The following is a 72,089-nucleotide window of genomic DNA, read 5'->3' as shown; positions in this document are numbered from 1 at the left end:
TACATATAAATGAGGTACATGGCTGAAAATGCTTACATTTGAAATTCTGGACCATAACATAAAGTCATTCACAGATTCCACTTGTACTTGTTTGAATCAGATCACAGTCCCATCCAGGCAATATAGCGGACCAATTTCTGGACCTCTTTAGGCATTGGTGCTGCCACGAGAGCAAGAGCTGACCTGAAATTTGGGGTGGGGGTGGAGATACCCAGTAGTATAATTTACTAACTTTGCAAAGTAAACACATGAGGCCTGATTCTCATTTATACTCAGGCCACTTTACACTGCTCTAGTCATGGAAAACCACCTTCAAATGGGTGTAAATAGAATTTACTCCCCCTTTTAATACCTTTGAATTAAAAGTGTCAAATGGCCTCAGCGTAAATGAAACCAGGCCCATATTGTGATTCGGTGCCCTGCAGTGCTCTTTTCCCAAAATGGTCAGGCAGCCAATGTGCAGGGGGAAAGTAACCCTATATAAACTTTTGATGCAACAATGTGCTTTTCATGGCTTGCATCTCAGTTTCTCCATTGACTGAATTTTGTGCTATAATACAGCTTGCTGACTGGTCAGTTGAATTTCAGGTCTCTGGCGATTATCATCATGATAAATATCAGCAGGTAGCACCCCGCCCTCCCACCCCCCATGAAATTCAGACAAGCTCAGTGCATTGTCCTGCCAACTGAATCAAGCAGGGGGAAACTGGAGATAAGGTTTAAAAGACCAGGAGTCAGACAAAGTCTGGAAAAGAAAAAATACAATAAAATCTGGTTAACAACAGTGGGGGACACTAGCAACTCTTGCAGTAGTTAGTCCAATCAGAAATCTTAGGGTTTGCAATGCTTTTCCTAACCATTTAATTATGTGTTTGTACAGCACCCAGCACAGTTGGGGTGGGGCCTCTAGGTGCTACCACAATACACATAAATAATATTAGTTTCTGTATGCTTGCCAGGTATATTCGCTCTGGGTGGTCAGCTCTGTAGTGAATTTCTACTCTTCTCCCTTTTCTCCTAGAGGAGGTAATGAACCCAGTCTTACATGGCTGCCCAAAGAATAGGTAAAGACTTATTGCCTAGTTGATGTGACGTTTAACTAAAGGTCAAATCAATTGTACTGGAAGCTTTAAGCCAGAGGTGAAAGTAAGCCGGTATGCCCCGGTACGGCGTACTGGCAAGAGCCGGTGCACCGTACTGGGGCAGCCCGGCTTCCCCAGGGGGCAATTTAAAGGGCCTGGGGCAGTGGTTGGAGCCCCAGGCCCTTTAAATTGCCTCCAGAGCCCCGCTGCTGGAGCCCTGGGGTAGTGGCTGAAGGGCTGCGGCGGCTATTTAGAGGGCCCGGGGCTCCCAGGCTTCTACCACCCCAACCCTTTAAATAGCAACCAGAGCCCTAGGGTGGGGGGGACCCTCCGGGGGCTATTTAAAGGGCTGGGACTCCAGCAGCCTCTGCCGCCCCGGTCCTTTAAATAGCCACTGGAGGACCGTCACTTCCCCAGGGCTCTGGAGGCTATTTAAAAGGCTGGGGCAGTAGAAGAGGGGAGCCCTGGGCCCTTTAAATAGCCCCTGGAGCCCCCCGCTGCTGCTGCTACCCCGGGGAGGGGCACTTACCTTACAGGGTGGGCTGGGGCTGGCTCTGACCCCCTCAACCCTGCCCCTTCTGCCCTAGGTCCTGCCCCTTCCGGAGGCCAGAGCTGGCCCCAGCGTACGGGTAAGTCACTCAACTTACTTTCACCCCTGCTTTAAACATACTTTAAAGTGGTCACTTAAAGTGGGTTGCTGGTTGAAGGTGATTCTTTGACATGGGCCCCAGCTGGAAAGTTCACACCTGCAGGCAGATTCAAACTTGCACAAAATGTGGGGTTGTTCAGCTCTGGGGTTTTAGTTTGGCCCATTGTAGAGATAAAGATCATTTGCAAAGTTCTGATCTGGTCCACAACCCTAAAGTTCACACTGGTTCAGAGCTGTTAATATAATAGAGTAATAGCATGACCTGAGAAAACAGAATTATGACATGGCACTCTGAAGATGAGCACGAGAGATAGTCTAGTCGCTATATAACTATGATTAGAGTAATAGGAAATCTCTGCATTCCACAGCTTTTTCTTGTCCAGTAAGTCGTCATCCTCTCGTACCCAAAGTTTGGGATTTTGTATTTCTGCAGATAAACCTGTCACAAACCAGGCCAAAGGACTATTTAATGTAGACTAAGTTCATTACTAATTTGTCAGCCTTTATATAGTCCCAGAAAGTCATCAGAAAGCGTGTAGAGGAAGCAAACTGCTCTGTTTCAGTGGCTGCGGCTTTGATTTATGTCCTCCATGTGATGAATGGAAAATTGGCCAAATCAAGACTTCTGTCTCCTGCTTCGTACTCCGCAGTGGAGATTTCACTATAGTACGTAACCACACCCAATTAAGTCCCAGACTCTTACCCAATTGCTCAGTCTGAGCAGCAGCATAACTCACTGGGCAGAGCATTACTTAAATCATTTTCTAATTGTTTGTTCAGATTTTTTTTCACTTTAATTATAACTGAACAGCACTGTATTGCAAAAGCAATGACACACTGCACTGCCTGCTCATGTCAAAGGCGTGTTGCTATGCCATTCAGATGTAAGCTCCCGCATGTGTGTGTGTTTGCAGACCTTCCTCTCCTCCTTTTGCTCTGAAACATTCATTGTTAAAAAGGTATTGATGGACACTTTTGCTACAATTTTAAATGAAGAAACAGACATGTTATAACTATGAAGACCTTACAAGTGCTCTGTAGCCAGAAATGTAAAAAAAAGCATGATTACAATTCCTGCTATGATTACTACTCTGTAGATCTAGAATATCAACGAGGTCAATAAATTCCAGTCCCAGCTTCGCAATCAGCTTAGACTATAAACATCAGATCACATCACGTAGTAAATCCTTTTAATATGAATGAAAAAAGTAATTCAAAATTTAACTAATTTTTTGCTGAATGAGTTTATTTTGGAGCATGTACCTCTTCTGGCACAAACCCTACTTTCTGTTTTTCTCAGTGAAATACGTCAATAAAGGACATTTCCTAATAGAAAATTAAACGTTAATGACCTTTCTCAGCAAATTCAACTGTGGACTTTAAACATCTGCTTGGAAACAACAAGTGCAAAATTAACTTTACATCAAGCTGTTAGCCATTTATGAGCTGCTGCCAATCCAAATATGTAATATCCAGGTTGCAGAATTGTTTCTTCCCTAAGCCTCTTCTGCACACCCATTTCAGCTATCAAGAGCTTGCAACGGTCAAAGTTGAAAGACTATCAAGGGCAACCTGAGTGAGCCCTATCCACTTCTTATCAAGGGGCCAGATTGTCCTCTTCTCTCCTGTGAGTGGAAAGAGTTCAGTACTAGCAGACTCAGGTGGGAGGTGGGAGAAAAAGGAGAGGGAGGCACTGCCTCTGTAGTGTCATCCATCTGGTCCCCAACGTTGCAGAAGCTCCTCTACTTCAATACCAAAAACTCAGAAAAAACATCACCAGAAGGCCAAACAAAAGGCCAAATTTTGCGTGGCTTACTCATATGAGCACTGAAGTCAATGGAAGTATCTGTGTGAGTTACATAGGCAAGATTTGGCCCAATACACAGACAAAGATAGACTAAGAATAGACAGCAGAGTGGAAAACACAGTAGGTTGGATGAAGAAATAAGTGTAACATATTAGAAAAGTAAATGCTGAGTGCTTTGGATAGAACAGAGAAAAGACATGACTTGGGGAAAGACCTCATCTCATAAGTGATTGACAGAGGATGATGATGACAGTCTTGTCAGTGTTTCTCAAACTGTGGGTTGTAATCCCATTTTAATGGGGTCACCACGGCTGGCATTAGACTTGCTGGGGTCTGGGGCTGAAGCTAAAGCCTGAGCTCCACCACCCGAGGCCAAATCTGAATCCCAAGGACTTCAGACCTGGGTGGTGAAGCTCAGGTTACAGGCCCCCCTGGGGCTGAAGCCCTTGGGATTCGGATTTGGCCCCAGGGTGGTAGGGCTCAGGCTTTGGCTTGTGCCCACCCACCAGGGGCGGTGAAGCTCGGACAGGCTCAAGCTTTGGTCTCCCTCCTGGGGTTGTATAGTAATTTTTATTGTCAGAAGGGGTTTGCAGTGCAATGAAGTTTGAGAACCCATCTGCTAAATTATTACTAATTATGATCTGGTTACATATGAGAATCGGGAGGAACACTGCACCAGAGATGGAGCAGCATCAGAATATTAATCTGAATCACAGAGACGAACAAATATTGCTTAATATGTAATGCACTACACAACATGTTCACCTGTGACATACAAATGAAGAGAAAAGGAATACTTGGAAGTACTATTATTGTGTTTGTTTCTAGTAGCACCCACAATATGAGAGGCGCTTTCCAAACAGAAAAGAAGGAACCATCTCTGTTGCAAGCAGCATGCAATATAAAGGCAGATATATATATATATAGAGTAGATGGACGACATACAGAAAATTAGTAGAGTGATCAAGGTGATGATTTATATCACCGTGGTATGGCCAAGGTATAGGACCAGATTGTGAAGCCCTTGCTCACACCGAATAGTCTCAATAAAGTCAGTGTAGGAATATCACAGTCTTGCTCTATGCTAGCAGTTTTAATATTAGGTATTGATATTATTCCTAATTACTTCTCAAGCTGGTAAATATAACCCGCTGGGTCCTGGAGAAGAAACCTGAGGTGGATCTCAATAAGACAAAGATTTTATTTGTGTCTTCTCAATAAAGAAAATCCATCTTTTATATTAAATGTTCAGGGGAGAGGCATACAGGGGTATTTTTGTGTCATTCTTGTAAAGTACTTCTGAAAGAGCGGAAGTCAGAGTCTCTGAGCAGCTCTGTCTAGAGGGTAGAACACTCCTATGGAACATATTAAATAAGACCAAGAAACAAAAAGTGCTTCATCTGGGGTGGGGAGGAGAACCAAGACATTCTCCTTCATTGTATGGGAGCCTAGATGCCTAACTCCAGTTTTGTGAATCGCAGTGATTTTCTAGGTGCCTAAAAGTTAGTTGTGATGGTGAGCACATAACTTCTTTTGTGCATCCAAGCCTGAGGCTTCAATTCACCAAAATGCAGTCTAGTCCTGAAAACATTTTGGCCCAGGTTAGTGGCTGTCCATCTAAAGGTCCACCCTGTTACTCTGGCAGCTAACCTGGTATGATAAAGTGGGAATGTTCTGAACGTGTTTTCTGAATATTGTGTGTGCCAGTTTCCCCTATGTATTAATCAAGTATCTAGATGGTGGGAGAAGGGTGTGAGATTATTGCAGAGATCCCTAGAGGGCAGATGTGACTGCTGACTGGCTGCAGAGAACGGCTGACACACTGTAGCCTAGCAATTGATGGCCGGGCACCATCTTCTACATAAATCAGCCAGAGGTGTTGGTGCAGACCAGGTGACCTGCTAGCCCTGGAAAAAGAGAGAGACGTGGGCGTGATGGGCGTGATGTAGGCCAGACAGCTGGAAGCAAGTCCATCTCCTGGTATGAGACTTGAAGGGAGGAGTCCAAGGCACTAGGCCCTGAATTCATCCCCAAAATGGACTTTACTGAATGTTTCTGATTTCTGTGCTAACAAGACCTGTTCTATGATGTGTTCCTGTTGACTAATAAACCCATCTGTTTTACAACACTGGCTGAGAGTCACTGCTGACTGCAAAAGTGGGGTGCATGGCCCTTTGGGGCGTGTAAATCTTCCCCAGGTGTCCCATCCAGGTGGACTCGTTGTGAAGAGCACACAGGGTAAACAGAGGTGCTGAATGCTCTGACGTCAGACCCAGGAAGTGCCAAAGCTGAGTAGGCTTCTTGCCCTGGATGAAAGAGTGCCCTGAGGGGAAGCCACGTGGCACCAGAGTTCTGACTGAGCTTCATGCAGAGCGGTTCCAAAGCACCGAGACTGACCCCGTCACAGCTGGTCTTTCAGGAAATTGACTCTACAGCCTGGTAGTTAGAGCACTCACCCAGGACGTGGGAGACTCATGCTTCAACCCCCTGCTCCAGTGACTCTAAATTATTTATCAGGAGAGTGAAGGAGCCCCACATCAGAATATCCCATAGCCCCATGATTAGCACACTCACCTGAGAGGTGGCAGATCCTAGTTCACCTCTATTCTCCCCTCAAGCAGAGACCTCCCCCTGAACTGGGGGGTCTCCCACATCCATGGTGAGTACCCTAACCACTAGGCTAAAAGTTTGAGGGAGGTAGGCCTCCTCCCCTCCGTATTTTAGTGAGCTCACTTGATGGGCCCCGAGATGCTAGGCATGCTCAGAGGGCACCTATCAGTTCGGATCCCGCAAGTGACTTAGACATATGTTTGGCTGCTGATCCCCATTTTGTGATTTGCTCTGCTGCTTAGGTGAGACACAGGCATCTGGTGCCTATGGGGAGGCAGCTGTGCTCACACTCAGAGGCAGAAACATAGGAGCAGAGGGGCCTTTTACTACAAAAACTTAGGGACTGGGTGAATTTAGGTGCCTACTTACTTGGTTCAGAAGCTGTTTTGTGCATCACAGTGATCCTAGAACTGGGTCTTAGGTGCCTGTAAGAGGGGCATAGGCACCAACTCCTTTTGTGCATCCAGGGATTAGTGGTCACTACTATAGATAGGCCTACAGCTTACTCATCATAATAAGCACCATGCTTTGTACCAAGTGTTGGCAGGATCAAGCTCTTATTGCTGTTTTAAAGCACCAGTTTCAAAATATATTTCCATGTTACATACAGATAAAAGAACAAGCAATACAAAGGTCAAATCTCTCATATATACTATTCTGATTTAAACATGAACTTTGAACATTAATTCCTTGTCAGCTCTTCCAAAAAAAAATATATAAAATCTATAACTGTGGTCCCCAAACATTTTACCTTGCATTCCCCCTGTCCACCTGCCCCCACAACCGTGGCATGGTTGGGGAGTGACGCCATGGTCAGGGCTTGGGGGTTGAGACTTGGGTTGGAGTCACAGCTGGGCCAGGAGTCGCAGCTGGGGGCAGGTCTATGGCTGGGAGCAGGGCCAAGGCCAGAAGTGGAGCTGTGGTTGGGGCCCAAGGCTGGGGGTGGGGCTGGAGCCACGGCTAGGAGCGGAGCTGCAGCCAGACTTGGCCAGGAGTGGAGCTGCAGCCGGGCCAGGAGCTGAGGCCAGGGCTGCGATGGGCGGTGGGACCAGGAGCAGAGCTGCAGCCGGGAGCTGGGGCCAGACTTGCCAGAGCAGATCTGGCGGCAGAGTGGGGCTGGGTGGCGTTCCCTCCCCACCCCTGATGGGGGTTTGCCCCGACCCTGTTGCACCCCCCCCCCAAATGCTCCTTTGAGCCCCCTCCCGGGGGAGGCATGCCCCACAGTTTGGGAACCACTGATCTATAATGTAGATAACAAATCATTTCTTTTTGTTAAGTCATTTTTTAAATAGACAGCTTCAGTTTCTTCAATATCACCCTGCACACAAGGTATATGGCTGAAAACACATAAATGCATGTAAAACTGATAAAAGATTATGTATTACTCAAGACCAGGGGTCGGCAACCTTTCAGAAGTGATGTGCCAAGTCTTCATTTATTCACTTTAACTTAAGGTTTTGTGTGTCAGTAATACGTTAATGTTTTTAGAAGGTCTCTTTCTATAAGTCTTTAATATATAACTAAACTATTGTTGTATGTAAATAAATAAGGTTTTAAAAATGTTTAAGAAGCTTCATTTAAAAAATTAAATTAAAATGCAGAGCCCCCCGGACCAGTGGCCAGGACCCGGGCACTGTGAGTACCACTAAAAAATCAGCTCACGTGCCGCCTTTGGCGCACGTGCCATAGGTTGCCTACCCCTGCTCAAGATCATGGTTAGGCAGTGGATGTGCTGAGACCACTGCCTATCATGCTGACCCATGTTGTCTCATTTGTTTCCTTGTACTCCTCTGTCAGTCTCCCTGTATCCATCTGTTGTCTCTGGCTTAGACTTAAATTGTAAGATCTTAATTGGGGCAGATCTTATAATTTTTGTTCTGTTTGTACAGCACCTAGCACCAAAGAGCCATGATTAGGTGCTACCACAATACAAATAATTATTAATATCTGGTGCTGCTTCTGGACAGCTCACCTGGTAATGCTAAAGGTTCTCTTATTACTTTAGTTACAGAAAGGAGATATATAGGGGTAGATTCTGTCACCTTTATTCCCACTGAGTAGCACCTCACTCCAGGAATAGTCCCACTGAAACCAATGTGAGTGCAGGGTTTGCAATCTGGCCCATAATGATTAAAAATAAACTTGAATCCAGTAAAAACTCAGTATTTCACATTCCAGCTGTTACTAAACTGGATATGGAGCTGTTTACTTTCATTTTCACAAGTGCTTAGCAAACAGTGCAGAACTGGTTTGATGGAAAACTCAGGGGAGATTAAATCATGTCTAACTTCTTGCTACTCTCTAACAAAAACAAAAACAGTTTAACACTCAAATCTTTGTCACTCCCAACCTGAGTTGGGATTAGGGTTGCCAGTTTTGGCTGGCCATATTCCTGGAGGTTTCATCACATAACATAATCTTTAATTCCTGGAGATGCCAGGACAATCCTGGATGTTTGTCAACCCTACCTGGGTTTGAAAGGACTGAGGGCCAGGCCTTTAAGTGCTTCAACTGTGGCATTCAATTGGACTTTTGCCTAAGTCATGACAGCTTTAAAAGAAGAGAGGCTCAATATACTATTTTCAGTCACTACAACCATTGAGTGCCTGTTATAATATATATTTTATTTATAGAGATATTTGTACAAGATGCTAAATTGCAAACTAACAAAGACATTATAACAAGAGCCAGTTGGTAAGGTTTAAGTGAACTAAAGAAATTGTATTTACTACATTTAAATAGACTACATTATATACTAGGGGCTTAAAATTTTCAAAGCAGTCCAATGCATTTAGACACATTTATTTTCCATTAATTTTAATGTATGCAGTGTTGCTGTAGCTGTGTTGGTCCCAGAATATTAGAGACACAAGGTGAGTGAGGTAATATCTTTTACTGGACCAACATCTGATGTGAGAGAGTGTTGAAGCTTGTTAGTACCTTGTTTGGTCGATACAACATTTTGGTGACGAGGATGGATCTTCTGCCTCTGAACCCACCTGCACCCTTTCTGCAAAGCCCAGGTGAGCCTCCAATTGCTTCTACTACCTGGATCCATGTGTTTGAGATTTATCTGCTTGCAATCAGTGCTACAGAGATTTCTGAAGAAAGAAAGCGTGCTCTGCTAATCCACTGCCTTGGAGCAGAAGGGCAGCGTATATTTTACACTTTTCCCCTTGCAGATGATAAATATGAGACTGCACTCACTGTATTAAAGAATTTTTTGGTGCCAAAAGCGGATATAGTTGCTAATCGGTACAGATTTTGCCAGCATGAGCAGAAACCAGGGGAAACTATAATGCAGTATATTGCTTCCCTGAGGAGCCTAATTGTAATTTGTGACTTTGGGAATATGGCAGATGAGATGATTAGAGACTAGCTCATTGAGAACACCACCATGCTTCATGTAAGGTAACGCTTACTTCTAGAACCACAACTTACACTAGAAAAAGCAATAACCATTGCTAACCAGATTGAGTCAGCTACAGCTGAAGCCAAAATAATAAGCATGGATACAGGAGGCACAGTCCAGGCTGTGACTCCTTTGCAGAAAAGTTCACTACCACTGCAGACACACAATTGCAAGAGGAAAACTAATGAAAAACCACCGAATCAGTAAATTCAAAATACAGTAAAAGCATGTTTTCGCTGTGGATCCCCACAACACCTTGCAAGCTACACAGGATGTCTGGCAAAAGTAGCTCAGTGCAATCATTGCAAAAAGATTGGACATTTTGCTAAAGTATGTTGCAGTAGCCAGTTCAATCAATCAACAGGTTCATGCAGTTACAATACCAGATGTTACTGTGCTGAGTGTGGACAAAATCACTACTGCACATATTCCAGAACAGATAAAGTGCACTGCAAATGTTTCCGCCATACCCTCAGGCAAACCACACTCTATTCAGCTAATGTTGGACACTGGCTCAGCAGTATCTATACTACCTGATTCCATCTATCTGCATTACTTTAAAGATGTGCCTCTTACTGAACCCAAACTTCACTTGGTGTGCTATTTGAAAAACCATATTCCAGTACACGGCTGCCTGCCTGTAATAGTTACTTTTGGTGATTGCTGTGTAACTGCAGAGTTCTACATTGTCCACAAAGGCACTCCTATCCTTGGCAGAGATTTATTGGCTGCTTTAAATCTCAGGGTAGTTAATAGACGAATTGATCTTCCTCAGCAAAGCACTCTTGTGGTACACACACCACAGTTTCAGCTGGGACCAAACAGAAACTCAGCTGTGCTTATGGGTTTCTGCATAAAGTTAAAATGCGGAATAATGTGATGCCTGTACGACAGAAATTACGGCGCTTACCATTTTCAGTCAGGGAAGCTGTTTGTTTCAGAGAAACTTAGAAAACTTGCTCAAGAGGACATTATTGAAGAGATCGACTCCTCGGAATGGGTTTCACCTATAGTAGTGACGCAGAAGAAGGGTGGAGGCATTCGCATTTGTGTGGACTTAAGGGAGCCAAATAAAGCTATTGTGATTGACAGCCATCCTCTTCCTCACATAGAAGTAGTATTTGCAGAACTCCGTGGAGCAAAGATGTTTTCTACTCTTGATTTGCAGAGCGCATACCACCAGGTTATGTTGCATGAAGATAGCAGAGACCTCACAGCATTTATTACACATGAGGGACTATTCAGTTTTAAACGTGTTCCATATGGTCTTGCATCTGCCCCAAGTGCCTTTCAAAAAATGATGTCACTGATTCTGAAGAATCAACATGGAGTTCAGTGCTATCTGGATGATATTATCGTGTTTGGAAATACTTCTGAGGAGCATGACAATAACCTGCAGTCTGTACTAAACTGCATCAGCAAAGCAGGCCTCAAGCTCAATTGGTCCAAATGCAAATTTAGAAAAACTGAACTCTCTTTTCTGGGGCATACAATTTCACAGGCTGGACTAAAACCTGATCCAGATCATATCCTGGCAATTTCAAATGCTCCTCCTCCAACAGATTTGCAAACCTTACGTTCCTTCTTGGGTCTTACCTCCTCGTATGCAAAATTCATTCCCAATTATGCTTCTGTCATTGAACCATTACGGGAATTACTATGGAGAAGTTCAATCTTAGTGTGGACAACAAATGCACAAGCTAGTTTTGAAACGGTGAAAGACTTGATTGTACATAGTCCAGTACTTGCACTATTTAGTCCTGCAATTGTAACTACTGATGCTTCTGATTATGGACTTGGGGCTGTCCTCACACAACTTCATGAGGACAACACAGAGAGGACTGTTGCATTTGCTTCAAGGACACTAAGTAATGCAGAGAGAAAATATTCTACAGTCAAAAAAACAGCACTTGCTTGTGTCTGGGCTACTGAAAAATGGAGAACTTACCTGTGGGGCCGCATGTTCAAGTTGCGCACAGACCACAGCCCTTTGACGATGTTGCTCACCACAAAAGGACTGGGAAGAGCAGGATATCGTATTGCTAGATGGCCTGCACGACTACTCTCTTCAATTATGAACTGGAATATAAGCCTGGAAACCAAAATGTGGTCGCTGATTGCCTTTCCCACCTGCCTTTGCCTTCACCAGATGGTCCACCGGAGGATGAAGTAGTGGTTGCACTTATTATAAGCGCTCTTACTGCAGTTACAAGAGAACAATTTCAAGCTGCTTGTTTAGCGTGTCCAATTCAACAAAAACTAGGGGAATTTCTGACAAAGAGATGGCCCAGTCATCCTAAAAACCTTGACCCAGTTTTGCTGCCTTATTTTAGAGTTCAGGATGAACTTTCTTTGTTTGATGGCTGTGTGCTACGAGGTACACACTGGCTCCTTGTGCCAGAAGAATTACAGTCAAAACTCATGCACCTGGCACACGATACTCATCAAGGAATTGTCCAAACCAAACGACTACAGGAACTGGTGGCCAGGGATGGACTCTCAAACTGAAGCACTCATAAAATCCTGTGTCACTTGCCAAATGCATGATAAGACAGCAGTGACATGTACCCCTCCATTACAGCCTGTTCCTCTTCCTGAATCTGCATGGGAAAAAGTGGTGATTGACATTGTAGGACCCTTTGATACTGCTCCAACTGACTGTCGTTATGCCATCACTTTGATAGACTATTTCAGTAAATGGGCTGAGGTAGTGTTTACACCGCAAATCTCTTCTGCTACAATAATTAAGTTCCTCTCTTCAGTTTTTAGCAGGGAAGGTAACCCCAAAGAACTGGTTTCAGATAATGGTAGTCAAATTACTTCCGTGGAGTTTCAAACTTTTCTAGCACAGAGGAACATTTTACACAGAAGGTCATCCCTATATTACCCTCAAGCCAATGGGGAAATTGAACGGTTTAACAGAAGTTTGAAAGAGAGTTTGCAAATGGCTAAACTGGAAGGGCGATTGTGGATACCCTTCCCTACTGATTACTTGCAAGAATACCGGGCTACACGACATGCCACAATGCAAAGATCACCCACAGAGTTACTGCGTGGGAAACAGATGAATACTAAACTGAACATTGCTGGAGTGTTAAAGGCACAACGTGATGCCCCAACAGAGGATGATGCGAGAAAAACAGTTGAACAGAACCAAGCAAAGTCTAAGGCTTTCACAGACAAGCGGCGGGGTGCTAAGGAACCAAACTTTCAGTGTGGTTCCTTTGTTAGAATACAAAAACTGGACCATAAATTCACAGCTCCTCTTAAAATCATAGAGAAGAAGTGACCTTACACCTATTGACTTTCTGATGGGTGGGTATGGAATGCTTCTTATCTTGCACCTGCCCATGCACCAAGAGGAGATTATGCCAACACCCAGTCTGCATTGGATGACTTCACCGTAGTACCAACACAATAAGACATTGCACTGGAACCAGGGCTTGAGAGATGGCCTGTCACACCCAGATGACCACCTGTCTGGACTAGAGACTATGTTATGTAGTATCTACAGTGTTTTCAGTGTAATATTTCTGCCAACAGTATAGTGTCTTGTTTCATATTTGTTCCTGTGGTTAGAACAATAATGTTTATTTTAATTGGGAGAGTTTCTTAAGAGAGGAGGGAATGTGGTGTTTAGATGTTGCTTGTAATTATTAGAATTGGGAGCACTGGCTGTTGGGAGTCTGAAAGGACAGGAAACAGGAAGGAGGGGGAGGAGTTGAGGGGCTGGGAGAAAGCTACAGAGGGTGCAACAGCAGCTTGGTAAAGAGGTTTCCACTTTGAAAATAAAGTCCTGTTGAAGCTCGTTAGTAGCTTGCCTGGTTGATACAACAGAGAGACAAGCTTTTGAGCTTACACAGACCAGAAGAAGAGCTCTGTGTATGCTCGAAAGCTTGTCTCTCACCAACAGACTTTTGTCCAATAAAAGATTACCTCACCTGGTCTCATTAATTTTAATGGAAGATGTGTCTAAATCCATTAAACTGCTTTGTAAATCTCAACTTGGGTACCTAATGTCAGACACCTACATAAAAGTGGCCTGATTTTAAGAAGTACTGAGCACCAACAGCTTCCATAGAAATCAATGGAAGTTCAGCATCTTTGAAAATTAAGTCACTTAAGTGCTGCTTGACCATAGATTGGCTAATGAAAGCTGCCCACTCATGTTTGAGAATTTTGGGACACAACGTGAAGTATATATTGGACCTGATACCCACTTACACAAAGGCACCATTGCCCCGTTGTGATAATTGGGCCTACAAATGTGCACTAATTGGGAGCTCAACTGTAAAAATATGTGAAAGTTTGTAAGAGGTCACAATAACAAAATGTTGATGGAAAAAGGTATGCAAAGGAGACAGAAAGACTGAATTAGTCTAAAGAAAAAGCCCCACTGATATGACTAAAGGATGGTACCTGGTAAAAAACAGAAGATGTGGAACTGGAAATTAATGAACCAAAACTGGGATGTCAGATATTAGGCCTACTAGGTCGACAAAATAATGATGGCATAGGCTATACCAACCATTGCTCCCTTTTTGGGTCCTCAAAGACTTCAAGGGAGAGGGTGAGAATAAGGAAGAACAGATGGAGGCTACTGGAGGAAGCATCACCTATCATGGCTGTCAACCACACAGTTTCCTGGGACCCCAGGAATTCTTCTGGCTGATCCTGACCAGATCCGGCCAGAGGGAGGGACCCAGATAACATTGCTAATAACTACCTCTACTAGCTCCAGCTGAATCCCAAACATTCAGCTGGAGCTAGTAGAGGTAGTTATTAGCAATGTTATCTGTTATTAGCAATGTTATCTCAGCTGGAGCTAGTAGAGGTAGTTATTAGCAATGTTATCTAAAATGGGCTCGGACTTTAACAACAACAGCTCCAGCCCTTCTCAAGTAATTTTTCCCCTTCACCAAGAGGACAGTTATTACCATCTAAGAGACTGTCAAACAAGGTGGGTGGGGGGGAGGGTTCCTTCTAAAACTCTCTCCAGCTAGAAAGGGAATAAAGAAGTGTTAAAATTAAAGCCTTATTTAACATTTCCCATTTCAAATGCTTTAACTGCTTTGCCTTCTGTTCTGTATCTTTAATAAACGGTTCAAAGGATTTGTAATGGTGTTTGCCGTCTAAGCAGGCGGAGGTCTCTGTATGCCAAACCCAGTTTAAATGTTGGACAGTGACTGGGTTATGGTGACACCTCTGCCCTGTTTATTTGATCTAAATTAATGCTGTACCAGCACTACTCTGACAGTGTACAGGGGCCTTAAAATGGGTGCTGATTTTATTTAAAGCCACGGCCAGGCCCCTTTATGCTGCCTGCCTGGTGGGCAGGGTCCTCACAGTCAATGAGAATCAGGCCCATTATACTGTGAATAAACTAATTTCAGTACTGTAAACATTTGTCCAATTAAATCCGTGTGCAGCTAGCATGTGAGAGTTAAATTCTCCACCCTTGTATGACAAACAAAACAACTGCTCACAATATTCCAGGAAACAGGCTAGTGAAAGAACAAAGACTTGCTCATACAAAAAGTGGCAACTGTCCAACACTAAAGAGCACAAACTGGCATCAGTACTGTGGGCATGTTTTTATATATAAACAAACAATCAAGGTCAGGGTCTCGTGATCACACCTCTTTGTACTGTTCCAGTAACAAAGGGCCCAGAAACTGGCCAGATCTTCCCAGCTGAGAATTCCCTCAGTGAAGTCAATAGGACCTAAGTGCATACTCAAAGTTATGCATAGACTTAAGTGCTTTGGTGATAAAATTGATCTCTCCCAAGGCATGATACAATGCCACTGTAGTATAAAGCTGTTTGTATTTGTTTCTTGTTGATTAAAACTAGCTCACTGGCTGAGGCCTAATGCTCTATTCTTTGTGGAGGTTATATTACTAAACCTGGAGTATCACTCGCTATAAATTGGCTGACATTCTTACTCTATCAAAACAAGGACACCAGAAACTGGTTAAGTCACACCCTATAGATTGCAACAACACCTTCTGTAATATGAGGAACAATCACAACAAGTATCCGTGACGCTAATGCCATCACAAACACCAGTACTTGTGAAGCAACACTTCTGTGAAGCTTCCTGAAAGTACCTAGGGGTCATCAGACACTTTGCTAACCCTGCCCCTAGAGTAAGGAAACCTTGTTTGTACCTATCATGAATCAGCCCTTACTCCACCGGCCACAAGAAACACAAGCAGTCCCCTCTAGTCCTATACAGGCCCTGCTCTCCCTCTGCAGGTTAGCAATTGGCACACTCCAACCCCTAAGCCCTCTGATTGCCTCCCTGGAGCCTCCAACCCCGATCCACTGGACACAGTATTCAGATTCCTAAAGAAGCAGCTTTGCCTCCAGTCACTGCTTCGCTTAACACACAGCACTTAGATATGTTTATAGTGAAAACAAGCTCTAATTTAATGAAGAGAAGAGATGCAAATAGCAGCAAGTAGAAATACTGGAAACAAGTGGTTACATATAAAATAAAATCATAACACTTATTCTAGACCCTAGACTTATTTAACTAGATACCTTTATATCTTATAAGTTATAGAGCAAAGCTCACTCCCAAGGTCCCCCTAGCATTTTTCAACGAAACCTGGCAGTGATCCTTTTTTCATGAGACAAGATGCCCTGCCAGCTTGTCCCATGGTTAAAGGATAGTGTGTCTCTTTGAAATCCCAAATATATCAAAACAGTCCTTTGATATTTATTCATAAACTAGACATTGTCCTGCTGTGTGTTCCTTCCTGTAGATTTCAGAGTCTTTTGATTCATATTCAGAGTCTTCAGAATTCATAGTCTGATTAGCTGGCAACTCCATATGCAAATAGATTTACATTGTGAGACGCACATACACAATGATCAGACACAGAGCAGTGTCTACTACCCACAGCCTGAACGGACCCTGTCTAAGGCATGTCACTTCCTGGTGACCTGTGTTTAACCTTGAGGCTTTAAGAACATCATTTCCAGTATAGATACCTAACTTCAAGAAGATCCACAGACACATTTTGCAATGATTATGACAGCCAGTGGGCTACCGGCTCTCAGCAGAGACCTCACATGCCACCCTTTGGTGAACTACTTTGCATATGCTTGACCCAGAGGAACCCTGTAAACCTCTGTGCCACCTTGTGCCCTCTACCAGTTGGCACAAAGGTTCCTGGGTCACAGCTACTAAATCTGACCAACAGTGAAACCCAGACAAGTTTTGGAATTGTAATCTATTTTGTATGGCAATAGGGTGTAGACATACCACTGGTCCTCTGACATCAAGTGCATATTTTCGCACCTTGCATTTTGGTTCTTAATGTAATGCTGTGATGTTGCCACTTTGGCTGCGTATGGATTTTTAACTGTGTGCTGGATAACAGAGCTTCATATGAGCAATATCTTTATAACACTCTTAACGTAAACCTGATTTCTAATACTGTAAGTGAAATCTGCTATCTGTCTCAGATTATTAATGAGGTAAAGCTCATAGTATAGTAATACTAAATTAGGATAAATTGTTTATACAGCTATATAGATATCCATGGCACTTTAGGTGCCTAGATTTAAGGACCTGTTTCCCCACTACATTACACCAGTTTTAGGACAGAAATTAAGTTACACTGGCCTAAAACTGGTATAAGAGTGTACAATCCAGAAACTCAATCCCAATATTTCCAATGAAGTAGGTCTACTCACTGGAGTATGAGCTGCAGGACTGGGCCCTAAGTAACTAACTTCAAGATTATCTGGGTTCAGCCATAGGTACTGGACTAGGGGTGCTCCTGCACCCCCTGACTTGAAGTGGATTCCATTATATACAGGGTTTACAGTTTGGTTCAGTGGCTCTCAGCACCCCCACCGTACACATTGAACCCCTGGGCTCAGCTGCTTCTCAGCTATTGCTTGGGTCAAGAAGTTGTTGGCTTCCCACATGCTGCACCTTTTTTACTTAAAGTTTAGCTCAGCATTTGAAAATGTGACTCAGACATTTCTCACCAGAGATGTACAGTGAGTTCTATTTGAAAGAACTGCTTTATTCATTAAAATGGCAAATCTGACTTAAGATGGCTTCTGACTGAAAAGAGACAGTTCTTATGGCACTAGCCATAGCGGAAACCATAACCCACAATTCCATATCACTATATCAGACACTAGTGTCTATGATCTCTCTGCCTGTGGATACTCATTTTCTTTGTGTTGATTTTGCTAACCCTGTATTGAGCTGTATCTGCATGTCAGAAACATTTCCCAGTATGCTGTTGGAAGGCAAGTTGTTCCTCTGTACTGATGTATCGACAGCAATATGAAGGGGAGAAAACAAAGGTTATTCACCTGTAACTGGAGTTCTTTGAGATGAGCTTTGCACATTCACACTCTTGCAGCTTGGACCAGGTGAACCTCCTAGTGGCAACGGCCTCTGGAAACTTTGTGCTTTCTCTCCCTCCCCTCCCCCGGCCCACAACTCCTGAAAAGTCTTGAGGGCAGGACTATACCGGGGGCACTGTGCTCTGGCTGCCTCAGTTCCTTGCAACTGCAGTAGCAGATGGAAATTTTCAACTAAGTTTCCAAAACCAGCAGCATCCGCCAGAAGTAAGCTGGGCAGAACCATCCTACAAGGAATACCCCCTGCATTGAGGGGTCCCCCTGCTGGTGTAGAATTGTTGGAACAGCTCCACAGTATTCTACACTAACTCCCACAGCACAGAGGACATATGGGCATTGGGGTATAGCCAAAGTGTGTGTCACTCTGGCTACTCTTGGCTGCTGTAACAGTAAAGAGTCTCCAATGTTCCAGGTGGTATTATGGGAAGGGACAGGAAAGGGTCAGACCACAGAAGATCTCCATTTCATGATGCCAACTCTCAGCTGACTTATGGTCCCATAGGGACCATAGCCAGCAGTCAAATTCCAGCAGCCCTAGGCTGCTGCCACCTTACATCAGAACAATGGCAATGGCCATTTGGAAAAACAGGGAGCTGTAATTAACTCACCGTTACCCGCCTTCCCCACCACAACCCCCTCCTCTCCTATGTTGAGCATATCCTGGCAGAGGAGAGATTCTAGTGCCATAGGTCTCCTAAATGGTAGTGTTACAGAGTTTGGACTTTCAGCAATGTGCAGTAGCATCACGCCTAACCCTGGAAGCCAGTATGTGAATTCCAGAGACATATTTAACAAGTTTATCTGATAGGAAGGAGTGGGAGACTTGGCATCAGCAGATGATGTGGCTGACAGCACTGGAATCAGCCATGGGAGAAGTAAACACCTTCAGCACTTAGGAAATACAACTAGTACAAAATGCTCCTCAGCAACACAGGCTATTATGAGCCTGTCACAACTGTTCTCTATGCTGGGTTCCCATAGAATTGAGAATAAAGTTCAAGGCCTCAGTGGTTATCTTCAAAGTTCTCCATGCCCTGGGCCCAGGATACATAAAAGATTGTGGTCAACAATTTTGCTCCTCTGACACAATGGAACTCTCTGTGCAAGAGACAGAACCTTCTCTGGGGGCAGTCAGACTGTGGCATGAACTCCCCCGGGAACTAAGGACCATCACAAAACCCACCACTTCCTGCTCCAAGTGCAAGGTCCATTTCATTGACCTGCTTTCTTTAATATAAATACATAGCAATAGGTTTATTTATTTTTAAGAAAACACTACCAAAACAAGACACTGAATTGCACACACTTCCCCCTCTGGGGAGAGTGTGAGAGAACACACAACACATGGCAGATGTGTAATCATCTTACTTAATGCACTACTAGAAGGCACTCAGATACTATGGTGTGATGGGATATACAAACCCCACCCTGGGCAACAAGGGGTTAAGAAGCTGCTCTAGACTCAGCCAGCCGTGCCATGCCACACCTGCAAGAGATGCACAGGCTGGAGAAGGAATGAAAAAGGAGTAGCCCAGCTCACATGTGGGCAGGCCAGGGAAGAGAAAGGACCTTCACCTGCATGTTCATGAAGAAAGGATGAGGAGAGGCAGGGTGTCTCCCATGCACAACTACCTGAAGGTCCCTCTCTGAGGGAAGTGAGGACCTTCTTTTGATAGACCCTGAGAGGGAGGCAGTTACCCCTCTCACAAACTAACCCAGTTTATTAGGGTTAATTCCCTGTGTTTTGTTTATGGGCCACACCTGAAGGGACTCAGAACTGACTAGGCCAGACAGCCAAGGCAGGAGAGAAGGCGGCTGCTGCCCCGATAAGGAGAGAGCTACCTGGCCATGAAGAGGCACCATACAGTGAGCTAACCCCCTTCGTGCTTTCCAGTGCAGACTGCAAATTGTGGACAATAGAAGGGAGGTAGGAAGTGGCCCAGGGAGGGCAGCCTTAACGTGGTCCTCTGTGTCAGACCCTTTTGTTGCCCTCAGAGGGCCCTGAGCCAGAGCCTAGTGTTCCCCCACCAATAACCACACTGTAGGTTGAAACACCTAAGCCCTGATCACAAGGCAATGCTTCCCATAAGCAAAGAGCAACATATGGCAATGAGTGTGGTGTAAAAACCTACATAAAATAGAACAGAATAGAAGGACTGTGTGGAAAGAACATGAATTGTCTTGTAAGCCTCGAGGGAAGGAAGTGTGGAGTGTCTAACTGCAGAAATCTTGCTCTGATACCATGAGTAAATGACGGAGGCCCAAGATATAGGATAACTGAAAAAAAATCTTGAACTTACTATTGGTGTGTCGGAATCATCTCTATGTACACACTAGAGAAGGACTTGTATGCTGATGCACAGATTGATCCTTATCAAATTATAAGTAATGGTAGTAATTTGTTTTTCAACCTTTTTCCTTCATGCAACAAGTGTTTCTTTCAAGGAATAACTTGATGGTTTTTCTTCTCTTACTTTAATGCTGTACATCTATCTTTTTTTTACCTGTACATTGAAGTATTACAGATAGTAACAAATCTCCCTTTGGTCTGACTGACTGCCTGTTCAATTACAAAGGGATAACCAAGAACTTTTACTTGAAACATGATCTGCTCTTAAAACATGCTGTTCTTTTACATCTAATCTTATATAAAAGAAAGGAGGAGACCACATCCTTTCCTTGAACATTTCAACTTAAGGATTTGGAGACAGCATCAACAAATTTAAATTACCCAAAGGAGAGAACTCCAATTATTTGTCCATTTCATCTAGACAGAGCTGGTCATGACAGTGGGCAACAGTACTCCTTATCACGGACACGGGATTCACCAAAAACTGTCAGCAAATAAGTGCTTTTTCACCAATGCAGCACTGTGATGGGGTGCCACTCACCACTGCGGCACCCCCTGCTAGATGTCCCAGGGATCAGCTCTGCTAGCCAGTGCACCCTCTTCTGGCAGCATTTCACCACCATCACTTCTGCTCCAGGGACCCACATCACTCCCAGGACCACAGCATCCTCTTCATGACACAGCCCTCCAGCTGTGACACACTCTGTGCTCCCCCTTCGAGGGGACAGTATAAAGTCTGCTGTCCAGCCACATTCCCTCAGTGGCTTCTGCAGCCAATTGTCTGGCCACTTCCTCAGTGGCAAGGCAGGGGAGGGGCAGAACCTGTGCCCACCCATTACTCTTAGGGTATGTCTACACTACGAAATTAGGTCGAATTTATAGAAGTCGTTTTTTAGAAATTGGTTTTATATATTCGAGTGTGTGTGTCCCCACAGCAAATGCTCTAAGTGCATTAACTCGGTGGAGTGCTTCCACAGTACCGAGGCTAGAGTCGACTTCCGGAGCGTTGCACTGTGGATAGCTATCCCATAGTTCCCGCAGTCTCCGCTGCTCATTGGAATTCTGGGTTGAGATCCCAATGCCTGATGGGGCTAAAACATTGTCGCGGGTGGTTCTGGGTACATATCGTCAGGCCCCCGTTCCCTCCCTCCCTCCGTGAAAGCAAGGGCAGACAATCGTTTTGCGCCTTTTTTCCTGAGTTACCTGTGCAGACGCCATACCACGGCAAGCATGGAGCCCGCTCAGCTCACTGTCACCGTATGTCTCCTGGGTGCTGGCAGACGCAATACTGCATTGCTACACAGTAGCAGCAACCCATTGCCTTGTGGCAGCAGATGGTGCAATAGGACTGGTAGCCGTCATCGTCATGTCCGAGGTGCTCCTGGTCGCCTGTGTGAGGTCGATCAGGAGCGCCTGGGCAGACATGGGCGCAGGTACTATATTTGGAGTGACTTGATCTCTTTAGTCCTGCAGTCAGTCCTATTGAACCATCTTATGGTGAGCAGGCAGGTGATACGGATTGCTAGCAGTCATACTGTACCATCTTCTGCCAGGCAGGCAAGAGATGAGGATGGCTAGCAGTCCTACTGCACCGTCTTCTGCCGAGCAGCCATGAGATGTGGATGGCTTGCAGTCCTTCTGCACCGTCTGCTGCCAGCCAAAGATGTAAAAGATAGATGGAGTGGATCAAAACAAGAAATAGACCAGATTTGTTTTGTACTCATTTGTTCCTCCCCCTCCCCCGTCTAGGAGACTCGTTCCTCTAGGTCACACTGCAGTCACTCACAGAGAAGGTGCGGTGAGGTAAATCTAGCCATGTATCAATCAGAGGCCAGACTAACCTCCTTGTTCCAATAAGAACAATAACTTAGGTGCACCATTTCTTATTGGAACCCTCCGTGAAGTCCTGCCTGAAACACTCCTTGATGTAAAGCCACCCCCTTTGTTGATTTTAGCTCCCTGAAGCCAACCCCGTAAGCCATGTCGTCAGTCGCCCCTCCCTCCGTCAGAGCAACGGCAGACAATCGTTCCACGTCTTTTTTCTGTGCGGACGCCATACCAAGGCAAGCATGGAGGCCGCTCAGCTCACTTTGGCAATTAGGAGCACATTAAACACCATACGCATTATCCAGCAGTATATCCAGCACCAGAACCTGCCAGAGCGATACTGGGTGAGGAGGCGACGTCAGCGCGGTCACGTGAGTGACCAGGACATAGACACAGATTTCTCTGAAAGCATGGGCCCTGCCAATGCATGCATCATGGTGCTAATGGGGCAGGTTCATGCTGTGGAACGCCGATTCTGGGCTCAGGAAACAAGCACAGACTGGTTGGACCGCATAGTGTTGCAGGTCTGGGACGATTCCCAGTGGCTGCGAAACTTTCGCATGCGTAAGTTCACTTTCATGGAACTTTGTGACTTGCTTTCCCCTGCCCTGAAGTGCATGAATACCAAGATGAGAGCAGCCCTCACAGCTGAGAAGCGAGTGGCGATAGCCCTGTGGAAGCTTGCAACGCCAGACAGCTACCGGTCAGTTGGGAATCAATTTGGAGTGGGCAAATCTACTGTGGGGGCTGCTGTGATGCAAGTAGCCCACACAATCAAAGTTCTGCTGATATCAAGGGTAGTGACTCTGCGAAATGTGCAGGTCATAGTGGACGGCTTTGCTGCAATGGGATTCCCTAACTGTGGTGGGGCCATAGACGGAACCCATATCCCTATCTTGGCACCAGAGCACCAAGCTGGTGAGTACATAAACCACAAGGGGTACTTTTCAATAGTGCTGAAAGCTCTGGTGGATCACAAGGGACGTTTCACCAACATCAACATGGGATGGCCGGGAAAAGTACATGAGCACATCACATCTTCAGGAACTCTGGTCTGTTGCAAAAGCTGCAGGAAGGGACTTTATTCCCAGACCAGAAAATAACTGTTGGGGATGTTGAAATGCCTATAGTTATCCCTGCGGACCCAGCCTACCCCTTAATGCCATGGCTCATGAAGCTGTATGCAGGCAGCCTGGACAGTAGTCAGGAGCTGTTCAACTGCAGGCTGAGCAAGTGCAGAATGGTGGTAGAATGTGCATTTGGACGTTTAAAGGCGCGCTGGCGCAGTTTACTGACTCGCTTAGACCTCAGCAAAACCAATATTCCCACTGTTATTACTGCTTGCTGTGCGCTCCACAATATCTGTGAGAGTAAGGGGGAAGACGGTTATGGCAGGGTGGGAGGTTGAGGCAAATCGTCTGGCCGCTAGTTACATGCAGCCAGACACCAGGGCAATTAGAAGAGCACAGGAGGGCGTGGAACGCATCAGAGAAGCTTTGAAAACCAGTTTCATGACTGGCCAGGCTAGGGTGTGAAAGTTCTGTTTGTTTCTCCTTGATGAAAGCCCCCACCCCTTGGTTCACTCTACTTCCCTGTAAGCTAACCACCCTCCACTCCTCCCTTTGATCACCGCTTGCAGAGGCAATAAAGTCATTGTTGCTTCACATTCATGCATTCTTTATTCATTCATCACACAAATAGGGGGATGACTACCAAGGTAGCCCAGGAGAGGTGGTGGAGGAAGGAAGGAAAATGCCCCACAGCACTTTAAAAGTTTACAACTTTAAAATTTATTGAATGTCAGCCTTCTGTTTTTTGGGCTATCCTCTGTGGTGGAGTGGCTGGTTGGCCGGAGGCTCCCCCACCGCGTTCTTGGGCGTCTGGGTGTGGAGGCTAAGGAACTTGGGGAGGAGGGTGGTTGGTTACATAGGGGCTGTAGTGGCAGTCTGTGCTCCAGCTGCTTTTGCTGCAGCTCAGCCATACACTGGAGCACACTGGTTTGATCCTCCAGCAGCCTGAGCATTGAATCCTGCCTCCTCTCATCACGCTGCCGCCACATTTGAGCTTCAGCCCTGTCCTCAGCCTGCCACCTCTCCTCCCGGTCATTTTGTGCTTTCCTGCACTCTGACATTATTTGCCTCCACGCATTCGTCTGTGCTCTGTCAGTGTGGGAGGACAGCATGAGCTCGGAGAACATTTCATCGCGAGTGCGGTTTTTTTTTTTTTCTTTCTAATCTTCACTAGCCTCTGGGAAGGAGAAGATCCTGTGATCATTGAAACACATGTAGCTGGTGGAGAAAAAAAAAAGGGACAGCGGTATTTAAGAAGACACCTTTTATAAAACAGTGGCTATACTCTTTCAGAGTAAACCTTGCTGTTAACATTACATACATAGCACATGTGCTTTTGTTACAAGGTCGCATTTTGCCTCCTCCCACTGCGTGGCTACCCCCTCAACCCTCCCCGTAGCTAACAGCGGGGAACACTTCTGTTCAGCCATAGGCAAACAGTCCAGCAGGAACTGGCTCCTGAGTGTCCCCTGAAGAAAAGCACCCTATTTCAGCCAGGTGACCATGAAGGATATCTCACTCTCCTGAGGATAACACAGAGAGATAAAGAACGGATGTTGTTTGAACGGCAGCAAACATACACTGCAATGCTTTGTTGTACAATGATTCCCGAGTACGTGTTACTGGCCTGGAGTGGTAAAGTGTCCTACCATGGACGACGCAATAAGGCTGCCCTCCCCAGAAACCTTTTGCAAAGGCTTTGGGAGTACATCCAGGAGAGCCGCGAATGCCAGGGCAAAGTAATCCTTTCACGTGCTTGCTTTTAAACCATGTATAGTATTTTAAAAGGTACACTCACCGGAGGGCCCTTCTCTGCCTGCCGGGTCCAGGAGGCAGCCTTGGGTGGGTTCGGGGGGTACTGGCTCCAGGTCCAGGGTGAGAAACAGTTCCTGGCTGTCAGGAAAACTGGTTTCTCCACTTGCTTGCTGTGAGCTATCATCTTCTTCGTCCCCAAAACCTGCTTCCGTGTTGCCTCCATCTCCACTGAAGGAGTCAAACACGGCTGGGGTAGTGGTGGCTGAACCCCCTAAAATGGCATGCAGCTCATCATAGAAGCGGCATGTTTGGGGCTCTGACCTGGAGCGGCCGTTCGCCTCTCTGGTTTTCTGGTAGGCTTGCCTCAGCTCCTTCAGTTTCACACGGCACTGCTTCGGGTCCCTGTTATGGCCTCTGTCCTTCATGCCCTGGGAGATTTTGACAAAGGTTTTGGCATTTCAAAAACTGGAACGGAGTTCTGATAGCACGGATTCCTCTCCCCATACAGCGATCAGATCCCGTACCTCCCGTTCAGTCCATGCTGGAGCTCTTTTGCAATTCTGGGACTCCATCATGGTCACCTCTGCTGATGAGCTCTGTCTGCATGGTCACCTGCAGCTTGCCATGCTGGCCAAATAGGAAATGAGATTCAAAAGTTCACGGTTCTTTTCCTGTCTACCTGGCCAGTGCATCTGAGTTGAGAGTGCTGTCCAGAGCAGTCACAATGGAGCACTCTGGGATAGCTCCCGGAGGCCAATACTGTCAAATTGTGTCCACAGTACCCCAGATTCGACCCAGCAAGGCTGATTTAAGCGCTAATCCACTTGTCAGGGGTGGAGTAAGGAATCGATTTTAAGAGCCCTTTAAGTCAAAATAAAGGGCTTCATCGTGTGGACGGGTGCAGGTTTACATAGACTTAACGCTGCTAAATTCAACCTAAAGTCCTAGTGTAGACCAGGGCAAAGTCCGCAGCCTAGGGAGCCTGTAGATGGCAGCCATGTGCTACATCCCCTCCAACCTCTCAGTACCTTTCCCTGGGCCACCTCCCCAGAGCCCCCTGCATCTTCTTTTCCCTGGCCTCAGCCTGCAGATCCCTGCAGCCCACCAGGAACTGCCTTTAGGTCTCTGCCTGCAGCACTGCTCTGTTTGGGGTGCTCACTACCATCAGCCTGCAAGGCAGCCAGTCCTCCTCAAGCTCCAGGGAATGACTGAAATCACTCTGCTCTGCAGCCCTTCTTATATGGGCCAGCCCAGTCCTGATTGGCTGCTCCTCGCAGCCCCTCTCTAATTGGCTGCCTCTTGCACAGACTCCCTAGGGCTCTACTAACCCTTTATGGGCCAGTGAGGGGAAGATGCACCATCACAATCACAACCAGCAAATGGTCATTTTTATCAGGAATTCTGTCAAATTAATGCAGTTTATACAGTGAGAAGTGTTTTGATCACTACATGAATGCAGATTAGCAAAATGGGGACAGCTTTCCTTGTTTGTGTCATGACAGTCGAGCATTGATAGTGATGCAGTATCTGCAGCTGTATGTGGGATGCTGATCAGCTAATTATATGGTAGTCATGAATTTAACACACTTGAAAACTGGGGCATATGTATAATTGTTCTTTTTATTATGTTCTGTGCAAAACAGAAAGGAGCTATAGAGTCGCCTGTGACTAAACAAAAGAACTTCAATTAACATTTATCATATCCCTGCCATGATATTATTAACTGCTAAAAGAAATGGCTCACAGCCACTAGTGAATCTACGAGATGGTACTGGCAAGTTAGGGTTTTCTGACTACTCTACTCTGGACTCCCCTTCAGCCTTCATCCATTCCTCATTTTCCTCCTTCAGATGATATTAAAAAGAGCACAATACTGAAGTTTTGTTCACTGTATAATATGACACATTTGTTTTAACTTTCAACCATTCTTTCTCTCCACTACCTCTGTCTTTTATCTCAGTACTGTTTGTCATACACAGATTGTGATCTCTTTTGCTCAGAGACTGTCCTTTTTAGATTCTATACATTTTAATGACGCAGATGGTACTATATAACTGGCCCACCTCCCACTCCGCTTTTGATGCTCTGCCCTGCAGTGGAGCCTGGTCTACTTCCTCATAAGAGCGGGATTTAGAGCAGCCCAAACTGAGCTGTAGGATACTGCACACATGATTGAAAACTGGGGTACTTTGATCTCCAAGCAAGCATAGTCATTTACCACACAGCTTAACCAAGGAGCCAATGGGGTTAAAGTATGCACAGCTGAACTGAAGGTGGCTAGTACAGCAGAGGACTTAGTCTGGTAAACTGCTACAGCTGTCCAAAAACTTTTGGAATTGCTAGACATACAATGAGACTAAATGCCATGTATGAGACAAAACAACAGGAGAATAAAGTTTACCCACTATTCAGCCCATGCCCATGATTGGGGCATTGCCTGTAAGGATGTGACTACTACTTCTTTATATCTATAGCAGGAAGCCAGGCAGGAATCCTAAGATTGGAGAAAATTCTAGCCAAAAGCGCTACATTGAAGCTGAGAGAGACAGAAGCATTAGGGATAATACTGGTCTTGTTCAGTGCTGGAAGAAATTGACTCTTTCTGTGATTCTTTAACATTGTCACCTGACATGGTGTCAGAGGTTGACTCATTTTGACCCAGCATAAATAAGAGGAAAATGCCAATATTCAGCTCCTCATAAGATTTTCAATTTGATCATCTCCACGGAAGGGACTGAGTAGAATGAGCACGTCACCAGATTCCAAAATACAACAAAGTTTAATATAGAGAGTATTGATGTACAGGTCAGCTAATTAATTTATGTAACAGGTAGTGATGCTGAGCACTTTTTATTAATCAATTGTGCTTGCTGAGGAATGAGATAAAAATAACAGTGACATTAGTCTTAAAAATCTGATAAGCATTTCATTCCAAAAACAAAAAGGTAACAAATGAACATATATGCTTTTAACAAAAAGTGCAGAGGCCTTGCCTTTATAAGGGTCCCATATAAAAATAAAAAGCATTGTGAGGTCATCTAAACTTGGGTTTTAAACAAGGAACTTTCAGAAAAATTATGTTTAAGGCCAGATGCTCAGCTGGTATAAATCTTTGTAGATCCATTTGTTTAAATGAAGCTACATCAATTTAAACCAGCTGAGAATTTGACCCTGAATATCTGAGGTAATTTAGGAATAGGCAGTGCAACTGGCATGGCATTATGAGTAAAAATGCAAGTTATCTAACAAGGAAGTAATGAAAGGATGAAGCAAGAAGTAGCAAAGAGGACATGCCCATAGAGGAAAAAAGAAGCGCAATAAAAATGAAGCTTCTTAACAGAATGAGTTTCTGGGGCATAAACGAGGAGGATACAGTATACATGAAGTCTGCCCAGCTACTGAAAGCATTTGCAGGACATTTACAGGAAAGAAAGAAAGTGGGAAAGGAGCGTGGAGTGGACATGAGCAACACATCTCAAAGAACACCAGTTACGGAAAAAGGTAACTGTCTTTTTTGTAACGCATGCACACAACAAAATCTTATTGCACTCACAGTAACATTCTTACCGTGGTCAAATTTATGATAGGCGGTGGCAGCGGCAGTTGCTCTGGGCAACCCAAATCAGAGCTAGATGTGAAGCATTGCAAGGCTGCAACCACGTGAAGTTAGTTCAATCTTTACTCAAGAAAGGTCACAAAAGCATGCATGTTCTTTTAATGGTGACCTTCAAAAACAATTCAAGTTTTTGAAAAAAGACTCTTCCGTGGCTGACAACAGTCAGGTTATATGTCAGACGTGTGGAGCACATTTTTCAATTGCTTATGGCAGCTGTAGTGACATTACTCAGCATCTTCAAACAAAAAAAACAAAAGGACACTGAACGAAATACGTGTGCAACTCCAAGTGTTTCAGAATGTTTTGTTAAGCAAAACATAGAAGCTGATGGATACATGCAACTGAGGGACTGTTTGCTTACCATTCTGAGCGCCATGGACACAGCTTCAGATCTAGTGATCGTACCTTGCAATTGATTAAAAAAAAACAAAAAAAACTTTACCAACCCAAGTTTTCATCTATGCACACCAAATCTGAGGCAATAATTTGAATGTATCCACTCCATTATCAACAGAACTGCAGTGTGATTAAAGAAGTGCTCATTTATCACACTTAGCATGGATGCATCAAACCAAAAGGACCAAAAGCTATTTCCTGTTCTTGTGTGCTATTTTCTTCCAATCAATGGGGTAAACACAAATTATTGAGTTTTCTTCTCTACCTTACAAAACTTCTACATCAATTGATTGAGAAAAAATTGAGTGAAAAGCTTGTTGGGCTTTGCGCAGACAATGCCAGTACAAATTTTGGTGGTGCTAAACATGCTGGAAAAAACAACATAGGACGAAAACTGCAAGTCAAATGAGGGAAAGATCCTTGGTATTGGTTGCGGTGCTCACATCATTTGTAACTGTCTGCAAACAGCAGCTCACTGTCTTCCGATTGACTTGGAGTCCTTTGTCGTGAAAGTTTATAAAAATATAAATGACACTGTTCATGTCAAAGAACTGAAAGACTTCTGCTGATTTGTCAATCTCAAGTATTTTAAATTATTAGAGCATAGCAGCACACGATTCCTTTCTCTTGGACCAGCGCTAGACAGAATTTTGTCGATTTTTGATGGGCTCATGGCATATTTTCTCTCTCAGAACAAATGCCCAACACTGTTGAAGAAAGTCTTCAATGGCCCTTGCACAAAACTGTGGCTTGTTTTTGCTAGTAAGCAAACAGCCATCTTTCAGAAGACAGTAGAGGCAAAAGAGAAAAACAACTAATCGGTGACAGAAGTTGCATTGCATATTCATACCCTTCAAGATACTTTAGTGAAGAGGCTCAGAGAAAGATTTGTCATATCACACACAAAAATCCTGTTGCAGTCTTTGGTTGAGGGTGGGGAAATTAAGGAAAAGGAATTTTACAATGCGGTGCAGAAATTTTAGTCAACATCTCTGAAGTACTTGGAGTACTGGAAACCTGCCTTTGAGTGCACAAAAAAGCTTGAGTGTGCCCTGTTGAGAAGCACGTCAGTGTGGGATAATATACAAAGCAGCATTTGCCACTTGCCACACAAAAATTCCCACACTAAGTTCGATTGACGAGAACCATCTTTTTGATGAGTGGGCAAATGTAAAACCAATAATGTCCCGTTATACGTATGACTGGAACACTCAGAAAGCACCCGTTTCTGAAAGGTGGTGGAATGTTTTTCAAGAGATGGACAATAAGGCAGTAGAATACTCCGATCTGGCAAAGGCAGCTGAGTTTGTTTTGTGTTTGCCAGGCACCACAGCCCCTGTTGAACATTTTAGAGTAACAGCCGTGTTAGTCTGTATTCGCAAAAAGAAAAGGAGTACTTGTGGCACCTTAGAGAATAACCGATTTATTTGAGCATAAGCTTTCATGAGCTACAAATGCTCAGATAAATTGGTTAGTCTCTAAGGTGCCACAAGTACTCCTTTTCTTCCTGTTGAATGTGTCCTTTCAGTAATGGTCAGTGTTTCTACTTTGAAGGCTATTTTGTTTGTGTGAGTGAATTTTGACCTAGACTGTACTGCATTCTATGACAAGCTGCTGAAAGACAAGCAGAACCTTCAAAAAATTGCTTCAAGTGACAAATACAGTCCACAAGAAGCATCACACTGTGGAGGACAGAAAGATGGACAGGGCAGGCATTTCTAAAGAGCAGTAACCACTTACTTGTGAGTATATACTTATAATTTTTTAATTATTAATGTTATAATAAACACAGTATTTCTTTTTAACAGGGACTCAGTCAATTTGAACATTTGTACTGCACAGTTCTGACTGATTGCCGTTGAACTTGCTTGAATTGGAGTAATTGTACCAGGTGTTCCGTATTCAGCATAGGGAAATAAGGTAACCCTAATTAATATCTGGAATGTTATTGTGTATGGTTAGTGCAGATGTCTCTGTACTCTGAAAAATCGGAGTGAAACTAGATAAGAAAAGGGGAGAAAGGCGTATTAGTTTCCTAGATTTCATAAACTAGTGGAATATACATATAACAAGAATTGGGTTTATACTTTGGAACAGACTGAAATTGCCACAAGCCAGTTCTCCATATTTCATAATGTATGAACATCTCTGATTTTGCTGATTTATCTATTTTCAATAAACTGAGCCAAATTATCTGATGTCTTTTTACACTGACAATCTAAACCAAACCACTAACAAGATATTGCTTTGGTCACCTCCCATTCAATATCACAACCTGCGTCACAAATCATTCAAAGGAAAAATAAGCTAGATTCTACAAGGGAGAGAGTGGAAGTTTCTCTGGATGACATTTTAGTTTATGGAAAGTTAAGAGGAAGAACTTTAGATAGGGTTAAAACAAGTCCTGAAGGCTGCTGGCCTAAAAATAAATAGAGAAAAAGACAGGCTAAGACAAACCCACCTACAGTTCTTAGAGCATGATTGATTAAGAGGGGGTGAAGCAGAAAGAGAAAACGGCTTCAGGAATAATAGTGTTTTCATTATCCTGTCTTTCCACGTTGTTATGTAGCCTCATAATTGTAATATTTGAGGATCTTCTCTGAGTTAAAAGTTGGTAATGCTATCGCTCATTTGCTTTTCCTTCTCTGCAGGCTTAGAGGTTTTTTTAAATTAATCTTTAAGCTAGAGGGTACTATTATGGAAATGCTTGGCAGAGACAGATTTTGCATTCAGCTCTGAATGTAACAAGGTTAGTGGTCATTCTTATTTCTTCTGACAGGTGAGTTCAATATTAATGATCCAGTTCCTGTGAAAGTTTCCCATTTATTCTGATAAAAATCCTTATTCAGTGCTAGAAGGGACTCTCTTTAGAATTTGTTACCGTTGCTGCATATCACCACTAGCCCCACATTTTGTGGAATCATCCTAATTTTCACCTGGGTGATTCCACGCTACTATTTCAAAAATGATTTGGGCACACTTAGTGTAATTTTCCCACCACGCTGCCACAATCTGTTGTGCTGCCATTTTTGACTACATTGCATTATTCCCTTTTTCCCATTATGATGTACTGCTGTTTTCTACAACACTGTGTTGCAGTGACGCTTTCATGATGTTTCAAGAAAGCCCCAAATCAACCAAAACAAAGTAAAATTGTATAATGAAGGTTGAACACACTCTAAATTACATATAACCTGGCCTAGCAATAAACATATCAGGGTGCTTCAGACTGGCTATAAAAGCATTACAAGGAACCGTTCTGCAGCATAAATGCCTACACGGATACAACTCCTCAGAAAAACTACTGCTACAAATAATAATCCAACCCATTATATTATAGGAGGCCCATCTTAACAAATGATTACATTGTTGGGAAAAAACATCAGTAGAAACCCAATATTTACAGTTCTTTAAATAATTCATTGTGTACAGGAAGTTGAGAAATAAAGGCTGCAGAAAAGAACTTGGCCAATTTCCCCACCTAATCAACATATAGAAAGAATCATAAATTCTAGCAAGTCAAGTGTAAAAACATAATTAGGCAGGCCAAAAAAGAATTCAAAGATCAACTAGCAAAAGACACAAAAAAGCTAACAGCAAATTTTTTTAAGCACATCAGATGCAGGAAACTTGCCAAAGTGGGGCCACTGGATGATCAAGGTGCTAACAGAGCACTAAAGGAAGACAGGGATGTTGTGGAGAAGCTAAATGAATTACTTGCATGCACTGCAGAGGATGTGAGGGAGATTCCCACACCTGAGTCATTCTTTTTAGGTGACAAATCTGAGGAACTGACCCAGATTGAGGTGTCAATAGAGGAGGTTTGGAAAAAAATTGATAAACTAAATAATAGTAAGTCATCAGGACCAGATGGTGTTCATACAAGAGTTCTAAAGGAATTCAAATACAAAATTGAAGAACTACTACTGTGGTATGTAACCTATAGCTTAAATCAGCGTCTGATGACTGGCAGATAGCCAATGTGATGCTGTTGGTTTTTTTTTTAAAGGCTCCAAAAGCAATCCTGGCAGCTACAGGCTGGTAAGGCTAACTTCAGTAACAGGCAAATTGGTTTAAACTATAGTGAAGAACAGAATTATCAGTCACATCTATGATCACAATACATTGGGGAAGAGTCAACATGGCTTTTGTAAAGGGAAATCATGCCTCACCAATCTCTTAGAATTCTTTGAGGGGCTCAATAAACATGGGACAAGGGTGATCCAGTGGATACAGTGTATTCAAACTTTCAGAAAGCCTTTGAAAAGGTCCCTCACTAAAGACTCTTAAGCAAAATAAGCAGTCATGGGATAAGAGGGAAGATCTTCTCCCAGATCAGTAACTGGTTAAAAGACAGGAAACAACCCTTTGGAATAAACTGTCGGTCTTCGCAGTAGACAGAACAGAGAGTAAATAGCTGAGTCCTCCAAGGATCTGTACTGGGAACAGTGCTATTCAATATATTGATAAATGATCTGGAGAGGGATACACAGTGAGGTGGCACAGTTTGCAGATGATACTAAACTACTCAAGATAATTAAGTCCCAAGAGTTACAAAGGGATCTCACAAAACTGGGTGACTGGGCAACAAATTGGCAGATTGCATTTATCAACAGTGAATTTCAACTAATACACATTGGAAAACATAATCTTAACAATACACACAAAATGATGGGATCTAAATTAGCTGTTATCATTCAAGAAAGAGATCTTGGAGTCATTGTGAATAGTTCTCTGAAAACATCTGCTCAATGTGCAGTGGCTAACAGAATGCTAGGAACCATTAGGAAGGGGATAGATAACAAAACAGAAAATATCATGCCGCTTGTGGCAAATTGCCGGCACTGCTTTGATGGGTCTTGCACTCTCTCTTCTTGGGGAGGGTTCAGGGCACCGTTTCTCGCCCCTAAACTAGGTATTAACTGCCCAACGAGTGTCCCAGAGGAGGGGAGTGGAGAGGGAGGGACCCTCCCATAGATTCCCATAATTTTGCCTTCTAGATAGATAGGTTGTAGCCATTCTTTTACATCAGATGAATCTGTATCCAGATAACCCAGATCTGACATCTTAATGTTTTCAGATACAAGCAAATTGCACAGCTCTACATTGAAATTCTGCCATGGAACTGGCCTAGCAGATGTGGATGATCACATTATAGATGTGGCTTTAGCAGCTCAGCATTTGACTGAAATTATCAAAGCTGCCTCGTGAATTTTGACATATATTCCTTAATTTAAAGCCCATTTTAATGGAAGATGTCTAAATCCCTTAGACCTTTTTGAAAAGTTCTATGCACTGCACGCAGATTTGTCAGTAGAATTTGGGGGATTAGGGTCAAAAAGGGGCAGGAATCACGTATGTGTTTTTCAGTGCTATTGGACCGGACACATCAAGATCCAGATTTCTTCAAAGAAGGGAGAGGAGCGACAGTTCCTTATTTTTTAGTTAATCCAGTGTGGAAGCTCAAGGCCAAAAATTGCCAGGCTCAAGCTGGAACCAAGATCCTGCGATGCTCATGCCCTGGGATTTTAAGACCAGAAGAGACCATTGTGAGTATCTATCTACTCTGACCTCCTGCATAACACAGACCATAGCTCCTAGGGGAGTTGGGGCAGATCGGCTGTGCATGGGGGCACAATGCACCATGCCCCCTTGCACAGGCGCATGGAGTTGGGGCAATATCAGAAGCTGCTGGGGGTTGTTCCCTGGTGCGATGGTGGTGCAATCCCGGGCAGGGCGGGGGGGGGGGGGCGTTGTGCCCAAAGGGCAGCAGGACCTGGCAGCCCCCTTGTCCCCTGCTAGGCTCAGCTCACCCTACACTTGACCATCCTGGTTCATTCTGGTCTTTGAGGCCAGGCCTGCCCCGCCCCTCCCCTCCCCGCCCCGCCCCGCCGTTGCAACGCGACCTCCTCACCCCACTTGGCCTCTGTCATAAATATAAAGGGAAGGGTAAACCTCTTTGAAATCCCTCCTGGCCAGGGGAAAGCTCCTCTCACCTGTGAAGGGTTAAGAAGCTAAAGGTAACCTCGCTGGCACCTGACCAAAATGACCAATGAGGAGACAAGATACTTTCAAAAGCTGGGAGGAGGGAGAGAAACAAAGGGTCTGTGTGTCTGTCTATATTCTGTCTTTGCCAGGGATAGACCAGGAATGGAGTCTTAGAACTTTTAGTAAGTAATCTAGCTAGGTATGTGTTAGATTATGATTTCTTTAAATGGCTGAGAAAAAGAATTGTGCTGAATAGAATAACTATTTCTGTCTGTGTATCTTTTTTGTAACTTAAGGTTTTGCCTACAGGGGTTCTCTATGTTTTTGAATCTAATTACCCTGTAAGATATCTACCATCCTGATTTTACAGGGGGGATTTCTTCATTTCTATTTACTTCTATTTTTTATTAAAAGTCTTCTTGTAAGAAACTGAATGCTTTTTCATTGTTCTCAGATCCAAGGGTTTGGGTCTGTGGTCACCTATGCAAATTGGTGAAGCTTTTTATCCAACATTTCCCAGGAAAGGGGGGGTGCAAGTGTTGGGAGGATTGTTCATTGTTCTTAAGATCCAAGGGTCTGGGTCTGTGGTCACCTAGGCAAATTGGTGAGGCTTTTTACCAAACCTTGTCCAGGAAGTGGGGTGCAAGGTTTTGGGAAGTATTTTGGGGGGAAGGACGCGTCCAAACAGCTCTTCCCCAGTAACCAGTCTTAGTTTGGTGGTGGTAGCGGCCAGTCCAAGGACAAGGGGTGGAATATTTTGTACCTTGGGGAAGTTTTGACCTAAGCTGGTAAAGATAAGCTTAGGAGGTTTTCATGCAGGTCCCAACATCTGTACCCTAGAGTTCAGAGTGGGGGAGGAACCTTGACAGCCTCAGACAGTTTAAACCGGTTACCTTTTCCGTTGGGATTGGACCGGAACGTTCGTTCCGTTCCGAGGGGACCCGTCGCCCCAGCCCTCCCCTGCTCACCCCCACCGGCGCACACCAGCCCGCCCTCGCCCCGCCCCGCCCCAGCCAGCCCAGCCGCGCGCCCTCACCGCCCGCTCGCGCGCCACCCAGCAGCCCCGACGCGGCGCAGCTGTCAGCCGAAACGGAAGGTGGGTGGTGTGTCCCGCACGTCATATGGGCTGCCTGGCTCCCATTGGCCGCCGAGCCTCACCAGACTGAATGTTGTTCCCGGCGCCGCGCGGAGGCTCCCTCCAGCCACCGTTCCGAGGGGCGGGGGCGGGGGCCGACTCTCCCTCTGCCTCCGGGGTAGGTCGGGAGCGGGTAACGTGACATCGAGGCTCGCGGCTTATAAACCTTTCCCCAGCCCGCTGCGGCGGCCGGACGGGACGGGACCGTGAGGGAGTCGAGCAGCGCCCCCGCAGGTGGGAGCCCAGCCGCGGCAGGTAGGCGACCCGGCAGCCGCGGTGCGCAGTGCCCCTCCCCCCAGCACTGGAGCTAGGAAATGGGGGGGGGGGCGGCTGCCTTGTCCCCCCCGCCCCCAGCGCGGCTCCTTGTCCGATGGAGGAGGGAGGGGCCTGCCGGGGTAGCGCCGGAGCCGCCTAGTGGCGGGCACTGTCCTGCGGCTCTTGCCCCTCGCGGGCACGTGCGGCCCGGGTCCCCTGCAGGGGCTGCGCTGCCTGCGCCTCGGGGGGCTTGGGTCATCCGGCCGCGCCCGCCTGCTTGCGGACCCCGCTCTCCCGGGGATGCCGCCTGGAGGCGGGTCAGCCCTTTCCGGCCTGGGCGCTTGGCCCCTCGCACCCCCCTGGGCTGGGGAGGGGCCTGGGGGTAGCTTGTCATCCTGGGGCCCCGAGGGCTGAGAGCCGGGGGGCGGGGTCTACACCAGGCTGCCCCAACGCTGCCTGTTCCCCTGCCCAGCCGGGTGTAGCGCCCTTGACCTTATTGTCTGAGGTGCCCTGGGGGTCTTTCCCCCCCCACCCCTGTGTGACATGTGATGGATTCAACTGCAGAGACGTGGCTGCACCATCTGGCCTGTTCTTGGCCCGGCCACAATCTTTCTCTGACTTTTGGCAAGTCATTTGACATCAGTGTTTGATTCTCTAGCTGTAAACAGAGTCTGTGGGTGTTGGGGATCTAAATTAATTTGAGCTCCTCAAATGGTAGGTGCCATAGACATGCAAAGTATTATTGCGTGTGTGTACATGTGTACACATGCACACAAGTGCAGAGGATTTAGGCTTTGGGGCACTAATAGGCACTCTTCTGTGTGTGTGTGTGTGTGTGTGTGTGTGTTAGGATCCTGATGGTGAAGCCAATGCCCAGATTAGAGAATTGCACCTGGAGTTGTTCCTGCGCTGCTTCGGGAAGGCATAAAAACCAACTGGGGAAAACTGCTGTTGGACTGGCTGCCAAGGTGGGCGAGATGCTGAGCTCCTCGGTCTCAAGCTCTCCACTGACTTTGGTGGGTCATGGAACACGGACCCCGAGCACTTCCAGTCTCAGTAGCAGCAGCACCAACAGCCTGAACTTGAACCAACACCTGGTGCAACGGAGCTTGGTGCTCTTTGCTGTGGGTGCTTTCATGGCACTGGTGTTGAACTTACTGCAGATACAGAGGAATGTGACCCTATTCCCTGAGGAAGTCATTGCCACTATCTTCTCCTCTGCCTGGTGGGTGCCCCCTTGCTGTGGGACAGCTGCAGGTGAGTCCCTATAGGTGGCTTGGTCAGCTGCAATGTGAGAAAGAAGGCACTGGCATGGGGGGGGGAAGGGTCTGTGGCCTGCATGTTCTGGGGTTTGGCAGTGGCCACACTTCATGTGTATGTAGTTGGCATGACATCTGGGCTTGGGGGGGGAATAGACTTGGTCCAGCTTTCTCCCACAACCAGGAGAAAACTAATTTCATATCTGGCACAAAGTGCTTCCTGAGCTTAAGCACACTCTTTACAAAGGTGATGTGCTTCTCTTTCAAACTGCCTTGATGTGTATTTGAGGTATGAATACTCTGTTCAGCTGGCCAATATTTCAGCAGTGTTCTGGGGGAATTGGATACCTCTCTACACACAGCTCTTTAGGGCTGAGGTGATTTCTGCAGGCTGTGGAGTATAGGGTTTTTCTCCTGGTAGCCTAGAGAAGCTCTCTCCACTTGTTGCAGAGTATTGGGGTATATCCTGGGCGTCCTGTTGTCTCGCAGGACTGTGAACAGTGCTTAGACCTAGTGCAGCAGCAGGCATGGCTCTCATTACTGCTTGCTGTCTGATTGGTTCCCCCTGAAACTGGTGAGTTGCAAGGTTCAGTTACTATTGGCTGCCTGAGTGAACATGCCACAGACAGAGAATCGAAAACAAGGAAGTCACATGTCAGTGGGGAATGAGGGAAGCCTTTCTGGCTACCTTCCCTGTTCTCTGCCTGAAGCAGTGCTACTGCCAGCAGCCACAAGTAACCACCAGAAACTGAGTTCTTGCAAGCTACAGCACAATTTGTAACAAAACACACAATGAAAATAAGAGCCATTTTGCTGTTTAATTGGAACAAAAATGGGCCGCTGACTTCAGTATTGGTACTAATAATCTAAGTCCTGCTTTTACCGTACATCTAGTATATACAGATGGCACTGGGGAAAGGATGGGGAGGGAGATGGCAGGTCAAATTAAAAACAAATAAATAAAACCAAGAGATGTTCCCATGACTTTTTTTTTAAAAACACAAATAGAAGAAAAATCTTAAACCTTCCCATGTAGCATCTGCAAGCCAAACGTTATAGCATTGTGCTAGTGCATTAAAGTAAGAGTGAAAATCTGTAGACTCTGGCTTGTGGAAGCTGGAAACACTGAAAACACCATAACCTGTGAAAAGGAACTATGCTCTTTAGAATTGTTTTAATAATCCAAGTAAAGCATTATTTGCAACATTGACAAGAAAATTTCCTTCTTAAAAACATACCTTTCAATCAATCTTTAAATCTAATATGAGGATAACAATTATAGCAGATTACATACAACTTTATTTTCCAACTCTGGCCAGGTATAATCTCACAATCTTATCATTCTTGTAAGAACCCTCTGAAAATGCAAGGTTTTTTTTTTTAAACAGAGCATTTGTCTTGGTGAGTAAGTGTATATAGCTGAGTGCATCATCATCACTGATAGACCAGAAGTTTTCTTCAGCAGGACTAGATTGTAAGCTTTCATTTGAGTTTTGTGCTTTCTGATCAGAGGATGCTCTGTACCACCTTAGAGCCCTGGCCTATACTATCCAATGTCCTATCTCCAGCTGTCACCATCCCTGATGCTTCAGAGGAAGGAGATTTAAAACAAACAAACCCCCTCCCTAGAATACATTTGGGGTTGTGGGGTGAGGGGGTGTCACTTCCTGATCTTTGCAGGTGGCAGGCTGGAATGCTGAAGCATGATCTTTAGGAAGAAGATAAGACAAACTAGAAGTGAGCCCCAGTGCTATTGAGACTTGTTCCCTCCCATCACAAGCAACCTGGTCATACAATTGCACTCATAAATTTGTCCAGCTCTCTTAAAACTAAATAAGTTGTTTGCTCCCACAATTTCCTTGCTTTGAAGGGGAGTAGAAATGGGCCATTCTAATCCAATTAGTATTTGTCACTCTGTCACAGGCTTTCAATCTTGGAATCCTGTGTGGGTGGTTACATTGGTCTGTTTGTGGGTGTGCTTTGCATTGGGGCATTTGAGTTGTATAGGTGGCAAATCAACTTTTGAAGAATTGTGGCAGTTGGACCAAGTAATCCATTTTGCGCATTTTGCTCCCTCATATCACTGACTCGTAACAACAAATTATTGTTTGTAAATTAGGTGTACAATAAGGGTGGCAATTGGTTGTTACTTCTGTCAGTGGTCTAGTACTGCTGGATAGATGTAGCTGAAAGGCCCTGCTGTTGCATGGGTGTAATTGTTAAAGTCAAAATGGGTGAGAACTTAAAAAGTGGATAGTAACAGATTATGAATCCCAGTGATGACCAAACCTGGTGATATTCTAAACACATACATAAAAACCCATGCTTGCAGCTGTTTCCATCACTTCACACTGACTCAGACATTTAAGGCTTCAGAGTGACAATCCTGAAATATTTTTTTTTTATAGCTATATGAGGGGAGAGTTCCTCTGCCCATGGTTTAAGTTCAGGCAGGTATTTATGGTCCTGATCCAAAGTCTATTGACTTCAGTGGACTTTGGATCAGCCCCAAATGTAAGATACCTGTAACTCAGTCATGCCCATTCAGTTGTCACTGGAGGGTGTCTTGGCTATACTGGATTCTTGAAAGGAAAGAAATATTCCACTCTTCACTTTAATTTAAATTTTTGGTAATGTCATTCGTTGACTCTGTTATGTAACAGGTATCCAGCCGTATAGATACAAAGTGAGTATGAACTGTTACTCTTGGGAGAAGGAAGTCCCTTGACTCTATGGACTTGTCTTCTCTACTGTGTCAACCTTACTTCTGTGCTGGCTTCAGAGCTGGGCAACCACAGAGCAGCTGTCTGGGTGCCCAGCTCTGAAGGCAGCACAGAAGTAAGGTGGCAATACCGTGACAAGCCCCCCTCCTTATAATAGCCTTGTGACTCTATTTTGGGTCAGGCCTCCCAGTTTAAGTGCTGTGTACTTTTACGCTATAGATTTCACAGGGGAGACCAGATTTCACTGTCCATGATGTGTTTTTAACAACCAAGAATTTAGTAGGGCCCTACACATAAAGTGATGAGCCTAACTGCTTAAAAGGCTTTGCCATGCACTTATTTGCTAGACTAATATTGAAATATTGTATAAATTCTATGTACAAGCTGTCTCTATTTCATTTTTTACAGCTGTTGTTGGCCTGCTGTATCCCTGTATTGACAGCCATCTTGGAGAACCACACAAATTCAAGAGAGAATGGGCCAGTGTAATGCGATGTATAGCAGTTTTTGTTGGTATTAACCATGCAAGTGCTGTATCCTTGAACTAGTTTACCTTTTTGCATGTTTATTTAAATGTTGATTATAATGAACCACAGTAGCAAGTTTGTCTTAAGAGTCTTTCTTCCCATTCATGCTTGAGTGACTTACACAGGTAAGACTTAATGCTAATAGGAGAGACATGGTCATAGCTTACACAACAGTTGAAGAATTGATACTTACTACTAAATACGTATTTTTAAAATGGATCATATGCTATTCTCTCAGAATTGTAATTCGAGTTCATGCCAACTGAACTGAGGCAACTGTTAAACTTAAAAATATGACCTTTTTGCTACTAAAATGGTCAATAAAGATGGGTTTCTCACCCATGCAAACAGCAATCTCAGAAGTTACTAGTAGTCACTTTCCTGGCTGGATGCTTATTGTACTGAAATTCTTAGAATAGCTACTATTCCTGCAGAAAACTTAAATCCACAGAAAGGTGGGAAAGTCTTGGTTTTATAGCCCAAAACTTTAAAAATTGGGATTCCTTAATCTTTGGGTACTTGGTATGAGCAGCCTTGGCCTGATCTTCATGGTTAAGTGCTCACAACTCCAACTAAAAGTCAATAGGCTCTCTGAAAATGAGCTCCAAGGTCTCTCATTGGGCATCCAGAATTAGTGATCATTCTTAAACTGTCAACTTCCATTTCTTGATGTCTACGTGAGGTATTAAAGTTTTGTCTGAAACCTGTTTCTGTAGCTTAAGTCTTTAAGGAATTGTCCTTAACTTTCTTATCAGAAACTGGATTTTGCAAATAACGTTCAGCTCTCCTTGACTCTAGCAGCATTGTCATTGGGTCTTTGGTGGACATTTGATCGTTCAAGAAGTGGTCTTGGTCTTGGAATTACAATAGCCTTTCTAGCCACTCTAATCACTCAGTTTCTTGTATATAATGGTGTTTATCAGTAAGTATACACATTTAAAACTTGAACTCACCTGACTTCTAGAGAATTCACTTTTTTTGTAAAATATAAAAATTACAGTAACTTCAGATATAAAGCAAAATATTGAACTTTGAAACCTAAAGAATATAAACAAGTGTAATGCACTATTCCTAAAACAAAGGCAGGGCCAACCATGTTGGGACATAAGACAGTGGCATCGCAGCATGCTGCCATAGAGGATCAGTCTTGATTGTGAGCTCTTGGAGAAAATGGTACTAAAAATAAGCTCAGTCCTCTCTCCCTCTTCCCCGCCCTCCCGCCACTGACTCTGAAGTGCCATTGACTGGCCCCAGAGGGAGGGGATTGCTAACCTTCTTTGGCTGGAAGCTGGCCTTAACCCAGCGTAGGGCTTTTTTTAAGAAAGATGAGGATTATTTCCTCCTGTTACTACTTCTTTATGTGGGTGGAGGGGAATTCTTTGCATTACTGTTATGCTTCTGTACAAGACTATGGGACTATTATGCTTCTATGTAATGGAAATGTAATGTCTTTTTTTTTCTAATTGACTAATTTTTTACTTTAGGTATACATCGCCGGATTTTCTTTACATCCGTTCTTGGCTACCATGTATATTTTTCTCAGGAGGCGTGACTGTAGGAAACATAGGAAGACAACTGGCTATGGTAACTGTTGTATAATTAGTATTTGGGTATTCAAAAGGGAAGCGTCCTTCGTAGATGTTTGTCCATGGAGACTGCCTGTGAGGACATGATTCATGAACTGACTAGTAAGCCTTATAGAACCTCCTCCCAAGGGCTGAAACTTGAGCATAGAAATCTGGCATGTTGTCACTGGGATGGAATTCTATAGTATTCATTAGGACTAGGCTCTTTCTCCTAATCTGAGTTCTTCCAGTGGCAATTTGAATCATACTGGGTGTCATAAGCCTGATTGGAATCTTAGTATTGTGAAGTGCAGGATCATAGGAGAGATTCTGATGCCCCTCCGCTGACTGTCTTAACACTTACAGAGACTAGAAGTTGTGGGGAGGGTAGAAGGTAGAAAGACACTGGGGAGGGAAACCTGCTTTTTTTTTAAAAAAAAAAAAAAAGAAAGAAAATTCAGTTTTTCATAAAAGTGTTGCCCTATATAGCTTTATCTTCATCCTACTATGAAAATACATGGTGTCTTTCTCCTCACAAACATGTAGTTCAGGGCCTACTCCTGCATAACTGTAATTTCACACATGAGGTGATTGTACATGCTGGATAATAGCCTCATATACTTAGTTCTTAAATAGATCTAGTAGAAACTTGCTTTCTTTACAGCACTATTTAACATTTAAGACATTTTGTCTTGCATATGGCTTGCACATCAGCTTAAAACCTGCTTGTCAAATGTGTTCTGACATTGATGGATAGTCCTAATTAATACTGCGTTGATTTGGCTTCTGTCTCCTTAGCCATAATTCTCTGATCCTGGAAAGCCTCCTCCACTTGACTCTCTCTGCTACCCTGCAATGCTGATGTGATTGAGGTGTATAAGCTCTCCCAAAAGAAGGGCACAGGGGCTTTCAAGTACATGAAATGTCAGGCTCAATGTTCAAGATTTTAGTAAAGGAGTAGGGGAAGCTGTTGAATGGCATGTGTGTAACACAACAGGCCTCTTATCTCATCCCTTCTACCCTAGCTCTCCAAGTCAGTGTTGGAAAACTATTGTCCTGTTGGTGTGAATGGGGTCATAGTTCAACATACCTTGTAGTATGCTTTGCTACTGAGGTGCTGAACTTTACTGACCCCATCAATGCCTTTGGGACAGTAGTTTTCAACACTGGTTTGCAGAAAAGCCAGGTTAGGGAGATTGTTTGACCCCTTCTCTCCAATGTCAAACATCAATTTCTTTAGTGTACAAAGGGCCATAGGGTCTGTTACTGAACTAATGAGGGAGTCTTGCAGTAAAGAGAGGAAGAAGAAAGCACAGTGGAGGTCACTTCCCTTTAGAATTTTGGGGCAAATTTTGAGGCTACTCATTTGACACCTGGTCCTGAGTCCCATGGCTATGTTCATGCTCTCAAACTTTTCAGTCAGTATCAAAGTTTGCATGAATTTACTTTTTAATGTGCAAGACCATTAATGCAACTTTAAAAACCTGTAACAATGTAATCTGTCTCTGCATATATTTTAGTTAGGGTAAGATGATGCTGAACACAATTCAGATGGATAAGAAGAAATGAGAGTTTCTAAAGGGGTGAATGTGATATTGGTTCTCTAGTGATAAATCAAAAGCCTAAACAGAAAGATCTGTCAACTCTCTCACTGCTTTAAGTGCAAAATGGATCTTTATTATGGAAGTACCAGTTGCAACTCTTTAAAGGCTATACAGATATTGATGTGTTTATTTCATGCTGCATTGTGCAACATCTTTATGCAACAGCTATGATAAAGGAAGTTAGTTGCCTTTGTTCAGATCTGGGGCGGGGGCAGATCAAACTGCAGATATGTTTAGGAGAATCTCCCTTCACACTGGTAATACTACTTAATTGGCAATGCCGACTAATTACAGAATCAGGGAGGTTGTCAGGAAGAATTCCAAAATTAAAGTTCTAGAAAGAAAGGACAAAACTTGACAGATGTGTTGGTGAGGAGTTACTGTAACAAATGCTATCTGTCATTACCAGAGCTGGTAATTTTCCACTGGAATGACTCTGGAAAACACTGTTTGTTTTTGCAAAATGGAAACTTTCTGCATGAAAACTTCAATTTTTCCCAAAAATTCTCTTTTCTATGGAGGAAAAATTAAAATGACAGCTGTCCACCTGGGAAGTGTTTGTCAATTTCACTCCCTTCCTGCAGGGAGAAATTGTTCAATTTCACTAGCCTTCTAGGCAGGCAGGCCGCCAGCAAGCTGAAAACTCCATTGTAGTTTTCCTAAAGCAGAATTTTTCTGGAAATTCCTTCCTTTGAAAATATTGCATTTTTTTACTCATGGGAAGAGATTTCCATTTCCATTTCCAGCCAGCTCTTATTACAATTTTGAGTAATCCATTATCACTAAAAGTTGTTATAAGAAAATGCAAGAGGATAAACTGAAAATGGAATCATGTAACCTGTTCCACTAGATCTTCTCTGATGCTTTTGGATGATATCAATCTTCTGCTGATCCTGTGTGGCTCACTGGACACTTAACACCCTTGTAGTAAACAAGAATGGGAGATGGTACAATATTGTAGTTTAAACTAAAGCTGAACAAAGTGGTATTACTTTGTAACAGTGTTCTCTAGTCTATATCCAGGCAGTGAGCCAGTTAAAAGGTCTTGAAATCCTACAAATACTTGTGGTAGATGCTTTTTGGCACTGCTTAAAACAAAAAGCTGTACGCTTAGTTCTTTCAGTGGAAGAAAAGTTGCTTTGTTTGCAATCTCTCAACTCTTGTGGTCTGAAAAAATAGAATGACCTTTATAAATGTGGTTTTGGATAGAAGCTGCAGTTTGACCTGCTGAGGAGGTGTACCAACCCATGTGACTATCTACTGCCACACACATTGACACTATAAGGCCTCTTCTCCACTAACCAGATTGCTGTACTGCATGCAAATAGCTTAAACATCTTATGTAAAAGCTTGCTCTTATTTTGAAATAATTGGACTAGGCACAGGTATAAGGGAGTTTAAAAATCTCTCTCTGTTCACATTCTGGACCAAAGGAAAATTGAAAATGAAGGCTTGAGTCTCTGCTGCATCGCACCTTTGTCTAGTCACTTATAAGGGGTGTGTGTGTGTGTGTGTGAGAAATTCTACCAAATCAGAAAGGTAGCATTTTTATACCCACTTGTCTAGTTGTTTATATGCAAGCAAAGGTACATGGCAATGATGGAGAATCAAGCCCAAGGCATGTAAGCCTTCACGGGTCTAGAGGTCAGAACTGTACCTTTCTACACTTCCTGATTACTCTAACTTGTAGAAGAGTGTCTTCCCTTCCCTCCCCTCTACTGTATGTTTTGTCAGGTGAAGGCTATACACTGTGAGGTAGCTCCAGCTTTCTGATTACTGGACTCCAGAAGATTTAATAAGTATTTTGAACATGTGTAGTGTTATAATTAAATGTGGTGACAACCTGGTACTAGGTGAAGCACCTTAGCCTCAGGCTACAACCACCCCTGATTTCTCTTAACTAGGCAATAATATGGTTTCCAAAGAGAAGCTGCCGCCAGTCCTGCCATGTCTGGAGCTAGTTGCCTAACCAAAGTTGGAGGGCAAAGGCTCTATTTTTGTATTGCTACCATGTTCAGACAGCAAAGGAACTAAGAGAAATAAAAATGCACCCTATATGTATTGTATTTGCTTGGTACCTCTGGAGTGTCTAGATAAAGTTTTTTTTAAAAAAAAAAAAAATCTAGGGTGTTACACAACAAAAAATGGTATGTCTTAATCCTAATCTACAGCATCTGTGATTTTTAACCTACCACTGATGACTGGTGTGAACTCCAGGCCCTACCGCAGTCCATGATAAGTTTCCCTGTCTGGTTCATCCTCTCTCTGTTGTGAAAAATAAACATTACTGTAGAACTGTTCTTAGTGAATTATTCACTTTTAAAATAAATCTGTGTGAATAGGTACCTGTCACAGTCTAAGACAGTTTGTGACCATGTAGAGCCCACACAAGTCCCCTTCCTGGGATTTGGTTGTACTGGCACAAATTAACACTAAGATCAAAGTTCATCTTAAACCTCTTCTCTGCCTTGGCTGCTCCTAAGGTTCTGCCTGCTGGACTTCTAACTTCACACCCTAGTTTAACTCTAGAGATCCATCAGAGTCAGAAGAACTCCAGCATGCTTACTGCCCACTAACAATGTATATGGTTTCAGTCAAACATAGATTGTTTCTCACTAAGCCCTTTTAAAGTGTAATAACCTACTGCAGAACATGGCATCCTGTATATCCATGACTTGACTGCTGTGGCTTTTTGCACTAAAGGTTGACTATGTTGTATAATGAACGTATCCTAGAGTGTTGTTTCTATTGTGAAACTTCACATTCTTTCTGTAATTAAGTGGACTCCTCCCTTTTGCTGAAACTATTTCCTTTGAAAGTCCCATGTTGGACATGGCATGCAAATCTGGCTGCTTTTGTTCAGCACACAAGCTGTGGCTCTATTCTGTGATTACCTTGCAACAGTAACATGACCACATGACTGAAGTTTCATAATATAGTTCACTCTTAATAGGGCTTTCAGCCATAGACACCTGTCCCTGTTTGCTTATTGGGGGGGAAAAATGGTACTTTTGCCCTCTATTTTGAGCACTCGGGGTTATGAATCAGCCACTTTTCACTTAACAGTAGTTGTTAAACCCCTAAAATAGTGTAAGCCCTCGTTATGCCTGTGAACTCCTACCTGCGTCTTACCTTGAGAAGCATTTGTACTGAGCTGTTACCAGCCTTACAGGGAACCTACTATTGCATCTTAATGTGGCAGGTAGCTGGGCAGTGCTAGAGTCTAGCCTGTGGAACCCATTCCACTTGACATCCCTCACTTAAAACAAACAACATTCTAGAACAAATTCATCCCTGGCATGAGCAAGTGCAATGGGAATTTTGCCTACTTTAGTCAGGGCTGAATTTGGACCCTTTCCCCCAAAAGTGTGGGTTCATGCACATAGCTAGGCTGTTAAAACATGTTCATTAGTCATCCTCTGTCCACCTCTACTCACTTATTGAATTTATTCTTGCTGTATCTTGTCACTAACCAAGGTTGTGAGCTCTCCTAGGGTAGGGATTGTATCTTTATTTGTACAGCACCTAGCACAGTGGGGATCTTAGCCCCCAACAGGAGTTTCTCAGTGCTAGTGTAACTGTGTATAGGAGACCTTCTTATACTTCCCCATAAAAATAACTTTGTAGGGCCCTTGTCTCACTTGTTGCAGGAAATTGGAAGGTGTGTAAAATAGGGAACTGCATGACGAGGATGTACTCCTGGTTAAGATTGCTGAATGTCACCCTAGGGAATTGGATTCTATTTCAGCATCTGCCACAGAGTTTGTAACACTAAACAAGTCTTCTAAACAAACTTCTCATAGGTAGCTACTCTCTTTTTTTTTCTGGGTGCCCAGTTTAAGACACTTCGGGCCTGTCTTGCAGAAGTGCTGAGTGCTCACAACTACAATTCAAGACAACGAGAGCTGTGTTTTGAACATGTCAGGTGTTATAAAATGCTAAATACTCTGGGAAATTGTCATGTTGGACACTTAAATTAGTTGATATTTTTGTCAATTTAATCCTTAATCTGTGTGCCTCAGTTTCCCATCTATAAACTGGGGGTACCACCCTCTCACCTCATGGGGGTGTTGTAAAGATAAATTTATTAATGTTTGTGGTGCACTCAGACGAACACTAAAAAAAGAGCCTGTGAGGAAATGAAGAATTCTGAATTCCTTAAAGGACTTGGATCATGTGCAATAATTAGGGCCTGGGGTCACACATTGAGTGATGAAAATAAAAAGAAATATTGAATCACTACCTGCTAAGTGAGCACTATCTGTCTTGTGCACTGAATGAAGCAGATTCTGATGGGGGGGAATGTAATCATGTAAAGACTATTATAATGAATACACACAAGGGGAACCTTAAGTTTGGCACTTCCTAATCTGAGTGCTTTATTTTGCAATATTAACATTAATAGTTTTTTGTGCTTAATTTTAGGATGTGCTGTACAGCACTTCTGACTATTATAGTTTAAATCAGTAGTGCTTTGAGATCACTCTTAGTTTCTGCTAATAGAAGCCCCTTAAAGTACTCTATCTGAAGCATAATCCTTTTACTCTTGATACTGTTAATATATACATTTAATTTGGCCCTAAAGAGGAAAACTTACTAGGTTATAAACAATTGCAAACCCAACCTTGGTTCCTTTCACAGGGGTATGTCCATTTTCAACACTGACATTCTATGTGCATCTTGATCTCTCTATTTCAGACTGCCTAGGTTTTAATCTTCCTGGATTACTGTCTGGGAATACTTTGCATTCTGTGAGAACAATGACCTCGAGGACTCTTACTAAAATAGTAGGGGACCACACTAATAATCCTTTGGTCATGTCTTCTGGAGATTTGTGGCACAAGCTCTGTTCCTTGCAGTTCCAGAACTCCCATGGACTGCATTGTTCTGGGTGAGCAGGCCATACAACAGTAGGGCCATGTAGTGTATGGAATCAATATGCAGTTTAACTCCATCAGCAGCTAGTCAGTTTTAGACATGAATCCCCAAGCTAATCCTTTGAAGACAAACCAGTTATGAAGTGCAAGCTATGTCAAAACATCCAAGGATTTCTCCATCTTTGTACAAAGACTTGCCCTGAAAACTACATTGTTTCCTAGTACAAATATTCCCCTAGAAAGCTTGGTCATGTACAATTGTTTCATAACCCATTTCAATATAGTTAACGTTTGGACGCTACCCCAGAGCATAGATTCTAAGGATAAACTTCTCAGAGAATGTTAAATAATGTTTCCCTGTTATTGTGAGATTTACTGCAAGATACTACCTAAATATGCCATTAGTTGTATTCTTCCTTGACACAAAGTTATGTTTCAAGCCAAAGTTGGAAAACAGTAATCAGACTTAAAGAAAAAATTGGGGAAGAGTCTACAACAATGGGAGAGAGTGTCAGAACACTACAATGTTAAAACAGAAATCAGTAAATAAGTTTTGACAATGAGCAATTGACACAGACAGTTATTGTCAGAATAATGAGATTCATAAAAATGAACTCAACTGGGAGCTAAAGCAGATTTGGTGCATTCTATTAGTCTTTAATAGCAAGTCAGTTCTACCCAATTCATTATATGGATAGTTCTGTTGTCACTACTTCTGTAGATTGGAATATGTGGCCTCAATTCCGGAAAACACTGTTGAAGTCGGTGGGATTTAAGTGCAGATACATGCTTAAAGTTAAAGCAAAAGGGTTTTCCTGAATTAAAGATGGATGTACTTCTCCCAAATTGGGGTCTGTATAACTAGCTATAATGCTGTATTAAAACTGATGAGAGTTCATTAAGATGGACTATTCTCTGGTCAAAGTTCTGAAGTATTAACAATCTATTCTTAACAATTGTTTTGGGGGAGCGTACTCTAAATGCTACTTATTAAACCTCATTTTTGTAAGCATTAATATGTAGCGCTTATAGTTTAGGTCTAATGAAACTTGCTGTACAATGGGAAAATATCCTTCCCATTTTCAGATGGGAGAAATTAAGACAGAGGTGAAGTGCCTTGTCCAAGGTCACACAGCACATCAGTAGCAGAGCTCAGATTAGAACCCAAGTTTTCTAACTCCCAGGCCAGTGACAAATATAAAGGTCCAAATTTGTTCAAGTTATTTCAATAATTTCTAAAAATACTGGAAACCTTTAGTACAGTAATGTGTACCTCCCTAGATAATGTAAGTCACACAACAATAGAATGCAGTATTGTTTACTGTATTAATCACTTTTTTCTTTTTTTTTTAACCACAGGGTATTCCTGAGAAACCACACACTGATTAGATCCTTGGAGCAAAAGACATGGTGCCAGTATGAAAACAAAATTAAGAAGATGTGTTCTTGTTTTTGACTGAGGATTATTTTTTCTAAATCTATATGGGCTCACTGCACAAATGACTTGTGAAAAATATTAATCCATTTTGGAATAGCCAACTGAAATTAACTGCTTATCTTGAAATCTTACCTTGATTTACTGCATAAGCATTTGTGCCTGGCTGTTCTCTCGAAGAATTTAACATCAAGTTACATACAGCAGTTCTAGCTAGGTGGCAGTTTTCCAATTACTAGATTCCAGTTTCAGTTATTGAAGCAGCTGCTATATTTCAAAGCCTTGAAACTAAAATTTAATTATAAGCTCTTGTATCAGTGCCCAAAGGAAGTAGATTGATGGTGCTTAAAAAAGGTGAAGTATGGTTTAATAGGAATAGTATTTATCCAAATCTTTTTTTAAAAAGGGTTGTTTAAAAATAAGCGATCTAAATTAAATTAAAAGCATTAGTGCAATGCTTTGAGTTGTATGAAGGAATCATGCCCTTACTTGTAATGCTGCATTGCATTTTTGAAGTAACTTAATATAGAATCTATAAATCATTTCAGAACAATAGGTGAATTAGACAATCTTGTTTAACGCAAACTGCATGAAACAACTAAAAGCCCCAATTCTGATAGTTTCATTATAGTTCATCTGTCTGTTTAATACTTCTGTCTGTATCTTGGCCAAAATCTGGCCCCAATTCAATAAGGTACTTGAAGTGTGTGAGTGTGCTTGCTTAAAGGTGGGTATATACCTTAGTATTTTAGTAAATCTGGGCCTCAGATACGCTGAGCACTTGCAGTCCCACTGCTACTAGTGGGAATTGCAGGTGCTCAGAATTTGACCCCTATCTGCCACTAAAGGTAATGAAAATACTTGTATTTATTTCCTGGGGAGTGGAATTGGGCCCTGTAAAGAGCAGATTATGAGCCTAATCTTGCTTCCACTTTAGTCAGTAAGAGTTTTGACTGAATTCAATGGAATCAGGCACTGACCAGGATTGTCACTTACTGTTTAATAAATGAAGCAGTTATTAGGTTACTTCTCTGTTCAGTTTTTGGAGAGATCACCACTTTATTTTTTCACAACCCTATAAAACTTGCAATCTGTGATTGCCTTGTAAAAAAAATAGTGCTTATGTCACTACATTGAACATTTGGTGTTTCTAAATATTTAGTTCTAGTGAGCACAATGTATACATTTAATAGCTTAGACCACAGTAGACTTAAATAGCAAGTATTAGGTCTTAAAATGAAAGTGCAATGTACAGTAAAATCTGAGCCTTGTATTCTCTTCAATATTCATTGTTTCTTATGATATATTAAAGAGAGGGGTTCTGACTTCATTTCAATGCTGCATGGAGGAAAAATTCAGCAATAATTTAACTGGCAAAGTTAGCTTATTGTTGTGCCTTCATTGAACCCAAACTTTTAGAAATACTCCAGTTTTGTGGTTATGATATGCTTGTATACTTTTATGAATTTTCCTTTTGTATTAAGCAAGTTTTGTTCATTTCCAATCTTCTGTATCTTCAGATCTAGCCTGTGACATCTGTTTAGAGGCTTAGCCGTCAGCAAAAGGAACATTGAGACTAAATAACAGTGTTTGTAATTTTATTTCCTTTTTGAGGGAAATATTAACACTTTGGTGCAGACTTGAAAATCCTGAATTTGAAGGGAAGGGAGTAAACAAAAGTAAAATTGCCTTCAGCTTGAAGATTAGCACAAAGGCTATCTTAAACTGAGCCCAATTCTGATCTTGCTTTAGTGTAAATCAGTAACTCCATTTGCTTCAATGGAATATCACTGGTATAAGGGCCTTTTACTGCAAACATTTATGATAGGAATAACTATAGATAGTCAAATTAAGCTCAGTAGGACTACTGAGAAAGTTATGTGCATAAGTGCTTGCAAGATCAAGGCAGCAAGGCCTGAGATCAGGATTGAGCTAATTCATTCAATAAAATGGCTGACTGTGCTATTTGGAGAAACCCGTTAAGTTGGAATAACTGTTGTTACCAATGTCAATGCCTAAATAATCAGATGTGATTAAAGGGCACAATGAGCTGTAAATATATTTGATCAAGACAGCAGTAAGTATTTAAGGTATTTTAAAAGACCAACTAAATCTGTATGTGTTAGAAATAATGCAGCCAAAAATGTAAGTCAAAAGTTCAGTTTTGCCAATACTTCTAAGTATATTAACCAAAGTGATCAGTTGTGGGAGAGAAATTTGCACTATTCAGGATTTGAACACTTAAAAGCTCATTCTTACTGATAAGTTTTCAGCAGTGTGTTTTGTTTTACCTTTTTATTATTAAAGGTTTAAGACCAAGTGACTTATTTTTTGTGGATTTTCTTTAAGAAAAATTTGTTGAATGAGTCCAAATGTGATAGCCATTCAGTCATTCATTCTGATTGGCAGAAAGTACTACATCTAACACACGTCCTTTTAAAACTCAAATTAAGTGAAATTTTGAGGCAGCTGTCTTTTAAAAATAAAACAAACCATGGTTTACAACTCATTGTGATTGAAGATGGGAAGAATTTTTGGGGGGATAGGGGGACAGAAACCCTTTCCTGTCTTACACAATTCAGTACATCTTTTAATTCTTCTTGGCAGACCAGCATATGTTGCTGGTGTGTGATTTGAATACCAGTGAGAGAATAAATCAATGTGAGGATGGTGCGCCTCATTTCCTTCCAAGATGCTCTAATTCTTCAGCTAAAATCTTCAGACTTTCTGGGGAAAAAACAAGTGTACAATTTAAATTTTCCTTCCCAGTACAATGGTAGGGGAGCTACTTCATTACCGTGCAATAAGGAGTGCTCTCAAATTTGCCATATAATGGAATCTCTTGTGAAGGTCTGTGCCATATTTGACATACATCAAGGGCAAATTAACTAGTTTACAGTTAACTCAGCTGTATTTTTGAGATAACTGCATCATTTGCCTACTCAATAGGTGCTCCATCGCAGCTGAGCAGTGGACCCAATTCTGAGGGAGGCACATTTTCTCATGGGAGACCTGAAGTAATAAGAAACTCATAGTCCATGGTTGATTACATTTATAATGATTAAGAACAATATTCCCTGAAAAGGCAATGGGTACTACTAACCACAGTAGACCTTCACCTGAATCATTTTCTGGAGTATACATACCTTTAAATCAATGACTCTTCTAACAAAAAGCTTGACAAATAGCTCATGATACCAGGTTTTTTTTAACTTAAATGTTGCCATAAACATGCTGAACTTGCATTTTGACAACCGTGCCTTGCATTTCATCAGGGATGCCTAGGCTGATCTGACACAGCATGGTTATATACCACATCTAATCTCAAATTATTGTTTAGGTCCAAAACAATGGTCTCTGTTTTTGTACACTGCCTGGTACATTGGGGTCCAGGTCTCAGACAGGCATCCGCCATGCTACTACAATACAAATAAAGCCAGCTCAAAGAACAGTTCAACTATAAAAAGATATAGCTGTTTGGAAAAAGTCTCGTTAAAATGCTCAAATTAGATTATTATAACCTAGAGCCTGATAATTTTCCCCATAATCTGTGGGCTAAGCAGATACTCTGGGTATAAAATCTCTAGGAAATTATATGGAAACAAGCCTTTGCTGCCTTCTGAATGGGGACTGGGCCAGGAGTAATGCACATGGTTTCTACTGCCAGCACTGAGGAGCTCAGGGTGGAAAAATGAGACTTTTAGGGTATGTTACTGTTTGTGGGGTAGCGATAAATGAAGTAGGCTTGAGCCTAACACCATTCTATGCAATAATATGACAATATAAAAGAATTATACCTTTAAAAATCTTACAAACATAGCTGAGACAGATATTGCAACTGCATACAGTATTCCTGGGGGAACATACTATATTAAGTTTATGTATCACTGTGGGCCAGGGACTGTGTGTATAACTGTTGACCTCCATGGGGGAGGGTTATCACAGTTCCTCAAGGAACTAAAACAGCAGGGGATGATTAAAGTGAATCACTTAGGTTTTAAACACCTGGACAGAGGTACCCCCGTCCCCAGAGACCCTTGCTTATACTGGTTCAAACTGGATTTTCCAGAGACTGACAGATTAAAGGACTTTTGGCATAAAAAGGTTGCAGTTAGACTTACTCAGGGCCACCTTTCTGATTCAGAAAGCAGGACTTTCTGCTGAAGCGGGGCCCCAGCCCTTGTGGAAGGGGTGGAAAGCCTTTGGCCTGTTTGGGCCCCATAAGGCTAATGGGTGACTTCAGGCATATTTTGTGTGTTTGCGTCTATCGTTTTCTCTGCATTGCTTTGAATTTAAGAATAAATGTGTTTGCTTAGAAAGAGCTGTGGTGACTTGTAAGTGCTGGTTTCAGAGTAGCAGCCATGTTAGTCTGTATTCGCAAAAAGAAAAGGAGGACTTGTGGCACCTTAGAGACTAATACATTTATTTGAGCATAAGCTTTCGTGAGCTACAGCTCACTTCATCGGATGCACACATCGGATGAAGGGAGCTGTAGCTCACAAAAGCTTATGCTCAAATAAATTTGTTAGTCTCTAAGGTGCCACAAGTCCTCCTTTTCTTTTTGTAAGTGCTGGCTATACACTGTTCACAAAGAGAAGGCGAAGTGCAGGCACTGGCCTTTAGGCAGACTAGCTTGTTGAGGATATTGCAGTGGAAGGCAGGGAGTTGGGCCACTTTAAAACCCAGGTCAGAAGATAATAGGACAAAGGTCCCTGCCCTGAGACAGGTGATAGCTGGAGACCTAATGGGGCACTCCTGGAGTGAACCACAGAAGGTGAGGATGCAGGTGCAATTACCCTTAAATTGTGACAGCTGCATCACAAATAAGTTCCTTTATTTCAGACACCTTTAACCCCAATTCCCCCGAGTCCAGCTCCCTGACAAATTCAATTGGCCTAACTATGTTTCTACATTACCCAGCTCACAGGCTTCAGTTTCTTTCCAAGCCTTCCTAAGTTGAAAGCCACCTCCACACCACAACATGGGCGAGAAGTTGATACTGCTCCTGAATTCTCAAACGGGAAGCACAGATGATAATAGGAGGGCTTTGTTACTCAATCCTCCCTAGGGTCAGCAATATCCCTTATATAGAAGAGCTCTACAATAATTTTTAAAGGGGATCAGCCAGTGCTGCTTATAGTTACACTGTAGTGTGATCTCCATATCCAGACTTGCATGTTATTTGCCTCCCTTCTCCCTTCCATATCTAAGTAATGTGTGGGAAGGTCATACAGCCTGCAAGCTCTCTCCTGGGGTTTTCTGACAAGGAACGGAAAAGGTTGGGGTCAGTTTTTGTCTTAAAGAACTAGTGCAAATTAATCCACAATACAATGTATGGTGTTAGACGGGGAAGTGTGTATAAAACTTTAATGGAAAAGTTCAATCTTAATGAGAAGTGGAATAACTCATCCTATGAATGAGTCAGCAGGAACTATCCACTGACTATGCTACATAGTCTTTGGTTATAACCCTGGGAATCTGAAGGTGTTAAATTAGCCACAGGTGGCTTCTTTACCATTCCCTGAATGCATTAAGAACATACTGAGATGAATAATGAAATTGAAATCCTCAGTTGTGCCTCACTGCATATGAAAATATTAACCCAGCAGCTCATGAAAATGAGGCTTACTACTATATATTATACTACTGGAACAAAAAGAGAGTGTAGCACCCTCATGGATGACAAAGATAATTAAGGGCACCGCCTGCAAATGCTTCTGAGAGAAATGCTTACTACCACAGGTAGTCTCCACTGAAGTCAGTGGGACATTAGGGCTGTTCTCAGTAGGTGAGTATTACAGAATAAAGCTCTAGACACCGGAAATGTGTTTGATATTGACAGAGAATAAGAGATGTAAGTTTTCTCATAACAATAGTCTTCACTCCCACTGCCTTTGAATACCTCTGCAGTTAGGTAAGATAAGTAGTAAGATAAGATCTTAGTTACACACATAAAAATGTGTGTGCCAAATAAAAACACACAGTTAGATTGTAAGCTCCTTGGGACAAGGACTATGTTCTTGCTATGCATTTGTGTAGCACCTCACATAATGGGGTGCTGATCCATGAATGGGGCCTTTGGACACCACCACAATACAAATATTAATAATAGTAATTAAAGTTCCTTTATTTTCCCTGATTAATATAGAAAAGGTATACTAACAAATCTTGTTCCTCAATTCCTCTCATATGTTACCTCCATGCAAAATTTCATGAAAACCGGACCTAATTTCCATATGTTTGGGTTTAATTTTGAAAAGAAGGAAGAAAAATAATTTTCTTATATTTTTACCCATCCTTCTTTGTAAATAGGGTACCTGTGAGCAGGCTAGATGGATAGATATTATAATGATGCTGTGTCGGAGTGTGTGTAAAGACAGAGAGAATAAAAAGAAAAGGAGTACTTGTGGCACCTTAGAGACTAACCAATTTATTTGAGCGTAAGCTTTCATGAGCTACAGCTCACTTCATCGGATGCATACTGTGGAAAATACAGAAGATGTTCTTATACATACAAACCATGAAAAAATGCGTGTTTACCATTACAAAAGGTTTTCTCTCCCCCCACCCCACTCTCCTGCTGGTAATAGCTTATCTAAAGTGATCACTCTCCTTACAATGACAGGTTTCAGAGTAACAGCCGTGTTAGTCTGTATTCGCAAAAAGAACAGGAGTACTTGTGGCACCTTAGAGACTAACCAATTTATTTGAGCATAAGCTTTCGTGAGCTACAGCTCACTTCATCGGATGCATACTGTGGAAAGTGTAGAAGATCTTTTTATATACACACAAAGCATGAAAAAATACCTCCTCCTTGTGTGTATATTAAAAGATCTTCTACACTTTCCACAGCATGCATCCGATGTAGTGAGCTGTAGCTCACGAAAGCTTATGCTCAAATAAATTGGTTAGTCTCTAAGGTGCCACAAGTCCTCCTTTTCTCCTTACAATGTGTATGGTAATCAAGGTGGGCCATTTCCAGCACAAATCCAGGGTTTAACAAGAAGGTCTGAGGAAGGGAGGGTAGGGGAAATAGGTTACCTTGCATAATGACTTAGCCACTCCCAGTCTCTATTCAAGCCTAAGTTAATTGTATCCAATTTGCAAATGAATTCCGATTCAACAGTCTCTCGCTGGAGTCTGGTTTTGAAGTTTTTCTGTTGTAATATCACAAGAGAATAAAGTTTTAGTGCTTGTAGCTCTACCAGGACACATACTGGTTTTCTGGCTGGCAGGAAGTTTGGCCTATTAAGGAGATACAGCTGTTAATCAGAAAAACTCAGGACTTAAGTATTTCAGTAGCTGTCTCTCTTTGAACTCCCTACCCCTCTCAAGATTCTCCTACCTTCTTATCTTTGACGGCTGCATTTGTGTTGCAGGTGAGTTGGGGGGGGGATGTGGTTTACAGACATTCTTTCTCCCCCTGCCACCCTTCCTCATGTCTTTGTGATGCCCCATCTTCCCGCCCTCACTGTTCAGTCTTCAGTGGATTGCTTGGTGCATTGTCATGTAGTATTTGGTTTGAATGATTCAAATGTCACCTTTTACCCATCCTTAATAAACGGTAATTTTGTACCTTGGTACATAAAGCAACCCTGGCTAACCTATATTTATACTGGGATCCAAAAGAGATACAAATGGGATTCTGTATGCAAGAAGGGTAGCACGCTGCAAATGAGTTCCTTCCTACCCCATCTACACTATAAACAAAGGGTGCCAGAGTAGCAGCCGTGTTAGTCTGTATTCGCAAAAAGAAAAGGAGTACTTGTGGCACCTTAGAGACTAAACAATTTATTGGAGCATAAGCTTTCATGAGCTACAGCTCACTTCAGCGGATGCATTCAGTGGAAAATAATACAGGAGGTAGCAGGAAGGAGTCCCAAAAATACTACTCCCCTCCCCCAGCAGGCTCCCTCCTGGGCAGAGGTGTTACCTCCCCGTCCTCCTCCTGGCTCAGGTTACAGGCTCTCAGGTCTCCCATTGAAACTCCCCTGCCACATTCCCAGGTCAACACTCCCCCCTCCCTGCTGTGTCACACTGTATTTTCCACTGAATGCATCCGATGAAGTGAGCTGTAGCTCACGAAAGCTTATGCTCAAATAAATTGGTTAGTCTTTAAGGTGCCACAGGTACTCCTTTTCTTTTTACTATAAACAAAGTCATTGTAAGTACATCCTGTGTTGTTGTCATTGTAGGAGAGCTTGATAGATCTGCTGTTCTGAGGCCTGGTCTACACTGCCGGGGGGGGGGGGTGAGGTGGGGTGTGTGATCGATCTAAGTTATGCAACTTCAGTTACATGAATAACGTACTTAGATCTACTCACCATGGTGTCCTCACTGCGGCAAGTCGACTGCTGCCACTCCCTCGTCGACTCTGCCTGCGCCTCTCGCGGTGGTGGAGTACAGGAGTTGACAGGAGAGTGCTCGGGGGTCGATTTATCACATCTAGACTAGATGTGATAAACCAACCCCCGCTGGATTGATCACTGCCCGCCGATCTGGCGGGTAGTATAGACATATCCTGAGACACACAGATCCAGATCCTCAAAGGTATTTAGGAACCTAATTCCCATTGATTTAAATACCTTTGAGGCTGTAGGTCATAGTTCATATTTAGCCAAGATGTCTCAAAGCAGCTTCCAACCACACAATGGAAAACCCTAGTCACTTCATTGCTTGAAGTTACAGGATCTGATCTGGTAAACTCTTACTCATTCCCAGAGTCCCACTGAGTTTAATGGGACTAGTGGGCCGAGCAAAGGCTTGCAGGTCTTGATCAACTTTTTAACTTCTAGGGACATGTTAGCACGTGTTACCTCTGAAGGACTTAGCACGTGTTACCTCTGAAGGACTAAGGTCCCCAAGGACAATCTGAAAGAGGCCACCCTAGACAATAGTATCCAAAATGTCACATAGGTCAAAGTTCATATCATTTTTTTCCTTGGGTTTAGCCTTTGTCTGACTATTAGGTTACCTCTGACTAACCATCACCCACTCTCCTAACCACTGTCAAGGTTACCCAGCTAGTTATAGCTAACCCAATCTGCCCTCCATCCACACTGCATGTTCCACAAAGACAGATTTAAGCAACAGGCTGAATAATCAGATGATGCTGAGGCAGCTAAATGTACCTATGGACCTGCCATTTCAATCCATATGCCTCCAGACACTCCTTCCATTGCAGAGGGGAAGGTAACAGAAAGACCCTATTTCCAGGACTTCCTGTGGGTGGGGAAAGAGCCAGCCTTGCTTCTCCTGCCTTCTTGGTCCATGTGGCTCTAGCCTATCTCAACTATGGCAACTAGGGTGGGAAAGGTGAGGGAAGATGGAAGTCTCCTATCTAGGGCTCCATATGGGTGGTGGCAGGATGAGGGAGTCAAGCCTCCATATCTACCAAACCACTAAGTGGCATGTATATTTTTACATACTAGCTAAATTGTGTATTTTGCTTTCACCACCACCTACTCAGCTACAGTTGGTGTCTATCTTTACACTCTGGCTCCCATGACAGCGCGTCTATTAACAACAGTGAGTAGTTGTGTCTTGCTTTTGAAAAGCAAGAACTCAGTGGCCCCAATTCCATGTTCCCCTGTGGCCACTGGAAGCCACCTCTTGGAGCAGAGAGAGCCTGCAAAGCTTGCAGATCTTCCATCGGGAAATAGCCCTGGCAAAATAGTGCCTCTCTCGCGCTCTGCTTCAGCAACAAAAGGTAGAGAATCTATCGTTTGGGAATTTACAATTATTTCGTGCGTGTCTCACCACATGTAGAGCTTGATATGACCCCAGGGAAGCACTTTGAACTCTGCAGTCCTAGTGATCATTATTTCTTTGTTTCATAAATCTTCATGGGACAGTATGGGCTCCCTCTGCTGGCTAATACAGCCTCTGAACGTTCAGGAGAAAACAAAATCTGAAGATCGCAAGTGAGCAAGTTTTGTGCTAAAAAATGTAGGGCTAATTCTCCACTGTGGGATCCAGTTTTACACTGACGTAACTCCATTGGAGTCAGCATAGTGACACTAATCTGATGCAAATGCATTAATGGGGAATCAGCCCCAGTAAATTCAAATCTTGCTGGGCTTCATGTTTCTATTAAAAATGCATTGGTATTTTTTTATGAATAGACAAAAGCATTCTGTTTCTATCGACCCAAACAGACACGTAAGTACTTCAGAGGAGAAGAGCCAGAATTAAAAGGGGCTCTTATAATAACATGATAGCTAAGCATTGGGCTAGTTGGCTAAGTTTGATGTGATAGTGAGGGACTAACTCACTTGCTCGTTCACAGCGTTATGTTTATGTATACTGGAGGATGTATCAACCTCAGTTTAGCTAGATGCAGTCAAGGCTAATTTTTTAAGATTAACCCTTTCCTGATTGGTGTGTCTATGTGATTATTATACATTACACATGCACACCCTCTGAAAAATTAGGCTGCCTAAAAGGCATCTTAGGATAGGCACTGAAAGTGATATTGGAAAATATCGGCTCTGTGGGCTAGACCAACAAAGGGGACTTAAGCTCAGCTTTGCCATGCTTAGTAATTAGGTGCCTTGCTGCCTAATGGAATCCACAGCTCTGAGCTAGGTACCCAGACTCACTGGGAATCCCCAGGCTCCTACACATACACTGCATGAGGAGAATTGCGCACCTAAAAGGGGCTTCACAAAAGCCAGAATGTTGAGCAAGCAGCTGCCTAAACTAACCAATAGGAATTTCCCAGGAGATGATGTGGCCTAAGCCCCACCCCTCAAAAGGGGTTAGGCCCCTAAACCTGGACTGGAGAAACATGCCTATCTCCACCTGGGGTTCACAGCTCTGCACCCTCTTCTGGAGGGAGGCACCAAAGCCAGGTCATCCCTTTCTCACAAAAAAATGAAGAGGAGATATTACTGTCCCCTTAACCCAATAGTCACAGCACTCATCTGGGCCTGTAGGAGACCCAGGTTCAAATCTCCATTATGCCTGTTGTGAAGCAGGGACTTGAAGGCGGGGCTGCCCCTGCCAGCTGAGTATCTCAACCACTTGGTGATGTGGGGGGGGGGGGCGGAGGGGATTCTTTCAATCTCTCCTGTTGAAGTTGTTCTATTTTTTTGTAAAATACTTAAATATCCATTGGCGCAGGGACTGGAACCAAGGTTTCCCATATCCCATGGGAGTGCTCTAATCACTGGGCTATTGAGGTGCAGGGCAAGGGCAGGGGAGATGCCGCCGCCTTCTACAGCTGCGTGTGGCCTGATCAGCTGGGCTACCTCCAAACACGGGACGGTGCCCCACAGGCAGGAGACTGCTTAGTTTGAGGATCCCGCCAGAGCTTAGGTGTGAGTTTGGCACCGAGCTGCTTGGCAGAGCTGGAACTTTAGGCAGCTGTGTGTATGCCTGCCCACAAAAACGTCGGCGGGCTAGAGAATCTAGGCACCTAAAGCGTTGGGCAAGGACTTGGAGGATCTAAATTTCAGACTAAGGCTATGTCTACACTAGAGAGGTTAGAGTGGTACAGCTGTAAGATCTCTTGCGTAGCTGTTCTGTGCCGACAGGAGAGAGCTCTCCCACTGACCTAGCACTGTGCACCTGAGCACTTATGCTGGCATAATTTATGTTGCCCGGGGGGTGTTTTTTTTCACACCCCTGAGTGACATACATTTTCCTGACATAAATGGCACTGTAAACATGGCCTTTAGCACCTAATGTGGCATTTAGGTGCCTAAACTAAACCTCTTTGTGGATCTAGCCCTATATGTCATCAGACCTTTATAACACGATCCACAGAGTGGCCACACAACAGATTAACTACAGAAGGAGTGCTCATTTGTCTAGTCAACTGGAACACATGGCTGGCACCACACAGCTGTTGAGACCTTCTGTGCTGAAGCATATAGCTTCACTATTTGTGCCACTCAACAGTGTTTCTGAAAAGTTTAGGTTCTTCTGCAGTATTGCTTTAGGAAATGGACAGTAGTGATTTCATCTAGTCTGAACATCTGAAGAGACACTGATCCCTCACGTCGGCATTGCAGGAAAAAATCTATTGGGGAAAAATTCTCCTCCCACATGGTATATTTCTGGGGTTCTAATAGTTGATTTCTTCCCCATTGAGGATTAGAGAGGTATAATATAGGTGCATTCAAGTCCACAGCAGCAGGGCTGCTCTTCAGTGCTGCCAGATGTGGTGGCCCGAGCCTAGAGGCACTGGGCCCTCCTGTTCAGTATAAAGCTAGAGTGGATGGGTGAGTGCCAGTGGGCCACAAAACTTGTGAGGGATGCAGCAGGCTGTACGTGCTACACCTCTGCATAGACTACAGTAGTAGCTGCAGCCTGGCTGTGCAGGTGAAGATTCTGCCCTTCCCCACACACCCCACATATTTCCCGTGGGCAAAGACTTTTTACTCATGCTTTGCTTGAAGGATCAAGATTTGGACCTCAGAATATTTGCACAAAATCCTGGATTTTCCCGCCAGGGTTAGGAGTTCCTCTGCCTCCCTCCACACTACATATGCCTCACTTGAAAGTTATATTCTTCAGCCAGCAACATAACATTAGTCAGTGTATTCAATTATTTAAGATCTGACCTTAATGATAAGTTCCTGGACTTCCTCACATCAGTCTCTCTCCCCCGACTACGTTCCCCAAAATGCCCTCGTTAAGGACTGCACATAGACCAGGACTATGCCTGGCCTATAGGCGCTTGTAGAAAAGTGGACTCCCGGCTGGCACACCTCCTTGTGGCTTGGTGTGGCATAGCAGGGTCTCCTCCTCTAGCATCAACAGCCACTCTGGTCATGCAGGGATCTGCCTCTTCTCATGACAGCCCTCTGGCCAGGTCACTTTTAGTCTCACTTCTGAGTCGTACAAAGAGTCCAATAAACTAAACTCAAATAAACATCACTCTTCACCCCTACCCAGCTTGCTCCACCACAGCCTCTTCACTCCTGCCCAGGCTCTGCAGGGGTCTCCCCCCCACCTTGCACAGAGCAACACTCCCAGGGCTTTCTCCCTAGAGGCCAACTCCAAACTCAGTAGTCCTCCCTCTTGTGTCAGGGTGTTTCTGCACCACCTTTTCCAGCAGACTTTTAGGGGACCCCAGGCCCTCCTTCTCCTCTGGTTTCTAGCCCATGGACCCAAGGGCAAGCAGCAAAGATCTGCTCCCTCAGACTCATCACAGCCTCCTTGGACTTCTTCCTACATTGGCCTTCCTTCTGGCCCTTTCCCATAGCTCCTCCCTGGACTCATGGTCCATCAGCCTCTCTCTAGACCTTTCCTTCACACTCTAACAACCAGTGAGGGACTGCAGAGTTCTTCCCTTCACTTGCTGCCCTCTCCCTTTCATCTGGGCTTCTTCCCATTATGCTCACTCCAAACTGGGCTACATCTCCAGCTGGGCCTGGCCCACCTTACAGGTGTGGTCAGGTGCATTGATAGCCCTGTCTCCAGTTAACTCTTTCATTACCTGTGTTAGGTACAAACCCCATCACAGCTCCCTTAAGGGACCAGTGTTCACTCTGTTACAATTCCCCTATGGGACAGTCAGGGAAATCTGGCTGTAGAATTTGCCACTGAATCCACCCCTTGCTTCAGAACTGCATTCAGGAAGTTGAGCTTTCATTAAATAAACAAACAACCCAAATCTTTCTAGCCCTTATGGCTGTGAAGAACAGCTTTAAAAGGTCAGCTAAGTGTAACTAACACCGTGCTGTCCTTGAGAGACTGAAGCAACCTGAAACTATAGTTCTAGGGGGGAGTGACCTTTGCTGCTCATCTCAGTAAACTGTTAACTCTGAAACCTACAGATGGTTATTTAACTATCAACATTGTTAACTATTTCACTTCTGCTCACTTTAGTAGAAACACTCAGCTAATGTGTTTATCCAATAATCCCAAATAGCCTCTGATGCCATCCCAGGTCCCCAAAGTCCCACCTCCTCTATCCAGCTGCCAAAACCTCCAGCTTCCTCCCTGATAACTTCTATAATGTAGCTGTCAACACAACATCTAAAGCACATCAGACACTGAAAATGTGGAGCTAAGGCTGATTTCAGCATCAAAATTGGTAACAGAAGGGCTGCTTTACCAATTGTCTTATTCATTTTTACATTTAATTCACTAAAACCCTCCTTCCTAAAATATGAATAAAACTGCCACAGAATGTCCCCTCTACCTCACCAGAGTGCTGAAGAATTCAGGAAACTTGCTACTGGGCTGAGGTACAATTTACCAGGTAATACACCAGGCCTTGGCTATACTATGGTTGCAGAATTCTAGAAGCAACTGGGTCACTTTGCAGCACAATAAGAAAAGGAGTACTTGTGGCACCTTAGAGACTAACCAATTTATTTGAGCATGAGCTTTTGTGAGCTACAGCTCACTTCATCGGATGCATGCCGTGGAAACTGCAGTAGACTTTATTTATACACAGAGAATATGAAAAAATACCTCCTCCCACCCCACTGTCCTGCTGGTAATAGCTTATCTAAAGTGATCATCAGGTGGGCCATTTCCAGCACAAATCCAGGTTTTCTCACCCTCCACCCCCCCACACAAATTCACTCTCCTGCTGGTGATAGCCCATCCAAAGTGACAACTCTTTACACAATGTGCATGATAATAAAGTTGGGCCATTTCCTGCACAAATCCAGGTTCTCTCACCCCCTTCCCAAAAACCACACACACAAACTCACTCTCCTGCTGGTAATAGCTCATCCAAACTGACCACTCTCCAAGTTTAAATCCAAGTTAAACCAGAACATCTGGGGGGGGGGGGGTAGGAAAAAACAAGAGGAAATAGGCTACCTTGCATAATGACTTAGCCACTCCCAGTCTCTATTTAAGCCTAAATTAATAGTATCCAATTTGCAAATGAATTCCAATTCAGCAGTTTCTCGCTGGAGTCTGGATTTGAAGTTTTTTGTTTTAAGATAGCGACCTTCGTGTCTGTGATTGCGTGACCAGAGAGATTGAAGTGTTCTCCGACTGGTTTATAACATTCATAAACCAGTCGGAGAACACTTCAATCTCTCTGGTCACGCAATCACAGACACGAAGGTCGCTATCTTAAAACAAAAAAACTTCAAATCCAGACTCCAGCGAGAAACTGCTGAATTGGAATTCATTTGCAAATTGGATACTATTAATTTAGGCTTAAATAGAGACTGGGAGTGGCTAGTCATTATGCAAGGTAGCCTATTTCCTCTTGTTTTTTCCTACCCCCCCCCCCAGATGTTCTGGTTTAACTTGGATTTAAACTTGGAGAGTGGTCAGTTTGGATGAGCTATTACCAGCAGGAGAGTGAGTTTGTGTGTGTATGGGGGGGATGTGAGAAAACCTGGATTTGTGCTGGAAATGGCCCACCTTAATTATCATGCACATTGTAGAGAGAATGGTCACTTTGGATGAGCTATTACCAGCAGGATAGTGAGTTTGTGTGTGTGGTTTTTGGGAGGGGGGTGAGAGAACCTGGATTTGTGCAGGAAATGGCCCAACTTTATTATCATGCACATTGTGTAAAGAGTTGTCACTTTGGATGGGCTATCACCAGCAGGAGAGTGAATTTGTGTGGGGGGGTGGAGGGTGAGAAAACCTGGATTTGTGCTGGAAATGGCCCACCTGATGATCACTTTAGATAAGCTATTACCAGCAGGACAGTGGGGTGGGAGGAGGTATTTTTTCATATTCTCTGTGTATAAATAAAGTCTGCTGCAGTTTCCACGGCATGCATCCGATGAAGTGAGCTGTAGCTCACAAAAGCTCATGCTCAAATAAATTGGTTAGTCTCTAAGGTGCCACAAGTACTCCTTTTCTTTTTGCGAATACAGACTAACATGGCTGTTACTCTGAAACTTTGCAGCACAATGTATGTTTAGTATTCTTCTAGGTGGGGGACCAGACCCCTGGGTGGATGCTTAGGAAGAGGTGTGCCAGGCTACTTCAGAGAGCAGCTGCAGGCAAAGTGGAAAGTAGCTCAATAGAATTACTCTGGATTGACACCAGTGTAACTGAGAGCAGACCGGTTTCAGAGTAGCAGCCGTGTTAGTCTGTATCTGCAAAAAGAAAAGGAGGATTTGTGGCACCTTAGAGACTAACACATTTATAAATGTGTTTGTTTGTGTTAGTCTCTAAGGTGCCACAAGTCCTCTTTTTCTTTTTGAGAGCAGACCATCATCCTATAAATACACATAACTTTAAGCATGATTAGGAGGGTGGGGGAAAGACTAAAAATATTGCTGGAAAAAAACTGCTGGAAACTGTTATGGAATCCTCTCTTGTGCATAGACTGTAGCTAGTAAATCAATTTGCATGCTTACATTTTCGTGACTATGAATTTTTCTAAAATAGTTTTTAGTCCATGAGGCGTTTACATTTTTCCTATAAGCAACCAGGGTCACCTTCTCTTTTGAGTGGACTCTTGTCTCTTCCCAGATGCCTAACCTAGTGGAACATAGAGCAGGATTTTGAGCAGTATCCATCCCACACTTTGTTCTGTCCTGGTAAGCCAATATCTTAGAGCAATAGTTAGAGCTCTGCTGAAAACATTTTCCTGAAATGTAAACAGTACTTGATTTTGTAGTTCACTAATCTGGCAACGTCTGGGAAACCCAATTCTGAGGTGTCATGCAGAGCAGAATTTGACTTGATATACAAAAGAGAAAATTAACACAAATATATACTCTGCTGTATTACCTAGCAATAAGCATACAGAACAAAGACCAAACCTTTCAAAAGTGTCTTGTGCAACAGGAAATCTTGTCTGGGCTAGCAATGTGACACATTCCCATGCAGCACTCTACGACATGGAGATTATTTTCAGATTTATTTTTTTAATTCTCTAGAGAGAGCTAAGAGGCTGAGTAGCAATTGCTTCCCTGGAGTACTCAGATATGCCACTTAGAAAGGCCTCAATCCAGCAAAGCACTTTAGCATGTGTTTTAATGTTAAACAAGTTGGTGGCCCCACTGAAGTCAGTAACAAAGTCAGTGCGACTACTCGCATGCTAAACATTACGCACCTGCTTAAGATGTTAAGCTTTACAGGCAGAGAAGAGTAGCGGTAACAGACTAGGGCCAGGATTACACTACAAACACCAGAGCTATGTCAGTCAGGAGTGTGACAAAACCACACACCCCTGGTGACAGAGCTACACCAGCTAAACCCCCAGTTTAGATCCAGCTATGCAGACAGAAGAGAGCTTCTGTCATTCGGGGAGGTGGTATTACTAATGTTTGCAGAACTCCTCTTTCTATTGGCATATGCTGCATCTGCATGAGGGGGTTCTGCCAGTATAGTTGTAGCAGTGTAGCTGTATCAGCCAAGCCTGTGTAGTGCAGACAAGGCCTAACAGAGGCCGAGAGTACTAGCAGCAGAGGTTCAGATCCTGATGACCTGACTCAGTTGTATTCTGTCAAAACTCCCTTGGGCCAAATCCTACACTCCCTACTTCAAGCTTACTCAGGGAGAACTCACTCTGATGGGCTATGTAAAGACTGAGTAAGGACTTCAGGATTTGGACCAAGCAGTAGCAAACAGCAAAGGCTACAACTACAGTGAGTAGTGGTAGAAGATAATCATGTCTAGTAGCAGGGTCAGATCCTGAAATCTTTACATAGGGCAAAATCCTAAAGTCTCCTCTCAGTCTTTATTCATGTCTTACTCAGGGCTTTTCTACACAACGTGGCAAGCCAGGATGTGAATTTTCAGCACACTAGTCCACTGTGTGGTCCCTTCTAAAAAGTTCCATAGTACACTTGGGCATACTCCTGTTTTAAACTGGAATGTGTCAAAGGGCACTACAGAACTTAGGCTCAAATAAATTTGTTAGTCTCTAAGGTGCCACAAGTCCTCCTTTTCTTTTCACAGAACTTTCAGTGCATAGTCACAGCCCACGCAGCCAGACAGTGCATGGCAGGGCAGCGCGCTGTCGATTCACATCCTGGCTTGCTGCACACTGAGTTGCTGTGTAGAATGCTGAAGAAGTCAAACAAGTGAGGATAAACTCTGTATTCCTGAACGATACATTTTGTGCTGCCAACTGCACAGTCAAAATAAATTGTTACATTTCTCAGAGCACAGCGGCAATCTCCTGAACACAACACCTACCTTATAATTCCTGCAAGAAGGGTTGAAGGCATTTGTTCCACAGATAAACAAGGTATCATCATTTCGTTTCAGGAGGACTTTAATAAAATTATGACACTCATCCAGAAGAAAAATAATAAAATGTATTTTACCCAATATATTACAAATGTTTGGCTTTATTCTTGTGCCATGATCTTTCATTGTCAGCGTTAAAATGAAGCTGGCTAGTAGCCACTGTGACATTCTGGGCTTTAGTTTCACAATTTTTTAACTGACAGTGAACAAGACAATGAATTTTCATTCTATTTGTTTCAACACAGTTGCTAGGAACTGAGGACATTTTATTTACATTACAGTTCAGACTTCATTATTGTTTGTTTGAATTTTGTTGCTTTAATCAAAACTGAGGACCTTTCCGATATATTGCTGTAAGACAACAGTGACACTAATTAATTCAGTGCAGTGCACTAAAGTAAAACTGATGAAAATCAGGTTCAGAAACTCTGGGCCTGATTGTGAGCTGACTAATGTTAGTCAGTGTTTGCACTAGTGTAAAATTGGGGTGAGATCAGGATCAGTTCTTCTGCATCTACAAACACACACTTTGTATTATGGCTTTTTATGAACTCTTCAGTAAACTCCCAATGGAGAATGGACAACAGTGTTTAGTGATAGGAGTCAGCATTAAGCAATGTCAGTACACCTAGCACTGTGTCCATAATTCCCACTGCTTCTAAGTATTTCATGATGTTACTGCAGCTGCTGTCATAATGTTTCATCACATTAAAAGCAAACTATTTTTGCAAATTAAAGACTTCAGTAAGTTGATGGAAAAAGCAATTACTAGCAAAGAAGTGAATGGCGTGATCCATTCCACATCACAGAGAGCAGTCTGAGATAATAGTTAAGAAACTAAACTAAAGTGGCAGCTGCAGGAGAAATGAGAAAAAAAAAAAGTGACTTGCTCAAGGTGACACTGCAGGCCAGTGGTGAAGTTCAGTATACGGGCCAGGAGCCTTGAGTCCCAGCCCAATGCCCCATCCACTGGACGTTATGACTTCTCAGTATATTTGTAGTCTGGAAGGTATATGTCCCTTCTCATTTTAAATATTTACTTTTTATTAATGTTAAAGAAAGAAGAGAGCTCCAGATTTGAAGAACACCACAAATAATGGCAGAAGATCCAGCGATATTAAAGCCAATGTCTGGAAGTCACCAAAATATCTGCATTGTTAGAACTCAAAGTCTGAATCTGGGATTTGCATACAAGAGGTCATACAATATTATTGTGTTAGTGCAGCCTAGGGCAAGACGTTGGGAAATATTTTTTAGGGAAAGGATGAATGCATCTTTCCTGTTCGATCTGCAGGACTTAGGGAAGTAACAGCTTGATTTGGCTCACCTCTGTTTTGGTACATTCCAGCTACAGAATTGAAGGCAGGCCCAAATGAGCCATATGGTGACCTGGTTGAAGAATCAGGGTTTCCCATTAATTTAAAGACCTTTTTACATGTTATTAAAATCCTAGAAGATAAGGGAGAGATGGATAAAAAATTAAGGTAGAAGCTTTGCCTTAGAGGCACAGGTAAAAACTGTAACAGATGCTATACCCTATGCTTGAGCTAATTATTAAATGAGTCACCCTGGTAATAGAAGCCTTAATAAAGGCAAGCACAGAATTAACATCTGGAAAATAATATGAGAGGAAAGAATTTTCATATTTTGGGACTCCATACTGAGTGGGAACTACTTGGGGAAATTGCTTTAATTGCTTGTCTGAGAGAATGAAGAGTGAATCTATTCCCAGGCTGGAAACAGCTAAGTGATTTTGTATTCCTCCCCGCTTTGCTCTCCCACCGCCATGACTTTTACACTTAGGATCCGATCCTGCCAAGACTGACATACATACTTGACTGTACGCACGTGAGTAATCAATTCCACTGAAGTCAATGGGGTTGCTGACTGTACATATGGCTAAACACCTGAGTCGTTCTTTGCAGGATCAGGACTTTAATAAGCTATGATGGATAAATTGGTCGAAGAAGAGAGATAGTATCTGAGTATGTTCTGAACGGACTCTCAGAATTCTTTACCATTTGACTTGTGTATTGGTGCTGATGGCTGCAAATATATTATGTTGCCTAGTATACTGGCTCTCTATATAATGTAAGTGGTGTGCATTCTCTCTGGCCTCATCCCTGATCTTCCTACTCCTCACAGCCCATCCGGTCTCCGCTCTGTCCATGGCCACTGGCCAGCATGGAGAGGTCTCTACTGGGTTGGAGGAGAGGTGATGGAGAACAGTGCTGAGTTCCCCATTCACACAGAAAGGGGTAATCCAGATACAGAGAACTCCTACACACACACATCAATCTGGCCCTAGGGAAAGTAGGATGAGATTGGGGCGGGGGCAAGAGTGGGGGGGGAGGAATATCAGAGGTCTATTGGACTGTTTCATCACTTAAACATTTTACACTATGCTAGACAGAGCACGTAAGAACATTGCAGGGGCAGTCCTTCATTGGCCTTTTCCATCCTGATCCCTAGGATGCCATGACTTAGCATGTATGGGTGGGTCTTTAAAACATGCTGTATTATATTTTGATACTATATTAAAATGACGTTAGTTCTTCCATTTGTGATCTCTTTTGGTGAAGCTGTTGACAACCCTTCAATCCCTCCCATCATCCTCTCCTCTTTCCATTATTTTGTCCTCTTTCCACGATTTGGGGTAGAGAAAGGCTGAGCCAGGTGGCAGGAGCTGCACAGGGGAAGGTACCTGCACCAAGGGCACTTGCAAGTTGCGAAGGGGAAGAGAGGTAAATTGCAGCAAGTCCATGGAGAGCTTTTAAAACAAAGGCAGATGAAATGGCCCGGCAGTGAGGCTGGAGTCATGTGGGTGTTGTGTAGCCCAGTGGTTCTCAACCAGGAGTCCAGGACCCTTGGAGGGTGGGGGGGCCCACGAGCAGGTTTCAGGGGTCTGCCAAGCAGGCCAGTGTTGGACTTGCTGGGGCCCAGGGCAGAAAGCTGAAGCCCCACCACATGGGGCTGAAGTCCAGAGGCCCTGAGCCCCACCACCGGAGACTGAAGCTGGGGCCCCTGCTTGCTCCCCCCTAACACTAGCCCTGGCTTTTATATGCAGAAAACCAGTTGTTGTGGCACCGGCAGGCCATGGAGTTTTTTTGCACATTGGAGGGGCCTCAGGAAGAAAAAGGGTGAGAACCCGGGTGTAACCTGTGAGTGCACATGCACCCACAGGTCAGTATCATTTGGGGGGAGGGATAGCTCAGCGGTTTGAGCATTGGCCTGCTAAACCCAGGGTTGTGAGTTCAATCCTTGAGGGGGCCATTTAGGGATCTGGGGCAACTATGGGGGATAGGTCCTGCTTTGAGCAGGGGGTTGGACTAGATGACCTCCTGAGGTCCCTTCCAACCCTGATATTCTATGATCATCACTGTGAACATATCCTCATTACATTTTAAAAACACCTTGACATTGTCATTAACTGGAGGAGCTTTAGAATTGAATTCGAGGCTGTCTCCTCCCCATTCCAGGCGCTCACAAGAAAACCACTCGGCTTCCCTTCACAGTCCTCGGTGATGCCCCAAGAGCGCGGGGGCCCACCCACTCATTCAATGAGCATGGCCCTCTGGGAGCTCGATCAGTGCAGACGTGCGGCCACCTCCG

At 43.5% G+C, this 72,089-nt stretch overlaps 1 protein-coding gene across 2 annotated transcripts; it reads left to right on the top strand.

Annotated features, from left to right (window-relative positions):
• The first annotated feature begins 36,103 nt into the window (after positions 1–36,103).
• INSIG1 (insulin induced gene 1) lies at positions 36,104–52,849 on the top strand. Of its 2 annotated transcripts, none has more exons than XM_073334573.1 (6): positions 36,104–36,325; positions 37,197–37,603; positions 40,737–40,861; positions 41,611–41,777; positions 42,340–42,439; positions 50,261–52,849. In XM_073334573.1, exons 2-6 carry the CDS (start codon positions 37,204–37,206, stop codon positions 50,288–50,290), a joined length of 822 nt encoding a protein of 273 aa, XP_073190674.1. In that variant the 5' UTR covers positions 36,104–36,325; positions 37,197–37,203; the 3' UTR covers positions 50,291–52,849. The 2 variants fall into 2 exon arrangements, with proteins under 2 accessions (XP_073190674.1, XP_073190673.1); XM_073334572.1 differs by having other exon boundaries at positions 36,104–36,346.
• Positions 52,850–72,089: the final 19,240 nt, after the last annotated feature.

Source organism: Lepidochelys kempii, chromosome 2 (assembly GCF_965140265.1).
Source record: "Lepidochelys kempii isolate rLepKem1 chromosome 2, rLepKem1.hap2, whole genome shotgun sequence".
NCBI classification, from domain to species: Eukaryota; Metazoa; Chordata; order Testudines; family Cheloniidae; genus Lepidochelys; species Lepidochelys kempii.
This window is presented reverse-complemented; position numbering and strand designations above follow the sequence as displayed.

Excerpts from the sequence above, each read along its gene's own strand:
- INSIG1 (XM_073334573.1), top strand. The coding sequence starts at position 37,204 with ATGGTGAAGCCAATGCCCAGATTAGAGAATTGCACCTGGAGTTGTTCC. Across the intron at positions 41,778-42,339 it reads GTATATAATGGTGTTTATCA|GTATACATCGCCGGATTTTC; the intron begins GTAAGTATACAC and ends TTTTTACTTTAG. Across the intron at positions 42,440-50,260 it reads TAGGAAGACAACTGGCTATG|GGTATTCCTGAGAAACCACA; the intron begins GTAACTGTTGTA and ends TTTTAACCACAG.